This window comes from Mesoplodon densirostris, chromosome 6 (assembly GCF_025265405.1).
Source record: "Mesoplodon densirostris isolate mMesDen1 chromosome 6, mMesDen1 primary haplotype, whole genome shotgun sequence".
NCBI lineage: Eukaryota > Metazoa > Chordata > Mammalia > Artiodactyla > Ziphiidae > Mesoplodon > Mesoplodon densirostris.
The window spans coordinates 1,335,613-1,404,137 of record NC_082666.1 but is presented as its reverse complement, the minus strand read 5'-3'; the positions used below and the strand labels follow the sequence as shown (position 1 = coordinate 1,404,137).

The 68,525-nt window shown below is 63.2% G+C and overlaps 1 protein-coding gene across 1 annotated transcript; it reads right to left on the bottom strand.

Moving 5' to 3' along the window:
• Positions 1-10,315: 10,315 nt before the first annotated feature.
• NOTCH1 (notch receptor 1) lies at positions 10,316-57,345 on the bottom strand. Its single transcript, XM_060101976.1, has 34 exons — positions 57,097-57,345; positions 55,261-55,342; positions 37,137-37,399; positions 36,263-36,601; positions 34,059-34,181; positions 33,296-33,529; positions 32,768-32,923; positions 32,439-32,624; positions 31,978-32,091; positions 31,118-31,231; positions 30,583-30,816; positions 30,397-30,507; positions 29,636-29,828; positions 27,856-28,001; positions 27,501-27,614; positions 25,686-25,805; positions 25,222-25,374; positions 24,310-24,538; positions 23,398-23,599; positions 22,467-22,620; positions 22,154-22,338; positions 21,566-21,698; positions 21,143-21,400; positions 20,956-21,068; positions 19,674-20,245; positions 19,061-19,456; positions 18,325-18,473; positions 17,379-17,595; positions 17,134-17,221; positions 16,875-17,040; positions 15,980-16,275; positions 14,817-14,964; positions 14,638-14,735; positions 10,316-13,368 (listed from the first exon to the last, which is right to left on the bottom strand). Exons 1-34 carry the CDS (start codon positions 57,155-57,157, stop codon positions 11,926-11,928), a joined length of 7,590 nt encoding a protein of 2,529 aa, XP_059957959.1. The 5' UTR covers positions 57,158-57,345; the 3' UTR covers positions 10,316-11,925.
• Between the last annotated feature and the right edge of the window lie 11,180 nt (positions 57,346-68,525).

Below are 68,525 nucleotides of genomic sequence, written 5' to 3'. Positions count from 1 at the left end.
CAACTTGCCCAGGGCAAATTGGAGACCTCTGGGCCCTGGGTGGGGGGGGCTGTTAAAGAGGCAGCATGGTGTTGACTCCTACAGGGTGACTTTAAGGAAAGCCATGATTAGCAAAGGTGACCTGCAAGGGCCTTGGGGCTTTCTTTCCCCTCCCCTCCTCCCTCCCGCTAAGCTGTGTGTGGAGACCCTCTCAGGTTCTGTCTGTAGGCTGGTGTGCAGGAGAGGGCTCCTGGGCCCACAGCTGAGCCATCAAGCCTCTGGGCCATGGAGACAGGGCTCTGAGTCAAAGACCATCTGCTCTAAGACCCAGCCTGCCACCTAGATGCTGTGTGCCCTTTGTCCCCTTCCTTAACCTCGTCAACCTGGGGTTTAAGCAGGGTGAGCACCTGGACAGTTTGGGGACTGAAAGAGGGTGCTGCTGACACATGTGCTGGATCAACAGGTGTGAACTGGGGCTGTCGGCAAACTGGGACGCGGGGGCTGTGCCGAGGAGGTGCACCGCCACGACAGCCGTCACTAGTCTTGATTAGGCGCCCTTCCTTTTGCCTGCAATGTCCACTCCTCTCTCCTTCCTCCCAGCCTCTCCCCTGGCTCATACTTGGAGGCTGGATACAAATGTCACCACCTCCCTGAAGCCCCCACTGGGTGGGCTAGAATCGGCTGCTCTTGCCTGGGGGAAATGTCGTAGCTCCTCATGCCAAGCTCTGTAGTCATGTGAGCTGTAGTTACGTTACCCAGAACACACGGGACACAGAACTGCTGTGGGCAGAGGGACAATGGGCAGAGGTGGTGCCAGAGAACCAGGCTGTCCCATCATCATTACGGCACTTGGTCACATTGTGTTCAGTATTGTGACAGTCGGCCTCTCCCACTAGCCTGTACCTTCCAGGGTGCTGGTCCAGACCAAGATGCACTCTGAGCGCAGAGTCCACGCCACGGTGCCGAGGCTGTGAAGTAGCTCGGTGAGAGCCTTACCTGTTGAAATGATATTTTGGATCTATTGGGTTAAATAAAATATACTATAAAAATTTATTTCATCTGTTTCCTTTTTTTAATGCAGCTGCCAGGAAGTGTAAAATTCCGTACATGGCTGGCATTACGTTCCCATTGGACGGCGCTGGTCTGATGTGAGCGCCTTGTTGGGGAGAGGTCAGGCATCCCCACTCAGCATCCCTGATGACCGACCTGCCAGGCAGTCCTCCCAGGGGCCCTTGGGGCGGGCAGCAGTCTCAGTGTAGGTGAAGGCCCGGTGGCCCGTGGCCGTGAGCCTGTGCCCCTCACTCCCCCACAGGGCGTAAAGTGGGGTCTGTGGGTGTCTGTAGGGCAGGCCTGTTCCAGGCCAGGTGCTGTGCTCAGCCCCTGACGCACACCCTCAGTCCCGGGTGCTGAGGCTGGGGGCGTGGGAATGGGCCTGCCCAGCTCGTCCTGGAGAGAAGGGGCAGCCTCCGTGAGACGGGGCTGGCTGAGTGATCCAGGCAAAAAGCATGTCAGGGCCTCAGAGGTGGGAAGAGCCGGCAGGGAGGGCTTCTGGAGGACGGAATGGCTGGAGAGGAAGGGGTGGGGGTCAGTTCCTTCAGGAGAAAGCAGGTCCCGAGGCGCACATAGCTGCGCCTTAGAGTTTCTTCTGTGGCACCTGGGCATCGGGCCCCTGTGTGTGTGGGCACCTGTCGGGGTGCATCGAGGTGGGTTGCTGGTGTGTGGCCAGGCTGAAGGTGAGGAGAGGGAGGCACCTCAATGAGGGTACAGACCAGGGGCATAAGGCCAACACCGTTAGAGCCATCCTGGACCCCCAGAGGGCCTTGCAGGAGGACGTCCATATCCAGGCCAAGCCCTGCGCCAGCCAGGCTTGGGAAACGTCATCACCTTCAGTGTCACTGTAGCCTGAGCATGGCACTGTCATCTCCAGCATCTGGAAACATGCCTGGCACCTAGGAGGTCTCAGAGAACTTTCTGTTTTAAATCATTGAGCCAAGTACTGAGCACATAAGGCGAGTAGCAATAGGGGTGAAGTAGAAAACACAGGAAGATGCCGATTCCATACGAGCCACGGGAAAAGGTGCGCTGTGTCCTCCTTAGCTGCAGCGAGGCCCCGGAAAACCTGGGAGCCGTCCTTCCTAGAGCAGCACACAGCTGTTTGCTGGGCCCCCATCATGCACCAGGCTCCGGGACGAGCCGAGGCGGCGGCCATGGAACAGACAGGCGCGGCTTCTACCCCGGAGGGAACTGGACACTGGGCAGCAGCGAATGTGCCCAGTGTGGGCGGGGACACCTGGACAGGCCTGGGTCCCACCTGCTGGGGGGTGGGGAGAGGCAGGGATGGGAAAGGAGGAGCATTTGTGGCTGAAGCGAAGACAAACTTCTGGAGTGACAAGGTGTAGACACCAGAAAGCAGGCAGTGGCCTGGGAGCCGGTGGGTGTGCATCCATCGTGTGGGGCTCCGTGGGCCCCGAGAGGGGACTTACACTTGACTTCTGGAAGCAAGGGAAGCTCTCAGGGGCTTTTCAGCAGCCAGGAGTGACATCATCGGTTTAGCCTCCCCCGGGCTGTCCGTCAGGGCACTAGCCAGAGTCAGGAGCCCAGGAGGTGGCCCTGGGTCCCCCAGGGGAGTGGCAAGGCTGCTGGGGCCAGACTGGTGGGGAGAGCCAAACCCCGGATGACCCCTGAGGGCAGGACGTGGCTCTCTGGCTGCCAGCTGCATCCACAGCCCCTGGCATGGCACACACTCCACACACATCAGCCAAGGGAACAAATAAGGCAAGAGTCCTGAGCATCGGTGGTGACTTAAGTTACAGGTGTGGACTTGGAGGCCTGGTGGGACCGTGGATCGGGAATTGGAAAGGGCCTAGGGTGGAGCTTGGTAGAACTCCTACACCTGCAGATTGCCGAGTGGCAGGCTGGCTGCAGCATTAACTCCTGGCAAGGTGACTTTGGCACGTCCCTCCCTGAGCGTGGGTTTCCCTGTCTGAATGGTGAGGGGCTGAGCAAGGTAGGGTCTCCAGGCCCTCCGAGTCCTCCCAGGGGAGGTGACCCCTGAGGTGGCTGTGAGGACACTGACTGGGGAGTCGCACGGCTCTGGCTCAAGTGGGTGAACTCAGGGAAGTCATCTACCTCTTTGAGCCTCAGCTTCCTCATCTGTAAAAAGGGACAACAGCAGTGTCACAGGCGATGGCCCCGAACGTTAGGTGAGGTGCAGACGTAAACTATAAACAGCGGAGCCTCACCTGGCTCACCTGGCCCGCTGGAAGTCCCCGCGGACCACCTGCTTGACAAAGGGGACACTGGTGGGGCGCTGCCAGCAGGGGGAGGCAGAGAGCCGCCTCCGTGTAGGCTGGCTGGTCCCAGCAAGCCTCTGCCCTGCTGGCGGCTCCTGCCAGGACCGCTGGATCTCTGGGCATCAGGGCAGCCAGAGGAAAACGTTTGGCTCCCTGCAGCACCCCCAGACTGCAGCCCTCTCTGGGGGAGTTGTTCATTTCTGGACCCCAGAGGGTGGTGGGTCCTGCGGAGCACAATAGGTGCTCCGTAAATCCTCCCGGAGTCGAGCGTAATGGAACAACAGAAGATGTGGATTTCTCGAGCGCTGTGCTCAGTGATTTAATCCTCACAGCTATGGGGGCTGGATCTAGCCTCGGCATCATCCCTCACCCACTAGGTCGCTGGTCGCTGGGGAGGCCCTGAGCCAGGGGTGGCCAGGGTGTAGGGGTGGGGGAATGTCGCTTCAGGGCAGTGTCCTTCTCTTTCTTTCATTTTACAGGTAAGGAAATGGCTGGTGAGGAATAAGTAACCTACTTACGGTCACACATTTTTCTTTTTCTTTTTTGTAAAATTTATTTATTTATTTTTGGCTGCGTTGGGTCTTCGTTGCTGCATGTGGACTTTCTCTAGTTGTAGCGGGGGCTACTCTTCGTCGCGGTGCGTAGGCTTCTCATTGCAGTGGCTTCTCTTGTAGCGGAGCACGGGCTCTAGGTGCATGGGCTTCAGTAGCTGTGGCACGTGGGCTCAGTAGTTGTGGCTCGCGGGCTCTAGAGCGCAGGCTCAGTAGTTGTGGCACACGGGCTTAGTTGCTCCGTGGCATGTGGGATCTCCCCGGACCAGGGCTTGAACCCGTGTCCCCTGCATTGGCAGGCGGATTCTCAACCCCTGCACCACCAGGGAAGTCCCAACGTTACACACTTTTCTAAGGCTCGTTTTGATTTTGTTTGTCTTGTTTTGGGCACGGCTTGCGGGATCTTAGTTCCCCAACCAGGTGTGGGATCTTAGTTCACCGACCAAGGACTGAACCCACGCCCTTGGCAGTGAAAGCGTGGAGTCCTAACCACTGGACCACCAGGGAAGTCCCAAGACTTGTTTTTTAAATTGAAGAGATGCCAAAACAGGGTGACAAAAGCTCTGGTACAGGCACACCTCATTTTATTGTGCTTCACAGATACTGCGTGTCTTTTACAAATTGAAGGTTTGTGGCAACCCTGTGTCAAGCACGTCTATGGGCACCGTTTTTCCAATGGCGTTTGCTCGCTTGCTGTCTCTGTGTCACATTTTGGTAATTCTCGCAATATTTCAAACTTTTTCTTTATTATTATATTTGTTACAGTGTCTGTGGTCAGTAATCTTTGATGTTATTACTATGACTCACTGGAAGCTCCGAGGATGCTCAGCAGTTTTTAGCAATAAAGTATGTTTTAATTAAGGTTTGTACATTGTTTTTTAGACCTAATGCTATTGCACACCTAATAGACTACAGTCTAGTGTAAACATAAATTTTACATGCACTGGGAAACCAAAATATTCATGTGACTTCCTTTAGTGTGATATTCAGTTTATTGCAGGAGTCTGGAACTGAACCCACAATATCTCTGAGGTGTGCCTGCACAGAGATTTGCAGTGAACATCGTGAATCTATACACAACTACAGATTCATAATAAGTATTGATAACGCATCACCGTGTGATTCAGGAAGGGCCACACACTCGAGGGTGTGTGAAAAAGTGAACAATGTAACTCTGAGGCCCTTCGCACGCAGCATCTGTTGTGTTACACAGAAATAACGTTTCTGGAGCTCAGAGTGTCACCTCGTCGAGCCTGGGTTTTTCCATCCTGAATGGGGGTGGTCACATGTCCCGAAAGAGACTGCTGCCTGGCTTGAGCGAGCACACGCTTCCCCAGGGCAGCGCAGGGAACGCAGCTGTAGAACTCCGTGCCATTTCTGAGTCCTTACCTCATGCCAGGAGCTTTACGTTGGCAACCTGACAGGTCCTGGCCCCACCACAAGTCCAGGAGGTTGGCTCAGAGCAGTTCCCACGTTACCCCTGAGACACAGTCTCGGAGACAAGTCACCTGCCTGCGCTGCAACAGCTGTGACCGGGAAGGTGGAGACACAAGGGACGCAGATCGGGAAGCACGGCAGCAACCAGTGTGGCTTCTTGAATCATCTGGAAGATGGAGTCACTAGGAGTAGCATGTCCTGACCCATGTCCAGCCGAGGTCGCCCCTTCATCTGTGATAGGTGAGTCCGTTTGGGAACCAGTGTGTATGTGCTCCCTCCTGGAGATGCACGGTCCACACCATCATTTCAAAGCCTGAGAGGTCCTGCAGGAAAGGATGCTCTGACCCAAAACCCGTCAAACACCCTTCGGGACACAGTGCTTCTGGGTCTCCCTTTGCCCTGGGGTCAATCTGGACCACATTGTTCAGGTTTCTGTATGAAATACTTTAACAGAATAATCCTTTGCTGTTGTGCCCGGGGCCCCATCACAAGAAGTGAGTGTAGGAAGCTCTCCATCTCTGTCCACTGACAGCTCTGCCCCGCTCCAGCAGGGCTCCTGGGTGTGGTTTCTGAATCGGGCTGACCCACAAAGGATTTGTCATCAGCCTGTGACGGGATCGGAAGCCGCGGCAGGGTGGACGTCAGCTTCGCAGCTAAGCGCGGTCTTACCGAGGACATTCTCTGGAAGCGAGTCTTTCTCAGCGAAGAGAGCCAGTGCGGCCCATGGCCCGCAAGCAGCGCGGAGGCCGGAGATGCTCCGCTCACTTCTTGGTGTGGAGTAGCCCTGCCAGTCTGTTTATCTGTGGGCCCTAATGCTGTCCCTCCTCGCCCACGGGTCCCGTCTCTGCTCTGGCCAGAGGGGTGCAGAGCCTTCTTTGGGGCTCACACAGGGACAAGGTGGAGCAGACCCCACGCCAGTGATGGGCCTCAGGCTTTCCTGCAGGGCTGAGAGGTGCCGAGGGGCCACCGTGACGGTCTGAATCCGTGCCGTCCGACGTGGGGTCTGTGCGCACGTGTGCTGGTCAAGCACCTGGGGCTGTGACCAGTCCAAACTGAGGTGTGCTGTAAGCCTGGGACGCACATGGGCTTTCAAAGACACAGTCTCCCCCCTCCTACCCCCCCAAAAAGCATGTAAAATATCCCATTAACTGTTTATGTCGATTACAGGCTGAGGTGATAATATTTTGGATCTATTGGATTAACTAAATTATACTATTAAAATAAACTTCACTGGTTTCTTTTTATGTTTAATGTGGCTGCTAAAGTCTTTGAAATGCACATGTGGCTTTCATTACCTTTCTGTTGGACGGTGCTGCTCTGAGCCACCCTGGATGCTTTGAGGAAGGTCCCGCCCCCCCCAACGGCCCCTGACCACAAGCAGCCAGGAGGGAAGGAAGCATCAGGAGGGTGGCTTGGGGTTGGCAGCTCTGTGTCAACCTCATGTGTTTTGCATGTTGAAAAGTGCAAGCCTCCAGATCCCTGAGGAGTGACATGCTGAGGAGGGGGAGGGAACCAAGGCCTCACCAGGGCCCGCTGGCTGGGGCTGCTGGGGATGTGCACATGCATGTGGCACTTGAGAGGTATGCTCTGTTAGTCAGCTAGGGCTGCCAGAACAAGTACCACAGGGAATTCTCTGGCGGTCCAGGGCTTAGGACTCAGCCCTTTCACTGCCAGGACCAAGGTTAGATCCCTGGTCGGGGAACTACTATCCCACAAGCGTACAACGTGGTCCAAAAAAAAAAAGGTATCACAGGCCAGTGGCTTAAAAGAAATTCATTTCTCACAGGTCTGGGGGCTGCAGGCCGAGATCAAGGTGTTGGCGAGGTTGACTTCCTGAGGCCTCTTTCCTGGGCTGGGAGGTGGTCGCCCTCTCCCTGGGTCTTCACTCCTCCCTCTGTGAATGTCTGTGTCTCGACCGCCTCTTCGTACGAGGACACCAGTCACATTGGCTAAGGGCCACCCTAACGACCTCACTTTGCCTTAATCACCTCTTTAAAGACCCATCTCCAAACACGGCTACGTTCTGAGGTCCGGGGAGCTAGGCCTTCAACACATGACTTTTGGGAGGACACAGTTCATCCCAGGACAGACCCCCAAAAAGCTAGGGGGGTCTTGGGTGAGCTTAGCCCCGAGGGAGGGGCTGTGTCCTCCCTGGGAGGTGCATGGTGGCCAGGCGGGGGTCCTTCAAAGGCGGGGCCGGCAGAGCAGGCCGAGTCGGGCTGTACGTCCAGGATGAGAAGGGCGAGTTGGAGGGAGGCCAGTCGGCAGGGGAGCCGGGGCAGCGGGAGCAGGTTCAGGTCCCAGTGGGACAAACGGGTGGGTTGCACACTCCCTCTCAGCGTCCGGTGGGCACCCTGGGGTCTGCAGAACCTCTGCCAGTGCTTCCGAGCCTGGGGGCGGCTGAGGGCTGAATACCTGAGGGTCAGGGGAGGTTCGGGCAGGGGAGGGCAGAGCCCTTGCTCTGTGGCCGCAGCTGCCCCTCCCCCCAGGACCTTGCCAGCAAAGCGATGGGCAGGGCCAGGTTCCAGGCATGCCCCGTTCAAACATGAGATGGCAGCCTTCTCCTTGCTGCTGAGGGCCCCAAAGATTTGGGTAGCAGAGAGGCGCTCCTCATGACCCATGGGTCCCCTGAGGCCCGTCCTGCTGCATCTGTGGGAATCCCACAGCCCCACTGAGCTTCTTGGGAGTTCAAACACTGCTAGGAGTTCTTTCTTTTAAAAAAATAATTGATTGGTATTCCACGGGCTTCCCTGGTGGCGCAGTGGTTGAGAGTCCGCCTGCCGATGCAGGGGACACGGGTTCATGCCCCGGTCCGGGAAGATCCCACATGCCGCGGAGCGGCTGGGCCCGTGAGCCATGACCGCTGAGCCTGCGCGTCCGGAGCCTGTGCTCCGCAGCGGGAGAGGCCACAGCAGTGAGAGGCCCGTGTATCGCAAAAAAAAAAAAAAAAAAAAAAAAAAAATGGATTGAGGTAAAACTCATAGAACATAAGATTAATCATTTTACAGCAAATTCAGTGGCATTTAACACATTAAAAATGTGCAACCACCACCTTTATCAAGTTCCAAAGCGTTTCATCACCCAACCTAACAGCCCAGCCCCACTGGGCAGTCGCTTCCCATCCCCCACTGCCCTCAGCCCCGCGAACCACTCATCTGCGTGCTGCCTCTATGGGTTTACCTAGTCTGCATGTTCCATACAAATGCAGCCATACAGTGTGTGGCCTCTAGCGTCTGGCTTCTTTTGCTCAGCGTGATGTTTCTGAGTTTCAGCTGGGCTGTAGCAGGTGTCGGTAGCTTCATTCTTTTTCATGGCTGAATAATATTCCATCATATGTGTATTTAGTCTGGGTTCTCCAGAGAAACAGAGCCAACAGGATGTATCAATACATAAAGAAACTGATTACAAAGAATTGACTCACACGATCTGGGGGCTCCAAAGTCCCCAGATCTGGGGTCAGCAGCTCGAGACCATGGGTGCTGATGCATCAGTGCAAATCCGAAGGCAGGAAAGGACTGATGTCCCAGCTCTAGTGGTCGGCAGGAAGGCGGCCCTCTTACTCAACCTTTTCATTCTATTCAAGTCTTCACCTGATTGGGTGAGACCCACCCGCATGGCGGGGTGGGTGTCTGCTTTACTCAGCCCACAGATTCCAGTGCTAACCTCATCCAGAAACACCCTCACGTTTGGCCAAATGGCCCCCCAGCCAAGCTGACACATAAAATTAACCGTCACAGTGTGGGCCTACTACATTTGGCTCATCCATTTGGCAGCTGATGGGCATTTGGGTTGTTCCTACCTCTTGGCTGCTGTGAGCACGTGTGTAGATGCACTTGTGTGAGTCTGTTTTCACTTTTCTCAAGTGTACACCTAGGAGTGTAATTTTGCGGTGTGGGTGTTCTTTGGGCAGAATTCAGGCTGAGTACCGCCCCCCGAACATGAAAATTCAGCCATTTGCCATATTCCACTTCCCAGAACCTCCTGTCCCAGGAACGAAGCATCTGAACTCAGTGAGGAAATCTTGGGTTCACCTTTGTGCCTGGATAGGCCAGGCCCAGGGGCAGGCGGCACTTTGTAGTGGAAGGGGGTCACCGGACTCTCTGTTATTCTGGTTTGGGGACTTCCCTGGTGGCAGAGTGGTTAAGAATCCTCCCGCCAATACAGGGGACACTGGTTCGACCCCTGGTCCAGGAAGATCCCACATGCCACGGAGCAACTGAGCCCGTGCACCACAAGTACTGAAGCCCACGCGCCTAGAGCCCGTGCTCCGCAGCAAGAGAAGCCACCGCAATGAAAAGCCCACACACCGCCACGAAGAGTAGCCCCCGCTCTCCACAACTACAGAAAGCCCATGCGCAGCAACAAAGACCCAACACAGACAAAAAATAAATAAAGTTTAAAAAAATTTTTTTTCATTAAAACAAAATCTGGTTTGAAGCCACTGGCCTGGGGGCGGGGCCAGGTAGAGAAGGGGTGGGGCCAGGTGAGAGGAGGGGCACAGGCAGGAGGGACGAGGAGAGGCCCACGTGGGCATCTGATGGCCCAACTCAGGATTCCTAAGCCAGTGGTTCTGCCCAGCCTGCACCCCTTGGGGTCACGCCCATGGTGCCCCTGCTCGTATGTTCCTGTGGCTCCCTCTGACCTCGCGCTAGGGTCTGGACTCCTTCCCGTGGCCTCCCGGCCCCTCCCTGTGCCCCTCTTTCCTGCAGTGGCCCCGGGCCGTGGTCCCCAGGCTGGTCAGCGGTGCCTCGCCCTCCGTGGCCCAGACAGATGGGAGAGCCCGGAGCCTGGTGTCGGGCTGCATGTGCCCAGCTCCCTGTGGGGTGTCTGCCTCCCCGTGGTAGACAGGGACACTGGACACCTTCCAAGCGGACAGAGTGACACGGGCCAGGGCTGGGCGGTCTCACCACCGCTCTCCCGTCAGGAGGTACTTCACAGAGCAGAGTGCCCTGCTCTTCCTCGCTCTCAGAAAGCAAGCCAGCACCACAGCCAAGTTTAGCAAAATCTGGACGACCATCAGAATCATTTTTATTGCAAATTAGCTAACAAAAAAGATGAAAAAAAATACATCATTTTCATCACCTGCAGTTTTGCATGTAGATAACTTTTTAAAAAAGTTTCCTTTTCATGTAAACTACACTCTATTTTATAAAACACAGTAAGAAGCAACATCTTAGGAAGTGTCTGGTCATGCCCACTAGGGGTGGCCCAACATTGTGCCCGGCGAGGCCCGAGCAGCTGCCCGAGCACGGTGGGCAGCAGGACCCCCCCCCCGGCTTTGCTCTCAGGAGCTACGGCTCGGCAGCTGCAGGTCAGGTCGTGGGGCCTGGGTTCTGACATCCCTTACCAACATGACCCCTGACAGATTTGTTCAATCAGATTTCTTAAACAAAATCCCCCTTTAGAAATGTATTTACAGACATTTACTCTGCCACAGGCTTATACTTGATAATGTAAGAATCTGCTCCCTCCCCCGAGCACATGCCCCCCCCGAACCGGGAGGGGTGGCCCGCAAGCAGGCTCCCGGTGCCCCAAGCGCCCCACTGAGCCTCGCCGGGCCCTGGTACGAGGGTCTCTGAGCAGCGAGGCTGCACACAACCATGTTCTTCCAAGTCTCCTATAAAAACAGGGCCCATCAGCGCTCGGGCCCCAGGAGCACCAGTCCATCTTTCGCTGAACCTGGGAGACGCAGTTCAAGTTGAGACGCCTCCCACGGGGTGGCCCAGGCAGTGTCTTTCCCCAGATAGGGGTAGGCCTCCCCACCGTGGGGTCCAAGGTGGGTACCACACCTCTGACTTCTCACTCCGCACGATGCTTAAATATCAGTGGCGGGGGGGCCTGGGAGCCTCCAGAAAGAACAAGAACTCACAAGACCAACGAACAACTACATAACACTGAACCCGAAACAAAGATTCATGATTGGTACCATGAAATGTACCCTTGGTATACCCCAAGAACACATTTTTAAAAGCATGTTTTAAAAAAGTCATTTAAAAGAATACCAAAACGCATAAACCACATCATTTCACGTTACTTTCCTATTTTAGATGCAAATTAACCCATGTGCCAAAGGAGTAAAGGGTCTGCTTTTCTAGCTCTAGATGCGTCTTCTCGCAAAACGCAGGTGGTCCTGGGAGCGGGGGTCGGGGAGTGGTCCGGCTTTGCAGGAGGGGTGAGGGGGCTCTCTGGGGAAACGACAGCAGGCCCAGGCACCCCGGGAGCTCTTTGAACAATGCTGGCTCAAAAACCTCCCTTCTCTGACATTTCTTTTTGGATTAAAAAAAAAAAAAAAGGAAATCAATAAATAAATGGCATTTGGAAATCATGAATCTTTGTTTGTATTTTACAAACACCTAGGAATCTTTATCCTAAGCAGGGAAATCACGATTGAGAACTAGTTTATTTTCTTGGAGCAGATAAAAGTTGCTACCTGGTGATATACAAAACAGTACATATAAATAAAAAGACAGTGTTTCCAGGTAAAATAAAAGTACATAAATAAATACTGAAAAAAAAATTTAAAAACCCTTGTCCTCTTATTTTGTATAAAGACACATTTTTTGAAAAAAAGCTCCTTTGGTCGGCCCCGACATCCACGGAGCGCACGCGAACGTCCAGCAGGGCTTGGGCAAGGAAGCACAGGGTCCCTGGGGGCAGCCGGCTGTTTATTTAAAGGCCTCAGGAACGTGGGCGATCTGGGACGGCATGCTGGTGGGCGGGCTTGAGATGCCCTCGGACCAGTCGGAGATGTTGGAGTGTGGCGATGAGCTGGACCACTGGTCGGGGGACTCTGGGGACGGGGTGAGGAAGGGGTGCTCGGGCACCTGCAGCTGGTGGCTGGGGGTGTTGTCCACGGGGGAGGAGTAGCTGTGCTGGGAGGGGGGCGTCAGGAACTGGGCGGTGGTCATGGGCGGGGCCAGCGCGGCCGGCAGCGATGTGGGCAGGACCTGGCTGTCCTGCGGCAGGACGGTGTGTGCTGCCAGGCTGCCGGGGCCCAGGGGCTGCACGTCCGCCTGGCTCAGCTCCCCCGCCAGGAAGCTCCGGCCCATGTGGCCACTGGTGGCCGAGCCCACGCTGAGGTGTGGCTGCGGTGCCTGCGTCTGCATGTTCGGTGGCTGCATCTGTAAGTTCTGCTGTTGCTGCTGAGGCTGCACCAGGTGAGGCTGGGCGGCCAGCCGCGTGTTGGGCAGGGCCTGGTAGCTCATCATCTGGGACAGGGCGGTGGCAGACAGGCCTCCGTGCAGCGGGCCCACCATGCCGTGCTGGAGGGCAGGGGCCTGCGTGCTCAGGGTGCCCGGCGCCACGCTCCCTCGCAGCGGGTTGTACTGGCTCGGCACCAGGCCATTCTGCAGCCGGGACAGCCACTCGCACTGGCCGTTCAAGCCTGAGGCCCCACCCACGGTGAAATTCACGGCCCCACCGCAGCTCCCGCTGCCACCAGCCCCCAGGACCGCGCTGGTGCCGGAAGCCACAGGAAGGTGGGAGAGGCGTGGCGGCCCTGCCTCGAAGGCCAGCCGGCCACCCCCACTCAGCGCTGCCATCTCGGGCTTGGCCGCCACACTCAGGTGGCTGACGCCCAGGTGGGCATCGGGCATCCCGGGCAGGTGGTTGAGGGGCATAGAGGGAGATGGCTGGAAAGGGGAGGGCAGGAGGGGCGGGGAGGCCACATCCGACAGGTAGCCGTGGGGGGACTCCAGGGAGTCCACGGGCGACAGCACGCTCGAGCTGTCCAGCAGGCAGCCCTTGCCGTCCTGGGACTTCTTCCTCCGTGCCTTGAGGTCCTTGGGCTCCTTGCCGCCACAGGCCAGGCCCTTGGTGCTGGGCTTGCGGGCCTTCTTGCCCTGCACGGCGGGCTTGAGGTTGCCCAGGTAGCCGCTGGGAGAACAGAGCGGGGGCGACAGGGTGGGCGCGCCGTGCAGCGGGGGGCTGCGCACCAGGCTGTACTCGTCCAGCAGCCGCACGATGTCGTGGTGCATGCGCTCCTGCGCGATGTCGCGGGGCAGACGGTCCATGTGGTCCGTGATGTCCCGGTTGGCGAAATGGTCCAGCAGCACCTTGGCCGTCTCATAGCTGCCCTCCCGGGCGGCCAGGAACAAGGGCGTCTCCTCCTGGGGGAATGGACGGGGGCAGGTGAGGAGGTCACCTGTCACCAGAGGGACCAGCGGTCTGGCCCCCTCCTCCAGGCCACGGGGTGGGGGGGCAGCTCATCTCGACCTTCCCCAGCATGCTACCTTTACCTGGCCTGTTACGTCTTAACAAAAAGGGTCTTAAATACATCTTCTGAGACCCACCCAGAGGTGGTCTGTGGGATCCTAAATTCTAAATCAGTAAAGCTTCACCTTTCCAGGGGTCATAGGCCCCAAAGGAAATCTAACAGACTGTGGCCCCTCTCCCCTCCCTCCAAACCTGCACAGACGCAAACCCTGACACAATTTCAGGGGCTTGGGGATGCCTAAAGTGCATCTGTGGGCACCACACGGTCCCCCAGGGACCCTGACATCTTAGCTCTGTCCCTGGGTCTTGGTTTTCTCATCTGTACAGCGGACATGCCGCATATGCCCCCGAGGCTGCTGTGTGTATGTGGGGTGAAGCCTGATGGTGCCTGCCTGGTACACACAGGCCTCGGCCACGGACGCTGCCACGCCACGGCAGTCCCTTCGGCCAGCCCCTCCGTCTCCGAGGCCGAGTCTCCCCAACAGGAGGTGGGATCACGTCTCTGCCCCACCGCGGACTCAGGAGTTCCTGGGCCCAACACTGCCCCCTGCGCCCCTCCCCCAGGACAGTCTGAAATGCAACCGGGGGTCAGTGAAGTATGGGGCGGGGCTGGACACACAGAGGAGCCCAGTGACAAGTTCAGGAGACGTGGGGTCAGACTGGGTTGCGGAGGAAGGAAAGCGCCTCCTTAGCCTCAGGGCACAGACCGTGGCAACGCTGAGGGAGACCAGGGGGCGGTCCAGGCAGAGAAGGTAGCCACTCGCGTTTACCCCTGGGGGCCTCCCAGCATGGAGCCCCCCACGCCCACCAGCCTCTTGACTCAACGTGGACCATCTGGGTCACCCCACTCCGCCCAGGGACAGCCAAGGACAGGGGTGAGGTCCAGGTCACAGTGACAGAGAGCGGAGAGCTGCAGCTGCTTACTCGCTACGCGGGGATGCACGCCCTGTGCTTGAGAGGAGACCCGTAAATACGGTAGGAAGGAGGGAGGGAGAGCCGACGACACACAGGCACTCGCTGAGGGGTCCCCATCTGTGTGCCGGGGGTCCTCCTGGGACTTTACAGGTGAGGGAGCTGAGGCCCAGGGGCTGCAGTCACCGGCTTGGGGGTCCCCCGTCGGAAGAGAGGGGTGTCAGGGGACGTGACTTGCCAGCCCGGCCCACCTTGTTGTTCTGCATGTCCTTGTTGGCCCCGTTCTTCAGCAGCACGACGGCGGCCTCCACGTTGTTAACCGCGGCGGCCCAGTGCAGGGCGGACTTGCCTGCCAGGGGAAGCAGAGGGCGGGTTAGGGAGGAGCAGGTGCCCGTGGGCACCCCCACGGGCTGGGCACAGCCTGGCTCACCCAGGTCGTCCACGGCGTTGACGTCGGCGTGGGAGTTGATGAGGTCCTCCAGCATGCCCTCGACGGCCAGGCGGGCGGCCAGGATCAGTGGAGTTGTGCCGTCATGCATGCGGGCATCCAGGTCCGTGGCTCGGTTCCGGATGAGGATCTAGGCGACAGGGAAGGTCTCAGGCTTGGCCAGTGTGAGCGCGAGGCCCCCACCTGGGACAAATGCTTGGGATCCGATCCCTGATGTGGAAGCAGCCCTTCCTGGGGTCTAAGTGGCCCCAGCGAGACTGGACGGCCATGGAGTTGGGGTGGGGGGGGGAACCACCAGCCACCGCTAGAGGGGCCGGGGCCAGAGCACCCGTGAGAAGGACGGTCACTGTTTGCTGGTGGGTGAAGGGAGCTGGGGACCAAGCCATGTGCGGGACGGGCCTAACTCCTGTGAAACAAGCGCCCGTGGGAATTTATGTCTCTAAGCGCCAGAGAGGCTGCCAGAGCAAATTCGCCAGGGCCTGCCTCCAGGGGCTCATTTAAATCGTCCTTGATCTCTTACTTCCATAGAAAGACAACACGTCAAAAATTACTAAATTAAAACCCCCGTCTGTGCCCTATTTACCTGCCCGTCTGTGCAGAGCAGCACTGCCCAGAGCCTGGTTGGTCTGTGGCAGGGGGACAAGCCGGTGGCTTTCAAAGCACCCTCTGCCAGAGACACTCCCCAGAGGCCCAGGCATCCAAGTCCCTAATCCACCCTGGTCCTGAGACCCCCAGCAAGGCCAGAGCCCCCAGTTTGCAGGCAGCAAACAGCAGCCTCCAGCCCTTCTCCCCACCGCCAGAGGCGACGCCTCCAGCCAAAGCAGGGAGGGAGGGCCAGGGCGGGAGGGGCAGACGCAGGGGACGGAGCCTGTCTTGGGTGAAGGCGAGGAGGCCCTGCTTCCTGCAGGTCCCCACGGCCTCCTGCTGGACCGCGGCTAGCCGGGCTCCCCCGCGAGGACGACACAGGGCTTTGATGCTCTCCCCGGCCTCGGGCCCCCTTCAGGGTGCAAAGGCTCGAGATGGGGAAGCAGGGGAGACGCCAGCTGCCCCTGCTCTGGCCACGCTTGGAATGAGGGCTCTGGGGCCGCCCGCGAGGAGGGAAGGCAGGCGCAAGCTAGCAGAAGGGCGTGGGCACGGCTGCCCACCTGAAAGACACCCTGCGCGTCCGCAGCCACGGCCGCGTGCAGCGGGGTGCGTCCCATGTTGTCCTGGATGTTGGCGTCAGCGCCGGCCTCCAGTAGGCGCTTGGCCGCGTCGGAGCGCGAGTAGCGGGCAGCCAGGTGCAGGGCGGTCTCGCCGGTGCGGTCCGTCTGGTTGTGCAGGCTGGCGCCCTGGTAGATGAAGTCCGAGATGACCGCGGGCGCGTCCTCCTCCTCCTCGCTCTTGCCCGTCTCCAGGCCCCCTCCACTGCAGGAGGCTATCATGAGGGGCGTGAAGCCGTCTGCAGGGGCGGGACAGGGGCGGGGCCTGGTCAGGAAGGCCGGCCCCCAGCAGCCGCTCGGGGACTGTGACAGCTGTGCGCAGTGGGCGGGCAGCCCTGTGGACACGCGGCCCACGGAGGCCACCCTGCCTGGGGCCAACGCAGCCCATCCAGGCTCCCCGAGGGCAGAGCCAAGTCCAGCTCCAGCGGGCTGGTGGGCGACAGAGACGCCGTCCGCTCCGCTCCCTGACCTGCCCGAGACCTTCACCAACAGCCCACCCAGGAGAGAGACCGCGTAAGAAATGGGTGGTTAGGAAACCAACACCTTGGGTGTCTCAAAAGAACCGCTTTGGATCAAGAAATTAACTCGGAAGGCGGAGTGAGTTTTGAGACCGTCACCCCAAGGCGGGAGCCAGCGAGGAGGCTGAGTGACTCCCCGGGGTCCCCACCCGCTCCAAGGTCTCATCCCCCCCAAAGCTGAGCTTCCAGGTACTGACCCCGAGGGCTCAGGGGAGGGGGGCAGGCGGGTCACGAGGTCAGGGAAGAGCAGGCTGCCCAAAGCGGCCAGGTGCCCCAGGGTGGAGCCCCGGAGGGTGGTGCGGGGGGCCGGCGGCACCTACCCGGCCCGCGGACATTGACGTCCATGCAGTCGGTGTCGGCCTCGCCCTGGGGTGGCGTGGGAGCCATGGCGGACACGCGGAGGTCAGCGGCGTCCAGGTGCTGCTGGGTCCACTGCCGGTGGTCTGTCTGGTCATCCAGGTCGGGAAGGACCACGGGCTCCTCAAACTAAGGAAGAGGGTCGCACAGAGGGCCACGTCCTAAGAGGCCGGGAGGGGTGAGGGGCGGGGGCGGGGGCGGGGCCCTGGAGCCCCGACTCACCCGGAACTTCTTGGCTTCCAAGCCCTCCTCGCCCCACTCGTTCTGGCTGTCGTCCATGAGGGCGCCGTCCGAGGCGTTCTTCAGGGGCCTGGGGGTGAGGGGGTGGGGAGGCGGGACTGAGCGGGGCTCCCGGGAGACCCCCGGCGCCCTGCCCGCGCCTGGCGTCCGAGGTGGGGCCCGTGGGTCCACAGGGGGCAGCCCCGCCTCCCGCAAGTCCCCCGGATGCCGCGGCCACGTCCACTAACTTGAGGCCCACGGAGTCCTCGCCGAGGGGCTCCCGCCGCTTCTTCTTGCTGGCCTCCGACACCTTGAAGCCCTCGGGGAACCAGAGCTGGCCATGCTGCCGCCGGCGCTTCCGCGACAGCAGCACCCCGCAGCCCACGAAGAAGAGCAGCACGAAGGCCACCACGGCCACGTACATGAAGTGCAGCGGCGGGGGTGGGGGCGGCTCCACCGTCTCACCTGCGGGCACGGGGGCCGCGGGCGGGCGCCCGGACATCAGGCCGAGCTACCAGGCAGGCTGGCGGCCGGGGGCAGCGCACTGGCTCCACGGCCGGGCGCCTGCTCGCCCACTCTCCTCCATCCCGCCCCCCAAAATAAGGTCATTTTCTACGCGATTAATCAGAATTGCAAACTATCGCTAAATTCTCTCCTGCACCAGCCGGCTATCTGGAGACGGCTTTTACTTTTTTCTCCTTTAAGGGAGAAGGATTAGCCAACTTCAAATCACTGCACTTGCATTGAGCTGTTAAGACAAAGGATTTAGGGGGATTTTCGAGATACAAACTTCAACACTTCACATGACACCGATCAATTCTTTTCTCTCTCTCTCCTTTTTTTTTTTTAAAAAAAAGCTGTAATGATTTTGAAATAATACCCAACAAAGAAAAATCAGGAGGAAGGGGTGGGGCGAGAAAAAGGCTCCCACTTTCTGGTGGATGTGCTGGTTCCCCTGGGCCAGCCTCGCTGACAGCTGTCACTGCAGGGAGGCAGAGAGTGCGGGGCGGAAAATGCCAGCAGAGCGCTCCCGAAACCCTGGATGGCGTGACACCCCCGTGGGTGGCGAATGGCACGAAGAACGTGCGCACCGTGGAGGGGAGCCGGGAGACGGCCCCTCCCAGGCGGACCCCGCCCAGGACACGCAAACGCTCCCGAGGGAGTGTGTCTGGGCGAGCAGGGCGGGCCACTCACTCTGCACGGCCTCGATCTTGTAGGGGATGTTGAGGCTGCCCAGCGAGGCGAGCGCGCCCAGGAAGGCAGCCACGTCCGTGGCGCTCTGGAAGCACTGCGAGGACGACTGAACGCACTGCCGGTTGTCGATCTCCAGGTAGACGATGGACCTGGGGGCGCACCAGGGTCAGGGGGCTCGGACCCCAGCCTCCTCCCTGCGCCCACCCAACCCACTGCCTCCAGGGACCAGCTCTGGCCCCTGTGGCATCACCCTGATGGGCGGGGGCAGAGGCACTCCCAGAACCCGAGGGGGCAGCCTGGGGCGGCGGGGAGCTGGGTCTGGACAGGAGCAACCCTGGAGGTGGCCGGCGCCCCTGCCCGCCCACCACGTCAGCCCCAGCAGGGCACACGTGGCTGCTCCTCAGACACTCCCCGGAGAGCTCTCGCCCCAACCCCGGCCCCGGGGCTCCCCTGGGTGCCGCGAGCATCCCTGTTCCTCATCTCGGAAGGAAAGAGATGTCAGGAGCCTGATCCTCCCCCGAGAGCTGACCCCAGGCTCCAGGGCGTGGGCCAGGGGGTGAAGAGCCCCGGGGGGAATGCTGTCTCTGCCCCTCATCCCTCACGGGCCCTGTAAGTCCTGGGCCTCTTTCACCATGTAGTGGGAAGAGCGCTGACGCTCCAGGGTGGGGGGGGGCCCTGACGGTCAGGGAGGGCCTGGCCTGCGGGGGTGGGAGGGGCCCCGCGGGAGCACACTCACCCGCGGATGTCCATGGGGTCCAGCTCCCTGCGCCGGCGCCCGACCCCGCTGCCCGGGAGCAGCGAGGCCCCGCCATCCACAGAGCGCCTGATGGGGTGCTTGTGCAGCTCCTCCTCACGGCCGTAGTAGGGGAAGATCATCTGCTGGCCGCTGGCATCACGCTTGAAGACCACGTTCGTGTGCAGCAGGCGGCTGAGCTCGCGCAGGAAGTGCAGGGAGTGGTTGCGCAGCTGCTCGGGCGGCATCAGCACCACCAGCACCAGCGTGCCGGCCGCCAGCCGCTCGGGCACGTGCTCCGCGCAGTCCAGCCCATCCCACTCGCACTCGGCGCTGTTGCAGCCCTGGTCGCAGTGCCCGTCCCTGAAGTGGTCCTTGCAGTACTGGTCGTACAGGGGGCTGTGGGCACAAGGCACGCTCAGGGCTCCCTCCACGCCGGGCCCCCGGGGACCCTCGGCCGGCACCTGCCCTCCCGCTGCCCTGCCCGCGAGCTCGGGGTCCTTCCTCCGCCCGCGCCCCTTGCCCTCCCCCTGCCTGCGAGCGGACGGCTCCCTCGTGCTGCCCCGTGAGCCCCGGGGCCCCCGCGGTGCAGAGCGGCCATCCCCGTGGGCCTTACTTGCACTGGCCTTCTGCGCGCTGGCAATCGAAGCCGTCGAAGAGGCAGCCGGCCGAGTTGCACTGGCTGTCGCAGCGGCCGTTGCTGAAGTACTTCCAGCACTGCAGGGACTGAGTGCAGTTCTGCCAGGGGTCGTTGAAGTTGAGGGAGCAGTCGCCGCCGTCCCAGCCGCAGGCGTGGTTGTTGCACTGAAGGCTGCAGACCTTGTTGCCGGCCTCCTCGCGGCAGCCGGGGAGCTCGCAGGCCTCCTCGATCTGCGGTGGGGGGATGTCGAGGCCCACGCCACCGCCGAAGCTGTAGTCCAGGATGTGGCACAGGAGCCCGTTGAACTTGGCGGGGCACAGGCAGCGGTAGAAGGGGCTCTCGGACGTGGGCTCGCAGCTGCCCTGGTTGTAGCAGGGGTTGCCACCCATGCAGGGGCTGCTGACAGGGAACTGGCACTCGGGGCCGGTGAAGGGGCCCAGGCACAGGCAGGTGGGGCTGCGCGGGCCCGAGATGCAGGTGCCGCCGTTGAGGCATCGCAGGCTGCCGCAGCTGCGTGCGTCGTTCTCACACGTAGCACCCTCGAAGCCCTGCCGGGAGGGAGCCACACAGGGGGTGTCGGGGTGGGCCGGCTCCCCAGACGCCCAGGGACCCGCCCAGGCCTGGCCGTGCCTCTGCATCCCCCATCCCCCTTTCCCCGGGCAGCCGGACCCTTCAAAGAAAGTCGACATAAAACGCTCGGGGGTTCCCAGGGGTTGGGAGTGAGGGAAGAGGGAGCACAGGGGGGAGCGTGGGGCAGTTTTAGGGCACCAACAAACCCACGTGATCCTGCAACAGTGGACGTGTGACACTACACGTGTGTCAGACCCAAACACCACAGGAGAGCAGACTTGACCTAACGGTGTATCAGTGCTGATCATTGAACAATGTATTGATGCTGGTGGTAAACGGTAACAGTGTTCCACGTGAGGGCAAGTTGCTGACAACCGGGAAACTAGGTGTGTGTGTGTTGGGGGTACGTGGGAGCCCTCCTTCTGCACGATTTTTCTATAAAAGTGCTCTAAACATAAAGTTTACTGACACAAAGCACACGGTCTCGAGGGGAACAAGGAGGCTGGAGTCCAGACACTCAAGCCACCCTTGGTCCTCCGGCACGTGTGTGGGATGGGGGGAGGCGGGGTTCTCTGGCCACCTCAGTACCCCAGGTGCTCCAAGCGGGCGCGTACTCCTGTCACCTTCAGACCAGGGAGCCCTCCTGGCCGCACAGGGCCCTTCCCATGGCCTGCCCGGCTGTACCTACCGCTGGGCATTTGCAGATGAACCCGCGGGCGGTGTTGGCGGCCACGGCACAGCTGCCCCCGTTCTTGCAGGGCCTGTCCTTGCAGCCGTTGATGACCGACTCACAGCGGCGCCCTGGGGACGAGAGCAGGTGTGAGGGGCTGACCCCGACCCGGCACCGCTCCCTGCCCCCGGCCGGCGGCACCCACCGGTGTGGCCGGCACGGCACTCGCAGTGGAAAGCGTTGATGCGCTGCACGCAGTTCTGGGTGCCGCGGGCGTCGCAGGGGTTGGACAGGCACTCGTTGACATCACCCTCACAGCGCTCGCCCACGAAGCCGGGCGGGCAGGTGCAGCTGTAGCCGCCCACCTGGTCCACGCAGGTGCCGTTGTTAAAGCACTTGGGGCCCCGGGACACGGGATCGATGGGGGGGTTGCAGTCGTCCACGTTGATCTCGCAGTGCACGCCTGCAGGCCCAGGCACCGTCAGACCCCGTGCGGCTGCTCGCTGGCCCCGCTCCTCTCACAGGTGCGCCCCTCGGCCAGTGGTCAGGACCAGGGAGCCCAGACGCCCAGGATATGGACGCCGGCCACGGGCCCACACGCTCCCTCCCCGGGTGTGGCGTTGCCTACCCTGTGTGCCCCGGGGGCAGGAGCACTTGTAGGTGTTGGTGAGGTCGATGCAGGTGCCCCCGTTCCGGCACGGCTGGGACAGACACTCGTTGACCTCCTCGGAGCAGTTCACCCCGTGGTAGCCAGCCACGCACTGCAGGGGGACAGCGAGGGGGCGGGCCTGTGGCTCAGTGAGCCCCCCAACTCCCTGTGCAGGCTGATGGGGCCCACGAGTTGCCCTCTTGCCCAGCGAAGCTGGGGGTTCCTCCCACTTGGCGGACCCAGATAGAGACCCCGGGAAGGGCCCCGGTAAGCTGCAGTTTACTGGCCAAGGTGGGTATTACACCCGGTTCCCTAGCATAGAGGTGGGGGCCTTGGGGCAAATCTGGGGGAGGGGAAACCCCGCCCCATTTCCTCTTCCAGGTGCCCCCCCCAGGACAACTCCTCCAGGCAGTCTTTCCTGATTACCGAGCCCTCCCTTAATAAGACTGAAAGTTGTACACGTCTATGGGCTTGGTCTTCCCTGCTGCACCGGCTCCCAGCCCAGGGCCCAGCCCTCGACGACACTCATACCAGACACGCGCACCCTCACCAGGGACGGGTCCCCACCTCGCAGGAGTAGCCACCAGGGTAGTCGGTGCAAGTGGCCCCGTTCTGGCAGGGGCTGGGTGAGCACTCGTCCACCTGGTCCTCGCAGTAGCTGCCCGTGTAGCCCGCTTGGCAGTGGCAGTGGTGCGTGTTGCCCACGTTCACGCACAGCCCTCCGTTCCGGCACAGGTGGGTAACGTTGATGCCTGCGGGGGGCAAGGTGGACGCAGCGTGGGGCCGGGCTCCCCTCCGGACAGCAAACCTCCTGACCTCAGAGGACAGACACCCGGTGGCTGTGGGGAAGCCCGGGCCAGGTCGGGACACGGCCGGTTACCTAGCTGCCATGCGGCCACCTCACAGGAGACGCTGGGCACGTCGCAGTAGAGGCCAGTCCAGCCGCTGTGGCACTCACAGCGGTACAAGGCGTTGGTCTGCCAGCACCTGCCGCCATTCTTGCAGGGTGAGGAGTCACACCAGCGCACGAGGTTCTGGGGACGGCAGGGGGCAGCCTCGCTCGCAACGCCCCCACCCGCCAACTCCCAAGGGGCCCATCCCACCTGGCAGGGGGACACACACGCGCCAGAGAACCTCTCACCCAAGGTGGCTCGTGACCCCATCCTATAGAAATGGACCCTGAGGCCCACGGGCGCCCCTGCTCAGGAACCGCCAGGGGCTGGGGAACCGCCAGGGGCTGGGGGGCAGGTCTCTCTCTTGTTCTGGGCCCTCGGTGAGTCCGGACCACCAGCTGCCTTTCCTTTTCTTTGGTGGGGGGAGGGGGCACGCCACGCACCTTACGGGATCTTAGTTCCCCGACCGGGGATTGAACGCACGCCCTTCGCAGTGAAAGTGCGGAGTCCTAACCACTGGACAGCCAGGGAATTCCCAGCTGCCTTTCCCTGAAGGAAGCTTTTTCTTAAGAAGTAAACAGCTCTTTTGCAACTGGTGTTTTATGTGAAAATCCTCAATGAATATAAACCTTCGATACCTTTACATATTGCCTATGAAAACACTGGCTTTTAGCTATCTTCCCCCAGATCAGGTGGGCCTCATTCTCGCTCCGTAAACCTCTGCTACCTGAGTTCAAGTTCTCCTCTGACTCCTTATCTGGCAGCTCAGCCCAGATCTCCAGGAGCCACCCCCGCCCCCTGAGCCTGGCCCTCTCACCCGTACCCCAGGGTGGTGAAGCCAGCTGGAGCTGAGGCGAGGGGGACCCAGTGGTGCGGCCGTGACGCTGAGTGGTGGGCACCCCTGCGGCCCTGACTCACCTGGCAGTTGAGGCCAGTGTAGCCCTGTGGGCAGGTGCACTTGTAGGTGCCATAGCTATCGTGGCAGGTGCCACCGTGCAGGCAGGGCCGAGAGTCGCACTCATTGACGTCGTGCTGGCAATAGCTGCCTGTGAAGCCTGGCGGGCACAGGCAGGTAAAGGAGTTGATGCCGTCCATGCAGGTACCGCCGTTGAAGCAGGAGCTGGAGGTGGGTGGGCAGCGGGGGGGGGGGGGCGGTGGTGAGTGGGGGTGGGGGCAGCAGAACCCTGCCGAAGCAGGTGCCTCCACGCTGGCGTCTCCCCCTCGAATCAGTGTGGCCAACGGGGTCTAGTGCCAGGCCAGGCCAGGAACAGCCTCCCTGTGGCCAGCCAACAGGAGTCCCAGGAGGTCACCAACACAGGACCAGGGACCTCAGATTCCCACACCATGTCACACTTCCTTCCTTTGCCTTCTTATAACTCACGCTGAGAGGAGCTTCACTACACACGTGGTATATAGCGGTTAAGATAAAAAAAGGCAGAAACCAGAATTGCACAGACAACACGGGAGACAGTTATGTCAGAAACCAGGGATGAGCTTCAACACTGAGCTTGCTGGCAACCAAGGCAAATAAGGAAACAAGATGGGTTACAAGGTCCTTGGTCTGAAAGAAGGAGGAACACCAGTTCTTCAGGATAAACCACCAGGGTTCCTGCTTCTAAGTAACACGGGTCAACGGACAATAGCTCTTTTAGGAGGAACAGCATCTGAGTCAACCCGACTGGCACCGTGTGCCCACCAGGCAGACACCTGCTCGGTGCGCAGGTTGCCAGACGCTGCGTGGCCCTGCAGCCCTTCTGCCTCCCCACGTCAGCCTAAGGCCCGGGACCGCCCTGCACAGTGCCCATACCGGTGGCCGTGGCCCCCACGCACCTCTCTGTGCAGTCAGGCGTGTTGTTCTCACAGTGGATCCCACTGAAGCCCGCGGGGCAGGTGCAGGTGTAACTGTCCACGCAGTCGGTGCAGTTGGCGCCATTGCGGCAGGGGTCGCTGGCGCACTCGTTGATGTCCTCCTCGCAGAAGGCGCCCTGGAAGCCGGGCAGGCAGTCGCAGAAGGCCGTGTTGATGCCGTCTGTGCAGGAGCCCCCGTTGTGGCACGGGTCTGGGAGGGGAAGGGAGGGCAGGCCTGATGGGCGGGCACCACCCCCGCTGCCAGGGCAACGGAAGCTGCGGGGACCCCGGCACTGCCCCCACGGTGTCCGGCCAGGAACCCCTGACCCGGCAGGCTGCATCACGGGCTTGGGGTCTACGCCCCTCCACGTGTTCCCGGTCCCCAGGCCACAAGGGCGGGGAGGACGCCCGGGCTTAACAGTGACACCAAGCAAGGCTGCAGTCAGTCTTCCCTGCTCGCCAGTGACGCCAGATGAGATACTCGGCTTCTCCGGACGCCAAGGTCACGTGAACCAGGGGTCTGAGAGCCCCGCTCCTCAGGGGGTCACGACAAGAATAAGAGCCACGATGGACCGGGGCAGGCAAGGCCCTGGGGGAGGAGCCCTGGAGTCTGGTGGGGAGATGCCAGGATGGGCTCGAAGACTGGCAACCTGGCTCCAGAGCCTCCAGAACCACGTGGGAACACCTCGCTGGCCAACAGCAGCCACCCCCCCAGCACTTCCTCCAGCCCCTGACCGGGCGCCCTCCTGGAGGGTCCAGCTGGCCAGCGCCAACCCTGCACCCGGGCACTGCCCCGTCCACTCTCCCAGCCGACCCCGACGAGCTCCCTGCCCTGAGCCCCCTGGGGAGGCAGGTCTGAGCATCTCAGGTGGACGCAGCTGGGCGGCCACTCACTGGGCCGGCAGTCGTCGACGTCCGTCTCGCAGTTACGCCCTGTGTAGCCGGCCTGGCAGTGGCAGCGGTAGCCACCATTGGTGTTCTGGCAGGAGGCTCCTGCGCGGCACGGGCTCTTCACGCACTCGTTGATGTCAATCTCGCAGGTCTGCCCTGGGGGAGGGGGAGAGGGAGCTGTCAGGTCAGCCCCCTCCCCACAGGACTCTCCCCTGCCCCCCAGAGGCGGGGCCTCTGCAGCCACGGGATGGTCCTCTGGGGGCGTCCCGGGAAGGAGGGGCTCCCCGACTTGCTGTCCCCCAAGGTGGGGCCGAGCAGGATGCAGACGTCCAAGGCTGGGAGGGCTCTGCAGCCCGCCGGCTTATCTCCAAGGACGGGGAGCTCACTACCTCTTGCTCTACAGACGCCCAAGCTCCCCCGAACTCCCACCCGCCCCGTCCCAGCGCCTCCGGGGCTCGCTGGCTCACCCTGCCAGCCCACTGGGCAGGCGCAGGAGAAGCTCTCGTAGTCCTTGGACTCCTTGCACTCGCCGCCGTTTCTGCAGGGGCCTGGGGCACATGGGGCCAGCACCACCTCGCACGTGGCTCCTGAGGGAAAGAGGCACAGGCGGGGAGCCCCGGCCCGGAGAGTTAACGCCCCGTGGCACCACCTGACAGAGACCACTGCGGCCACCGCCTGCGGGTGGTTCTACCACCAAAGCACATTTGGTTGCCCCGCAGGGGGGGCATACGGTGTGGCACTGGAACTCCCTTGGGCGTCTGGCTGAGTCAGGACCCGAACACAAACCAGATGATCCCCTGCCCCGCGACAGGCTGTGGGGCACGGCCTGGGCCTCACCCCACTGAAAGTGCCAGCAGCAAGGGCTGGGCCGGGACCGATGCCCCCCACAACGTCACAGGGGCCTTGGACCTGCTCCCAGCCTCATGCCCCCTCCTCACCTCCTGGTAGCAGAGGGCCCTGCACTGAGCCAGCGGCCTGGGAGCTAATTCAGGGGCTCCGTGTCAAGGGCAGCAAGTGCCCAACGCAGGAGGCCACTGAACAAAGGCTGTGACAGCAGAGGATGAGCCCTCGCTGCCGGGGACATGCCAGCCTCAGCCCCGAGCACGGGCTACTTATCAGGGGAGCAGCGGGTGAGGTGTCAGGACCCCTGGGACGGGGATGGCAGTCTGGCTAGACCCCCGTGCACACTGGGTGACTTTTCCTCCCTGAAAGCCCTACACAGGGCTTCCTGTTTACAGCCCACGGGACTGAGTCCTGAGGCCGCGAGGAAGCGTTATCTTCCCCATGGTCCATTATCTCCCCGGCCCTCGGGTGTGATTGTCCAGAGCCTTTCTTTCTATCGGTTTCCACGGCGACCCGGGCAGGCAGGAAATTCGCTAGAGTTTCCGACAATTGTGCAGAGGGAAGCAGGAAGCGGGCAGACGGGAAGCAGGTCAGCACAGGCCGGCTCCTCCCCGCCGGCCCTCCGGCCCCCGATGTCAACGTGTCCGAAAGGGACTCGGGTGCGCCCTGGGCGCGGAAGGCCCTGGGCGGCCACCAGGGGAGAGTTTCCTCACTGGGGCAAGAGAGAAAGTCCAGCTCCCCAGCTTTGGTCAAAGAAAACACTGCTCTGGCCATGGGCCGCCCGACGTCATGAGAACCACAGCCATGGGCCCCACCCCGCCCGCCGGGGCCCTCTCAGGACCGCTGGGGGCCACAGCCGTCCCCGGTGGCAGCACCCTCTGCCCACTTCCCGTGGGGCTGGTGGCCCTAGTCGTTGAGGACTTTTCTTTTTTAACACTTGGCAAATCTCTTCTAAGGAGGGGACCATATCTCGCGATCCCCTTGGCCAGGCCAGTGGCAGAGGCGGAGACGCCCGGGGACGCGTCTCCCGCCGCTCTCAGCGGGAACAGAGGGCTCCTTGTTTCCCCACACAAAGAGGGCCCGCCATCAAAGGAACCCCTCAGGCCCGGCCAGCGGCTGGGGAGGGCGGCCTGGCCCCCGGGGGCCCAAGCAGCATGGACGTTGGGCCGTGGAGGCCAACAGCCCAGGCCCAGCTCCCAGCTCTGCCACCAAGGGGGCCACCGCACCAGATAGAATACTCGAGACCTACTTATAGTAAAACTTCCCCCCATGCACCCGGTATTTTGTGGGCTCATCTGGCAATGACAGCTGCAGGGCGAGGGCCTAACGTGGCCAGGCCCAAGTACAGAGCAGAGCCTTCGGGATGCCCGCTGAGCCCCGGAAGCCACCGCGTACCCCTCAGGCACCGCTCCCATGGGTGGCCCAGGCCCCGCCCTCACCTGCGTAGGGCAGGAGGCAGTTACACTTGAACCCAGCCACGTCGTCGATACACGTGCCCTGGTTCAGACACGGGTTGGACGCGCACTCGTTGACGTTGGTCTGGCAGTTGGGGCCTGGAGAGGGAGGGACAGCAGTCAGTGTGGCCGCCGCCCTGGGTGCTGTGGCCAGGTCCCACCTGGTGCGGAGGAAGGGCCCTGCGTTGAGCTTGGGGCCTGGCGTCGACCCCAGCAGGTCTGTACCCGCCCCCCCACCCCAGGGAGGGAGCTGCCACAGGTCGTGGTGGCTGGACCTGTGTCCTGGCTCCGCGCTGCCGCCCTGGGGGCCCGCTCTGCACCAGGAGCCGCGCCCACTCACCACTGAAGCCTTCCCGGCAGGCGCACACGTAGCCGCTGGTCATGTCCTTGCAGGAGCCGCCGTTGACGCAGGGGTTTGACTCACACTCGTTGTTGTTGATGTCACAGTTTGCCCCACTCCACCCGGGGTCACAGTCACACTTGTACCTGCAGAGGTGACCACACGGCAGCTCAGGTGTGGCCCAGGAGGGGAGGGGCCTAGGCTGGGGGCACTCCCCACTCTGCCGCCTTCCTGTGATCTGAGTGGACGGAGGCGCCGGTCCGCTCTGACCCTCGGAGTCCTTTTTTTTTTTTTTTTTTTTCTTCCGGTACGCGGGCCTCTCACTGTTGTGGCCTCTCCCGTCGCAGAGCACAGGCTCCAGACACGCAGGCTCAGCGGCCATGGCTCACAGGCCCAGCCGCGCCGTGGCATGTGGGATCTTCCTGGACCGGGGCACGAACCCGTGTCCCCCGCATCGGCAGGCAGACTCTCAACCACTGCGCCACCAGGGAAGCCCCCTCGGAGTCCTTTAAACACCTTTAAATAGCCCACCTTGCCCAAGAAGGTGGTGAGGGTTTGTTAAACTAGATTGGGGACGGTGCCCAGTTCAGGGCAGTGGTCAGAAGGTCCTCCTCCATTCACTCCTGTGTGGCCCTGAACGGTGTGCTGCCCTCTCTGTGCCAAACAGGGGCATGGGGTCCCTGCCCATGTCAATGGCCCCATCTACACAGAGCAGTGCCGGGCACATAATGGGTGTCAGAAACTAAAAGTAAGCTTCTCTACACTCTAATATTGATGCCACATATGTAGGGGGTTTCCCACACCACGCAATCCTCCAGCTCTGGGGACACCAGCTGAGTATCCCACAGTTCATTTCTGGCACTAACTACCTGGGGTCAGCGCAGACCCCATCGATAGGGCTCGGTCCCACAAGACCGGCCCCGAGTCAGACACTCACCTGAAGTCCCAGGTTATCACCTGTACTTCTGAGCGAACAGCTATGAATCAGACCCTTCCTTGCTGCTAGAATGGCTCACAAACTCAGGAAAACAGTTTACTTACAAGATTAGTGGTCTATTATAAGAGGTGAAACTCAGGAACAGCCCAATGGAAGAGATGCACAGGGCCAGGTACAGGGCAGGGCTCCAAGCTGCTCCTGCCACCCCTGCGCCCGTTCACCGACACGGAAGCTCTCTGAACTCCTGCACTTTGCATTTTTATGGAGGGGTCCTCACACAGGCGTGACCAACTTAGATCACTGGCTGTTGGCGATTAACTCACCCTGCAGCCCCTCTCCCCTCCTTGGAGGTCAGGGTGGGGCTCAAAGATCCAACCCCCCTGACACGGTTCCCCGGCACCCAGCCTCATCCTCAGGTGTGCTTGAAAGGGGCTTTGACAGATAACCAAAGCTACTCCTTCCACTTGTCTAGATCTGAGTGATTTCAGGAACCAGGACAAAGACCAGAACATCATCTCATCATGCCGTGATGCCACAGAAACCCTGCCTGCAGCCACGGCACAAATGTGTTTCCCGAGCGCACAGTGTGGCCCGTGAGACGACAGAGCCCAGGGCAGCGCTGGGCACAGGCCAGGAGCTGAGCAAGTGCCCAACGGCACATTTCAGGCCACCAACGGCAGATCCGTTCTTGAGGGGCACCCATCCACTCAGCCCAGGGCCCACCGCTGGCCAGTCCAGGGCTTCACGACTGCCCCTCCCTGGCCCGCCAGCCGCCGGCCCCCGAGCAGGCCGCCTCCCTGCGGCAGAGCTCCCGAGGATGCAGAGTGCGGGGCGGCCCCGTACCCGTTGAGGCTGTCCCGGCAGGCCCCGTGGATGCAGGGGTTGCTGCTGCACTCGTTGACCTCGGACAGGCAGGTGGGGTCGTGGTAGCCCTCGGGGCAGCGGCAGGTGAAGCCGTTGACGCCGTCCTCGCAGGTGCCGCCGTTGTGACAGGGGTTGTCCGCGCACTCGTCGATGTTGATGTGGCACATGCTCCCTGCGGGCGGTGGGACGGGGTGGCGGCTCAGACACTCACGCCCACCGCCCCAGGAGGGAGAGTGGGAGGGGACTCGGTGAGTGGGTCCCAGCCCTCGGGGCCTCTGTCTCCCCCTCCGTGAAAGCCCCTCCCCAGGTCCTTCCGAGACGCAGGCTCCCACCCACACAAACTCCCCTCCCTGGGCCCAGGGGCCGAGCTGGCTGGTGAGGGCTGAGGCTCAGGAGGCCCCGGACACCCTCAGGGCAGAGGGCCGTGGAGAGAAGCACGTGTGCCGGGAGCTTGGCTCTGCTCTGGGCCTGCTGGGCCGGCTGTGACCAGGAACAAGAGCCTCAGGGATGCCCGTCCAGTGCCGGCCGGAGCCCCGACCCTTCTGTGGTCTCTGCCACCGTTGCCAAAGCTGGTGGTCTGACAGCTGGGCCCTGGGCGGTGGGCAGCCTACACCATCCTGCCCCCACGGTCCCCAGACCTGGCCCATCCCGGAGACCCTGAGGTGTGAGCACAGCCTGGGCCGCCGAGGCGAGGCCGGGGGGACAGAGCCCTGCGGGTCCCCAAGCCCCGGGCGGCTCACCGGTATAGCCCGGCTCACACACACACTCGTAGCCGTCAATCTTGTCCAGACACGTGCCCGAGTCACAGGGGTTGCTGGCACAGTCGTCCAGGTTGATCTCACAGTTGGGTCCTGGCGGTGGGAGACAAGAGGTGGTCAGTGCCCGCCCCCGTCCCCAGCCCCCCAGTCACAGCCCCGGCCAGGCACCTGTGGTCCCCTTGAGGCAGAAGCAGAGGTAGGCATTGTCGCGGTCCTGGCAGGTGCCCCCATGGCGGCAGGGCTGGCTGTGGCATTCGTTGATGTTGATCTCGCAGTGGTGGCCCGTGTAGCCCGGCCGGCACAGGCAGGTGAAGGTGGCAACGCCGTCCTTGCAGGACCCGTAGTGGCAGGGGTCGGGGTCGCACTCGTCAATGTCCACCTCACAGTGGGGCCCTGTGTAGCCTGCAGGGCGGGGGCTGAGAGGCTAAGTGGGGCTGCTCCCCGGGCACGCGGCCGTCCCATCCCAGGACGCCACCAACCAACCCAGGGTTACTTGCGCTCCTGCCGGGGGAGACTGGGGATGTCTGGGAACGTCCCCCACTGCCCGGGTCAAAGCCTCACCTTGCTCTTGGCCCCTGGACCAGAGGCCCCAGAATGAGAGGTCACTTTCCCAGCCTCAGCTCTCGGCTGCTCCCCCTCCCTGGACCCTACACGCCGGCTTTCCCTCCCCCCGGCTCAGCCTGGCCGTTGGGCGGCCCCGCACCTTCTGTGCACACGCAGGTGTAGGTGTTGGGCCCGTCCAGGCACTTGGCGCCATTCCTGCAGGGCGTGCTTGCACACTCGTCCACGTCATACTGGCACAGGTGCCCGGTGAAGCCTGCAGCCGGGGAGAGGGACGGCGGTCAGACACGATGGGTGCAGCGGCCCCACGGCCAGCCAAGGGCAGGGAATGCCTGGGAGGGCCCCTTGAGAGTGCTTTGGCCGGGGCTGGGCCAGCCCCCCATTCTCTTCTCGGCCCCTTTCAGCTCCCGCCTTTCGGGTCACACGCCTCCCGCTCCCTCATACAGGGGCCTCTGCCCCAGACTGACTCCGGTTGCTATGGCTACAGCCTCGTTGGGCTGAGAATCGGGTTCCCGGCTCGGTGTCTGGAACAGCTGATTTGCATCTCGGGAGATCCAAGGCTCTGACCCACAACACTTCCCCGGGCCCGGCGTCCCCCAGCCCCCAGCCCCCAGCCCTCCCCTGGGACAGACTAGGGCCCCCAAAGGCTCTTTAGGCCCTCCTGGGCATCATGTCCACTTCAGGTTGGCAGAGACGGGCAGCCAGGGCAGGCTAGACCTCCTCCCGTCGAGGTCCCTCAGGGGTCGGCGAGCACACTGCTGCTCCCAGGGACCCGCCAGCAGGAAGGAGGGTCTCTGGGTCCCGGGCTCCCCAGCAAGGTCGGGGGCCAGGCCCCCCTGCCCAACCCAGCCTTGCCCATTGGGGGAAGCCTGAAAATACCCCCACCCACTCCCGAGGTGAAAGTCAGCAGTCTCCCACCCAGCCCCTGGGGGACCCAACCCGGCAGCCCTCAGGGACGGCGGGGCGCTCCTGCGCGGGGGGCACGGCTGTGGCCGGCCTCACCTGGGGGACACTCGCACATGAACTCGTTGACCTTGTCCAGGCAGCGGCCATTCTGGAGGCAGGGGCTGCTGGCACACTCGTCCGTGTTCACTTCGCAGTGCACGCCCTCGTAGCCTGGGGGGAGGGGGTGGTCAAGGGGTGCAGGGGACCGTGACCCACCCTGGCGGCCCTCACCACAGCTGAGGGCTCGGGATGCACAAAGGAACACCCTTCCCCCTCCACACCTGCTCCCCGGGGCTGACCCAGCTGCCCAGCTCTGGCCTGCTCTCTGTTGTGCCCCACGGGCCTGGCTTGGTCTCCCCAGATACCCGCCGGGGCCGTGGCCTGGGTGGGCACGGAGGCCGGGGGCAGAGCAGATGCGGCCGGGGTGCTCCCTGGGGTCCATCAGCCTTGACGTGGCTTCCCCACCCCCGCCTGTCAGGAGGTGCCCCTGACGGTCGGGCGGGAGGCCGGCCGCATACCGGGCATGCAGATGCACTGGAACTCCCCAATCTGGTCCAGGCAGGTGGCGTCGTTCTGACATGGGTTCGACACACACTCGTTGACGTCGATCTCGCAGCGCGGGCCGGTGTAGCCCTGCAGACACTGGCACTCGAAGGAGCCCAGCGTGTTGATGCACTTGCCCGCGTGCTCACAGGGGTTGGCGCCTGGAGGGGGGCGGGCACGGCGTGGTGAGGGGCTGCTCCGGGAGCTCTGGCCTCCACAACACTCTGGGGTGTGCCCGCCTCCCCCATCAGACTATTTCCACCAGGCTCCCCAGCGCACTGGCTGCCCCCTCAGCTGCCCGTACCCAGCGAGCACTCGTCCACATCCTGGCTGCAGGCCGGCCCCGTGTAGCCCGAGGGGCAGGTGCAGATGGCCTTGCCGTTGACGGGGTTGGTGTCACAGTTGGAGCCCTCATTGCAGGGGTTGCTGATGCAGGCGTCATTGAGGTGGCACAGCAGACCTGGATACGGGGCGGCAGTGGTCAGCCGAGGCGCTGCCCCCTGGCCTGGGGACAGGGGCTGCCCACAGCCGGGGTCCACCCCCACCTGGCTACCCAGGGAGGCCCCCCCCACTGTGCCACAGCTAATGACCCTGTGGAGCGTCCCATGATGCCCGAGTCACTCCGGGAGGTTCGCCGCCAGCAGCCCTGACGGCAGGCAACGCCCCAGCCCCGCCAGCCCCTTCACCCAAGAAAGGCCCCTTTTGGGGTCACCCTCACAGGCCCCGCAAAGCTGCAGCCCGTGTGTCTGCACAAGGCCACGCATGCGAGCCCTGACCCGAGGGGGCCCACGGCCGGGCGGGGGCAACGAGAACCCGCCGCATCGGCACTCACCCGTGCGCCCGTGGGGACACTCGCAGTAGAAGGAGGCCACGCGGTCATGGCAGGTGGCGCCGTGGAAGCAGGAGGCACTGGCGCAGTCATCAATGTTCTCACTGCAGTCCTCGCCCGTCCAGCCGTTGACACACACGCAGTTGTAGCCCCCGTGGGCGTTGTGGCAGGTCCCGCCGTTCTGGCAGGCGTTCGGCATGAGCTGGCACTCGTCCACGTCCTCGGTGCAGTGCTGACCTGCGGGGGCCGGGACCGTCGGGCCGGGCGGCGCCTCCAGACCCCCAGCCACAGCCGAGACCCTCCCCCTCGGGGCGCAGGCCCCCTCCACCAGGAAGCCTTCCCTCATGACTCCTCCACCTGCCGCCAGCCTGAATCACTCCTTCCCCTGCACCCCTGGTGCCAGAGGGGGCTCTCATCTGACTGCTGTGCAGGCACAGGTGCACTGGGGTCCACACTCGTCTGTGGGCGGGGCCAGCGTGCTACCAGCCAGTGTCCCCGTGTCCTGCCCAGCAGCTGGGCTCAAACTGGGGACCTGATTCTGGCTCAGGGCTGCCCGGGGCCAGGCTGCAAATGGCCCGCACAGACCAGCTGATGCCACATCTGTGCTGGCTGCTGGGGCGGAGGCCTGAGAGCCCCGCGGCAGGGCAGCCCCAGGTCACTCCGGAATCCTTCCCGGCCTGGACCAGGTAATCGGGGCCCCTCTGGCCCGCCACGTGCGTGTGCTCCAGCAGTGGTGGTGCCCACCCGGGCCTCCCCGTGCATGCACCTGTCCACTCCGGGGGGCAGCGGCAGTTGTAAGTGTTCACGCCGTCCACACAGGCGCCTCCGTTCTTGCAGTTGTTTCCTGGACAGTCGTCAATGTTTGCCTCGCAGTTCTGGCCGGTGAAGCCTGTGTGGCAGGGGGGAGCCAGGGGCCCGGTCAAGCCTCCCCACAGGGCTGGGCAGCGCACGTCCCGGCCCTCACCTTCCCTGCCACGCTCAACCTGGCCTCTGGCATCTTCCTGGCTGCACCCACGACTGCACCCTACTCTGGACAGAGAGCTGTCCCTCCATGGCCTACCCTGTGATGCCCGCTGCCTCACAAGCCTTGGGGTCCACGCCCCACCCTTCCCACTCCTGTGACCAGGACAGGCGACACATTCCTCTTTAAGGAATCATTTTGTAAAGAGCCAGCTGAACAGACAAGGACTCAGGATTACAGGGTTCTAGAGGCTCTGCTGTAAAAGACGTTCCGTGTAGTGGCTCCAGTAACTGGGCACTGCCTGCTGGCTCTCCCCATGCTGGGGGTTCTCTGCAACACCCCTGTGTGCGGCCACAGATACCCCACCTTGCAGGGGCTGCACTGGGCCTGGGCCCCCCCGCAAGCAGGGAACCGGAGCGGGGAGACAGTGGGACCCAGGTGGGCAGTCCTGGGGGGATGGCAGGTGTGGCCCATGGCTTCCCAGGAACAGAGGCGCGGGCAGGGCCCACATCCTCCCCCAGCCTGGGCTCACCTCTGCAGCACCAACTCCGCGGCCAGCCAGTTAGCTATTAATCCATTCAACTCCCGCTGGTTCAATAATCAACCCAGAAAGGGGCGTCTGGCAATAGCCCAACCTGCAGCCAGTTACTGATTAATGCTGCTCCCGGGGTGCCTTGGGACTCCCCCTGCCCCTCCCTCTGAGGCCCCCGTACGGGAGCCCGGAGCCCTCGCTCCAGACCCCCTTGTATGCGGTGGGTTGGATGCACTGCTTCTCCCTGGCCTTGGAGGGTGAGTTCTAAAGCAGGATGGGTCTCACCTCACCCCCCCAAGGTGGGCCCACACCTGCTCCAGGTGTGCAGCGTCCTCTGGCGGGCCCCCCACTCTGCCCACCTCCACGGCCCCGCTTGACCCACGTGGCCAGACACAAGGTCCCAGGCCTGGGGTCCCACAACCACCAAAAAGGCATTTGAACCCAGAACCGGGGGGCACGTGCCTGGCCCAGCCCCCTGTGGACAGCTGAGCAGCCCCGCCGGGCGGCCAGCAGCGCCGAGGCAGGCAGGCGGTGAGGGAAGCACCACTGGCGTGCAGGAAGTGCACGCGCCAGGCGTCTGCACGCAGAGGCGGCCGCTGCAGTGACAAGGCCCGGGGCTCATGGACAGTGGGAGGGCAAGCACTTCCTCTTTGCAGGGGCCGAGCTGGGCCGCGGCAGCGTGGGGGCTGGGGCGACCCTCGGCTCACCCCTGGGTCAGCCAGACCCTGGGCTCCCCTCCAGCACCCAAACCCCAGCCCCACCTCCTCACCCCGCCCCCCTCCTGGAACACCCTTCCCTTCCTCGTTCCTGCCTAACCGCCTAACCGCCAGCGCGCAGCTGACGGACGAGAGGTCTTCGAGCCGCTTTGTCGTTACTAGTATTTTTAGGTCACCAGCAGCAAAACTGACTCAAATGAAAACTACAGTAGCAAGTCTGGGACACACAACAGGGAGACTGGAGCTGCTGGGGGTGGGGGGCTGTGCCCGTCACCGTCGCCCCACCGGTGGGAGACCAGCGGGGCCAGGAGGAAGGGCCACCACTGGGGCAAGTGACGTGTAAGCCCCAGCCTCACTGTCCCCACCTCGGGGAAACAGGGGAAGCCCGGGGGCCGCACGAGCAAGGGTGCTCCCTGCTGCCCTGGAGAGTTCTGTAACGTGCACGTGGTCCCAGGGCGCTCAAGATTCGGGGCTTCCTGAGTGGCCTGGAGAAGGCTGGCGGCAGGTGGGGAGCATCAGGGGTCACAGGCCCAGCTGTCTGGTCACAGCGGACCCGTCCCCAGGCAGAAGTGGGTGGGCGGGTGCCTAATGGACGGCCGCCATTCCAGCCCCGCCCCTACACCACACCCAAGTCTGCCTTCCAATCGCCCACACTCCGTGGACGTCCACCCCCAGGCCCAGCCGGCCCTGCTCCAGCCCTGTGCTCCCTCCGCCCTGGGCACCCCCGGCCCTCCCACCAGGCAGGGGCCAGCAAGCGGTACCTGGAAGGCAGGCGCACTCATGGGCGGTGTCCCCTGTGGGGCGGCAGGTGCCCCCGTTCTGGCAGGGGGAGGGGCTGCAGGGTACGTAGGGCAGCTCGCAGTGGGGGCCGGTGTGGGTGGCCCGGCAGGTGCAGCGGTAGGAGCCGACCTCATTGTGGCAGGTGCCACCGTGGTGGCAGAGCCCGGGGTTCTGGCCGCACTCGTTGACGTCCTGCCTGCAGGTGGGGCCGTGGAAGCCGGGTGGGCAGCCGCAGATGTACGAGGCCTCGAAGGGCAGGCACTGGCCACCGTTGGCACAGGGATTGGAGGCACAGGGGTCGGCCTGCTGGCATGTCTTCCCTGGCGGGAGAGGGGCGAAGGGGGTCAGCCGGCCTCCCTGCTCCCCGTGCCGGGCCGCCCCAAGAGCCGGGGGCGGCCTCCAGGCACCACGGAGGAGGTGCCAGACGGGGATGGACCCCACGGCGTCGGCTCCCGACACCTCGGGACCCCGACAGCTTAGGGGCTGAGTGACCGTTGCAGGATGCACGGTGGCAGGCGCCCCTCCAGAGCCCGTGTTCTTAAACTCTGGTGCCTGCAGTGACGCCACGGCTCCTGCAGGGGGGCCTGCACTCCTGGCAGGAGGGAGGTGGGAGTCTCCCCTTTGCTCACAGAGGCAGGCAGGGGTGGGGCCCTCCAGAACTGGAGAGGGGCGTGGGGACCCTCCGGGGGGGTGGGGCTCTGCGCCACTTCTGGATCACGGACCCCAGCAGCCGAGCAAAACCGTCCCCAGCCACACAGACGGGGCCGGCATCTGCTGTGCGGGCAGCTGGGGGAGGGCCGGGGCCTGCCCACCCCTCTCGAGGGCCACAGCCCCGTCTCCCGCCGGCGTCCTCACCTGACCAGCCCGGGGGGCAGAGGCACTTGTACTCGGTGAGAGTGAGCAGGTCACAGGTGCCGCCGTTGAGGCAGGGGCTGGCGAGGCAGGCATGGTCGCGGGGCGTCAGGCACAGCGGCCCCGAGAAGCCCAGGCGGCAGCGGCAGGCGTAGTCCACCAGCCCGTCGCGCTCCACCGTGTGGCACGTCCCGCCGTTCTTGCAGGGGGCGCTGAGGCAGGGGTTGGGCGCCTGGCATCGCTGGCCTGCAAAGGCTCCGCTGCAGCTGCGGCAGACACACCGGGGCAGTGAGTGCCCGCTCCCCAGCCAGCTGCCCGCCACCAGCCCCGGCGTCGGTGGGGCCCCGCCCTGGGCAGGGGGCGTAACCGGCTGCGGTCCCTCGAGGAGAGAGGGGAAGTTCTGGGACCAGAGGGGGTGGTGGTTGCCCATATCACCAGTGTGCCAAACGCCACTGAACTGTGCACTTTTAAGTGGTTAATTTTATATTAAGTGAATTTCATCTCCACAAAGAAAAGTGATGTTAATTGGAGAAACTAGAGACCAGAGTGTTCGATGGGTGCCACGAAGGTTTCAGAACTCACGGGGGCATCCGTCTGCACCCTGGCAAGCCACCGAGAGGGGACCACATGGCAGACACGGCCGTTCTCTGCCGAGGGGAACGGTGGTCTGTAAAATCTTTAGTTTCGGGGGCCTGCCTGCTTTTTCTCCTCTTTAGCTTTTCGGTAATGAATGTACATTATTTGGTTAATAAGAGTTCACAGCTTGTTTTCTTTCAACATCGATAGGAGAGCAAACGTGGAAACGACTGCCAACACGACGTGGCCTGGCTTCCCATTTCCTTTGCGACGTGGAGTTCTTTGTCAGGGGTCTGATGTGCTGGTCGGCACCCATCCCCACCCACATGTACCACCCAGACACGGCTTTTCCACTGTGCAGTCAAGGCTTCACGACAGAGGTCCACACAACGCCAGCCAGGAGCAGAGGCACCCGCTGCCCAGCTGGAGAAGCCGGGGTCCAGGAGGACCACTGCTCTGGCAAGCCGGCACGCTCCCCGGGCACTCACTGCCCAGGCTGTGACTGGAAGCAGGTGAGCCGGGGGGCGGCGGCCTGTCTCCCCTGCCCCCAGGCCTGGTGCCATGCATTCCCTGCAGGGAGGGGCTCAGCGCCTGCCATCCCCACCCCGGGGCCCCCCTCGGCCACCTGTCGCCTCGGCTTCTGGGGGCTGGGCCATCAACTGCCCCCGCGAGGTCACCTCACGGCCTTGCACTCGAGGAAAAATCTCAGGAAAGGCTCTGGGAGCAGCCAGGCATCACTCTTCCCAGCGGCAAAGCCTCTGAGGTGGAACGCTCCTGGCCTGGCCCCCAGCCTGCAGCAGCCTGAGAAGGCGGCCCCAACGCTGAGCCCACAGCTCTGGGCACCTGTGGGCAGGGCCTTCTCCCACCTGGCGGGGCAGCAGGGGGTGCTGCCAGGAGCCTGGGGTCCCCTGGATGAAGAGAGGGCCCTCCTGAGCCCGGACCATCCCACCTTCCAGAGCCCACCAGAACCCCCGCCCCCAACAAATGCCAGCCCCCGACTCCCTCCCCACCTGCCTGTCCTGGGGGCTAAAATCAAAGCTGCACAGGCAAGAAGGGGAGGGGCGGCCCCTGGAGAGGCCCTTCCCCAGGGCTGGTGGTGGCAGTGTGGGGCGGCCGGGGTCTGTGCATTTCTCAGCAGCTGGGCTGCTCCCCTGTCCCCGTGGCCTGGGAGGCATCTGTCTCCCTGAAGCCTTTTATCTGTGGCTGTGGCTTGGGTAGGGCAGGCGGGGAGGACGCAAAATGGCCACTCCGGCCCACCATCTGTTGCCAGAAGCCAAAAGTCCCCAACCAACTGGCTTAAAGAAAACCAGCTGCCCTCTGGGAGGGGTCCAGGGAGGTAACTCAGGCCTGAGCCAGCCCGCTCAGGAAGTGGGGGGTGGCTAGCTCCTCGCGAGGGACACAGACCCCAGCACGCGGCCCCCGTGCCGCTGGCGCCCTGGCACCTTGGCTCCTGCAAGGCCACACCCCAGAGCCTGGGGAAGGCGGGGTGACCCGCACTGTGCGTGGATCCAGTTACAGGCCGCCTGGTCCCAGCGCCCTGGGGTGGGAGGGGAAGACCCAGGGGGCAGCACCCCCGCCACCTCTCAACACCCCCCCCCCCGTCGTCAGGCAGGAGCTGGCTGCAGCTCCTGCTCAGAGAAAAGGCTCTTTTTCCTTCCCCAGCTACTGACGGAGCAGGCAGGCGGTGGGTGCTGCACAGAGGGTGCTAGGTCATCAAAGCGGGATGGGAGCCAGTCCTGTCCACGCCTCCCTCTCGCCTCTGGGCCCTGCCCCCATCCCGCCAACTCCAAGGGGAGGGAAGCCCACCCGCATGGGCAAGATGAGGCGGGCCTGCCCCACGGCTTTCAGGGGAATCCACACAAGGCTGCCCAGCACTGTCCTTCTTGTAGGCGAGGGCTGCATCAATGGTCCCGGGGCGGGGGGGCACCCTGGGGCCTGCCGTCACTAGAGCAGTCCCCTGCTCAGCCGTGTTCCCAAGTGGACCAGGAGGGCCCACTCGGACGCACAACCCTAGACCCTCCAGCCATGGGGCAGTGCGCCCCTGAACCAACCACCCTCCGTCCCATCCTGAATGGGGAGCCTAACGTGGAGGACTGTGGGAGAATCCGCCTGGACCGGGAGCATCCCGGCCAGTGAGGTTGTATCATGCTGGGCCGGCAAGAGGGAAAACGCACCCAGTAAATCAGGCGTCGGCAGCGCGGACAAAGGGCGGCTGGGGAGCAGGTGCGCCTGTGGCTGGGTACGCGGGCAGCAGCTGCTGCAGGCCCGGGCGCGGCGGCCGCCAACCCCAGTGGGCGGGGCAGGAGCCAGGGAGGCCCCTCTGTGGGGAAGGCGGCAGCTGAGGGGGCCCATTGTCCTCCCCACTCCCGCCCAGGCCTGGTGGACGCTGCCGTGAAGGCATGCTGCCCATCCGGGCTGGCTCCGGGGCTGGGCCTGGGCCTGGCCGCCGTCCACCAGCACCCCAGCCAGGGGACGGGCAGGGCCAGAGGGAGGGGCAGCCTCCGGGGGTGGGACTGCCGAGGCAGGTGCTTCGTGGGGTGTGAGGTACGCCCAGGGTCTGGCCGGGAGCCTCAGCTGGGAGGGAGGAAGCCCTGAGCCAGGAGGGCAGGGTCTGGGCCTGGGGCGGGGTGGGGGGTGGAGGAGCAGCTTTCAGCCAGTCCCGGAGGCCACTCCCCAGCGCCTCCCACCCCCACCCCTGAGTTCTGTCCCTGCTCTGGCCAGCCTCCAGCCACGCCCCCTCTGTCCCTGGACCTGTCTGCACCTCTCTCTTACCCTGGCTGTAGTGCTGGGCTTCCTGGGGCGGCACTCACAGCACTGACCCGTCCCTAAGAAGGCGGAGGGTCCGGGGGGCTGCTCAGACACGGCCAGGGCCCCAGCACCAGCGAGCAAAGCCCCTCACGGCCATTCTGTCCTTGACACCTGTCCTGGCAGGTCAGTGTAAGTGCCTGGCGGGGACAGGTGCCTGGGCTTGGAGAGGGGAGTCACACCCAACACCTGCCGTGCGATTCCAGGCCAGGGGCCGTCCGGGGCCATGTGGAGAACCCAAGACGGGCGGGGGGCGGGGCGGGGGCACGAGCCTCCTGCACACCGGATAGGAACTCCCCCTGGCACCCGGGGCCCACGACGGCTCCTCATTCCTTGCTCCCCTCCGGAAGGCGGTCACCCCGGCACCTGCTCCTCCGCTGGCCTTGTCTCCCACCCACACACGGCCTGGTCGCCTGGGCGGGGTGACCTGTCCTGGCCCCGCCTGGCCAGCGGCAGGTGAGTGACAGGTGGGGCTGAAGGCCCCAGGAGAAGGGCTGCAGAGGGGCTGGCTCCCCGCACAGCGGCTCCGCACCCCCCCACCCCGCCCCAGGAGGAGCACCAAATGGCTGTGGTCCCGCTGGCCTGGAGCTTTGTTCCCGCCTCAAAATTTCCACTGTGTCCGCTCGGCCCTCCCTGCCACACCCGCCAGCGCTGCTCCATAGAAATGCAACCCCAGAAAGAAGCATCCGGAGGCAGATGTTGCCTCGACCTTTCACCCTTTCACCCTTTCACCCGGGACTAATTCTAAATTGTGCTGTTTTCCTTTCTAAGTTAAGCAGGCCATCTGCTGCCCCCAGGGGACAGATGACAGCTCCCTCCTCCCCTCAGTTCCAAGGGGGAGGGACTCAGTCCTGAGGAGGGATTTACTCAGTTCTGCCCTCAAGGAGTTTCCGGTCCAGTGGGGCGGAGCCCGGGGTGAGCACAGACCCTGCGCCCTGGCCGGGAGGGGGGCGGGCGGGGGTCAGCGATGTGCTGCTGCCCTGCTTCCTTCTGCGGGAGGGACAGAGGTGCCCCAGGGAGGGGCTCCCCCAGTGGGTGGGTGAGACACAGTTCGGTCAAAGGGACTTTGGGGGCCCAGAGGGGCCTCCTCCCGCCCCGGCTCTGCGGTGTCTGCCGGGGCCTCGGTTTCCTGTGAGTGTGGGGAGGGGTCGAGGGGACCGCGTGGGCTCACAGAAGGCCCCACGCAGAGGCAACCTGGCCACGTGGACAGAGGAGACACTCGCTCTAGCCAGCGCTGCTGGATTTGATCTGCACGCAATTCACCGATGCGTCCCTGGGAACATGTTCGCTGCACCAGGGGAGGTGCACCTGTTTAAGGAAAGCCGTGAGGGACACAAGGGCTCCCCAGGCACAGAGGGCCCCGGCCCACCCCACACTGCCTGGGGGCCAGGACGTGCAGGATGAGCTTGTAACCCCAGCCGGAGGCCACATCTGCAGGGCCCGGAGCCTGCACCCCAAAGGTGGGCAGGGGCCGCACCACCCAACACAGAAAGGGACAGCTCTGCAGGTCCCTGGGCCCTGGCCCCCCGACCAGGCAGCCTGCAACCCGAGCCCCAGGGGGAAGGAGCCCCTGGCTGATTGCAGCCGTCCTGTTCTCACCTGGCTCCACCTGTCCCCGGAGTAGCAGGGAAGGCAGACTCCCCCTGCCCGCCCCTGGGACAGCCCCTCCACCAGCATCCGTTCCAGCCCATCTTCCCGCCACCTCCTTAGTCCAAAGTTTCCTCTGGCCACAGAGGGCAGCGTGGTTACTCACAAGCAACAAAGTGGGGTGGTTACCCTTCCCAAACACCCGCCCCTAAGCTGGGGGCCACCAAGCTGCCTGCTCCCAGGGAGGCCGAGTCAGGACCTGGGGTCCCGTCCCCAAGTTGTGGGACCCACAGCCGGAGGCCCCTCCCACCCCATAGCCTGGCCCAGCTCTGCCTGCAGTGGGTTCCGGCCGAGAAGCCCTCTCCCCACACCAGCACAGCCTCCTCCCACAGGCTTTCTGCCCAGCACCCTCCAACCCACAGTGTCACCAGGGCCCTGATGACGGGGGCCAGGGAGCATGGATGTCTCATCTCGGTACCCGCACTTCTCCCCAACGGTGGGCCGTGGTGCTGAACAAAGAACACTAAGGCCCACTTCCAGGCAGGCAGGCCCGCCCACCCCTGGGCAGCTTGGCCAGGAGGTTCTGAGACCCCTGTCCCAGCCCAGGCGACTGGGGCCACCTGAAGACTGAGCAGGGAGACTGAGGCCCAGAGAGAGCAGGACAGGGGGGCGCCAGACGCTGGGTCCCCAGCTCCTCCCCAAGAGGAGCCCAACTGTGTTCCTGGCCAAGGCCTGGGGGGTGGTCCTGGGCTCCTTTGGGCAGAGGCCAGTCCAAGGCCCCCCATATCCCAGTTGAGGGGTCACACCTTCCAGGAGGCACCAGCTGCTAATGGATGATGTGCTCACGGCAGGTGTGGGGGCGTGTTCGGTGACGTCTGCTGGCCGCCCCCCACTGCGCCCACCCGGGGTTCTGGGGTCCTTCCTCACTGGGAACAGCCAGGACAGCTCAGCTCTGGGGAACAGAGCCCCCCGGGGAGACATGAGAGCCAGGGTGAGAGGGCGCCTGGTGACTCCGACGGCCCCTTGCCCTCACCTCCCCAAAGCCCCCAGGACGAAGAGCCACAGCAGGCAAAGTCCCCAGGTTTCTTTCAAGCCTGCAGGATCCTCTGTGCAGATACCTGTCTGAGGGACAGGCTGGGTCGCAGCTGTGACTCTGCTGTGCCCGAGGGGCAACTGGAAGATGGCCCTCTGTGCTCCCCTCATCTCTGCCCCTTTCTGCATCAGGGCATGGGTCAGGTGGGGTGTGCCTGGGTCGGCCCGGAGCGTGGTCAGCCCTCCGTGGGTCTGGAGGCCACAGTGTGGGACTGATGCCCCCTTGCCCGACCTGCCGCCCCACCGCCCCAGGAAGTGACTGCAGGGGGCCAGCCAGCACCTGGCTGAGCTGTGGTCTCCCTCCAGCCTGTGCAGCCGCTGGGCTGGGGCAGCTCAGAGCTGCCTGGCGGGGCGGGGGGGGGGGGGTCCCTGCCCTGGCTCCCATAGCCTCGGGAAGGAGGAGAAGCGCAGTCAGGGCTGCAGAGGGACGGGGGACCCTGGAAAGGGACCAGCCAGGTCTGATGCAGACAGACCCCAACCCCGAACAACAGTAATCCTCAGCCCGGAATGGCAGCAGCGGGCAGAGGAGGAAACCTGGTCCCAGGCGGGGTGGGGTGTGGAGCGCACTTGGCCCCAGCAGCTGCTCCCAGCACTCTCCGCTCTTTGTCTTGAATCTTTCTCCCAAGTTGCATCTTTGGATGGTTTAAAATATGCTGGAAATAGGAAGTGCTGGAGCACGGGGAAACCCTTTGTGTGGGACGGAAGCCGTCCTCCCGGGAAGCCACCTTTCCCACTGCAGGGAAAACAATGCCCGCCCGCCCGTGGCTCACGGCCCCCCTCGGCGCTCAGAGCTGCCCCACCCTTGACGTGGGAAGTGGCTTGCCCGTCTGAAGGGACGGGAAGGGCCGGTGCAGAGGTCAAGCGGCTTCCCGGAGATGGCCCAGCTGCAGCGGGCAGAGGCAACCCAGACCCACCCATGGGGCAGGGATGGCCGCTGCTTGGCCAGCCCCCCCGGCCCCGGACACTGCAAAAGGCACAGCCAACGGGGCCAGGGTGTCCCGGGAACGAGCTGTCCCGAGAGAGCCCCGGGGGCTGTTGGGCGTGTGAGAAAAGCCTGCTGCCCTCCATGCCCCCACTCTGCTGGGGGAATTTACCAACCACCCCCAAAAGATGGAGCCTGAAGCTGGAGAAAGGCTGGAATGGGCGTCCTTCCCTGGGCTCACCCCAACGGCCCCCTGAGACCCACGTGGACGAGCCTGCCGCCCCTACTGCCAGGGGTCCCCACAGCTGCCGGGGGCCCCTGCTCCCAAGCAGGACGGAGCCAGACCTGCGTCCCCAGACGCTCGGATGCAATGAAGGGATGGATGCGCGCGCAGCCTGGCGCCACGGGGAGGGCTTAATCCAAAACTCGATTAATTAAGTCAGCAACTGCAGACCGAGCTCCGCACCAAAGCCAGAAACCATTCTGCAACTTCCCGCCTCTGCTCTCAGGAGCAGATGCCGTCCCGGGCGTTCGGGAAGAGGGAAGGGTGGCCCGGCGGCGCTCCTGTCCTCTCCCACTGACCAGGGCAGACGCTGGGGGCAGCCCCGCTTGTGTCCAGCGTCTGGTCGAGAATGCAGGGGGAGGACACCAAGGTCCCCCTGACATGGGTCCCAGAAGGAAGAAACTGTGGACACCCCTCTCCCACTCCCGGACCTACTTGGACTCTGCCAGCTGTATCTCGTCTTACTCTTGAAACGGCCCTGCAAGGACACACTGAGCCCATTTTACAGATGAGAAAAGCAGGGCTCACCCAGGTTATGCCCATGGCACCACCTGGATTTGAATGCAGCTCTTAACCTCTCCTGCCCCCAAGGGTGGCCCGACGCCGGCCACCAGGGCACAGTCAGAGCACAGCCGCCCCCCTAGAGGTAGCTAAAGGGCCAGAAGGAGCTCCCTGGGCAGAGAAGGAATGTGTGGGTCCCCTGCACCCCAGCTGTCCCCCGCCCCCTGCCCCCAGCAGCCTGGATTTCTTGCCTGACCGCCTGCTCTCCCCAGACCGGGAGGGCCGGAGCAGACAATGCATTCTTACAACCCCACAAGATCAGCTGAAACTCAAAACCCCAGATTGGGGGGGTGGTGTCTGGGTGAGAAGCCTGGGAATTGGGGAGCTCCCAGCCGGTGGGTGGGACTACTCTGGGCCCCGGCCCCCCCACACCCCTTCCGGGCAGCAGGAGGGTCCCAGCAGTGCCGGACACCTGTCACCACCCTCACCCACAGTGCCTGCGTGGCCTTCCTTCCTGTCTTGTCTGGCTCTGGGGACGGAGGGGACGGAGGCCACAGCCAGCCACCCCCAGTCCAGGCCAAAGGAGAGCCGGCCCCTGACTAAGCCGCAGCACAGGGCGCAGGCTTCCATGGGACCCCAGGGCCCCCCACTAGCGCCCCTCTCTCTGGACCCTTCTCCCAGCTCAGGCAGGCCACCTGCCCACCACCACCCACCCCACCCAAGGCAGACCACCAGGATCCCGTGCCCCCCCAGGCTTGCACACGGGCCCATGGTATCCCTGGCCATCCACTTACAGCCCTTGTTCTCACCCCAGGCCCAGCACAGTCCCCAAGGCACCGGGGGGCACAGCAAACACCAGAAGACAGAATCCTGCCAGCTGCACCCAGGCCTGCATGGGACAGGCCTGCACTGTCACACGCTGGGGCCACCCGGGCATCCTGGGCCAGTTGGTGTGGGTCTAGGGCCATCTGGGGGGCTCTTCCCTGTGGGGAAAGCAGTAGGTTCTTGGGTGGGGCATGACCTTCTGCCCTTGCGTGACCTCGCCCAAATCCTGAGCTTGGCTGGTCTCTGGGAGAGCTTTCTGGACGAGGCCTCAGAGTATTACGAACAAGCTCCAGTGTGGAGTAAAGCTAAGCCGACACGTCCCATCGGGATCAATCCACGGGACCACCACGTGGGACCGATCTGTGATACTTCTCATAGGGGAGCTCAGAGAGGTGAGTGAGCAGCCCGAGGTCACACAGCCCAGCACAGGCCGTGCTATGCATGGCCGCACCACCCCAGCCCGGCCGGGCGGGAGCAGCGTGCTGGAACGGGGGAAGCCCAGTGCTGGGCAACTGGCTCAGACCGAGCCTCCCTGTGTCCTGCAAGCTGGGCCTTCCCAAAACCTGGATCTGCCCACCTGCCTCCACTCCCTGTTCCGTGCCCACGGCTCCAGCCCTCAACCAGGCGCGCACGCCACATACCTGCCGAGTGCCTATGCTGTGCCGGCCCTGGACCCTGGACCACCCGGGAGGACGCCACCACGGTCTGGGCCCCTGCCATGGTGGATGCTGGGACACACAGCCCTGCCTGGCCTCCCCTGTCTGGCTCTCAACCAGACAGGCCTGGGGCCACCCTCATCCTGACCCCAGAGGAGGAAGTGAGGGGAGCCCCGCCCTGTGGGGCTGCCCCCTAGAAGCCGGTACCGGCCTGGGGAGCGGGGTAATGAGACCCTCGGCTGACCCAGAAGGCCCAGAGGTAGTCACCTCCCCCAGCCAGCCCTCTGGACGGACAGGAGACGGAGGCCCCAAGGGGCGGAAGTGTGGCCAGGCCCCCGCCCGTCCCCGCCTAAGCCCAGCCTTTAGCTCAGCATCGCTCTTACTGAAAAGCTCTCAGGGAAAAACACACATACTCAAAACTCTGGCTTCTCCCCCAAACCTCTCATTTCCAGTAACCGTGCAGTTTCGGCTTATCAACAACCGAAACAGAGAGGAAATGGTGGGAGGCAGGTCCCCGCGCCCCAGGCCCTGCTGCTGGGGTGCTGACAGATCTTCCCAGAGGCTGCCGCCCACCTCCTCGCACACGCGTCCCCCCGTGGGCCCTCGACGATCTGCCGGGGCGGCCAGGGTCCAGGGCAGCGCCATGACCTCCCGGCAGCTTCTGGGGCCCAGCAGGCTGGCCGATCCTGAAACGGGGCAGGGGGCCTCCCCGGGGCCTGGCAGAGGGGCCGCCGCTCGGCTGTGACGCGTGCTGGCCCATGATCGTGGGGTGAAGGAGGCGGGAGGCCGGGAGGGATCCCCGGAGAAGGGGACGGCCCCGGGCCCGAGCGGCACCTTGGCACCAGGCCCAGAGCCGGGGCTTTTCCCAGCCTCCAGCTGCCTGTCCCCCATCCAGCGTGTCTCAGACCCTCAGCCCCTCTCCCAGGCCCACCGCCCTCACACTAAGGTCCATGTGACGACGCGGGACCCGCCTGCACGAGGCCTCGGCTGGGCTGGGTGAGGCTGGCCTTTCGTGCCACCTGTGCGGCGGGAGTTTGTTCAGCAAATCACAGTGTCAACAGAGGGACAAGGGACCGTTTACCCAGCTGAGAAGAGCAACCAATTCAAGCCCTTCAGAGACACACGACTGACACCCAGCCCGGTGACAGACGGAGCAGGCGGGACGGGCGGGGACGAGGCTCCCACCTCACGGAGCCAGGCCAGGCTGCGCGCGGCAGGGTCACAATGCGGCCGTTTCTTTGGCGAAAATCCCGACAACAGAGCTGGGCCTGGGCCTGGCCTACTGCCGGTGAGAGTGGCTCCCACCCGGCACCCACCTGTCCCCGGGCAGCCGTGGGGTGGGGGTGAGCTCTGTGGGTGCAGGTTCTGGAGCAGCATTTGGGCCTGGCACCTGCCCCACGAGGACTCCCAGATCGAGGCTGGCGGGGGCTGGCAGCCTGCCCGAGCGACTCTCAGGGTTGGGAACCGCAGTGTAGGCGTTGGAGGTGAGGCCTCCCCAGGGCATCCCCCACCCCCGTCAAGGCCCGCTGGGAGCCAGGACCCTGGGCACTCCTTCCAGGAAACCGTAAGGGCTGCCACCATCGCTCAGGCAGAGAGAGGCTCCAGGTCAGACCTCCAGGATGGCCCCCAGCCCCAGTCCAGGAGAGCCCAAGACCCCCCAGTGCAGCACGTGGCAGGGGGCCCCAGGAGGCCTGAGCCGCAGAGTGGGGCGCGCTGCCTGGCAGAAGAGGCCGGGCCCTCTGGAGGTGTCCACACCCCACCTGATGGGTGCCCACTCAAGGCAGCAGCTTGGTGTCAGGAAGGCAATGCTTAACCTAATACACCCCAAAGCGTGGACGACAGGATGATGACCCCTGCCCCCGAGCCTGGGGGAGTGGACGGCGAGGTCAAGGGCCCCCTTTCCCAGAATGCTTCCATCGCAGGGGCAGAGGGTGCGGGGTGGGGGGAGACCCTCAGCAAGAAGGGACCCCTCAGTGGTGAAACCCTGGGAAGGGGTTCTGTTCCCGTAGTTCCATGCACCCCAGAGATGCGTAGAGAGCTACCCCACCTGTGACGCGGGGACCAGCTCGACCCTCCCCACTGGGGCCGAGCAGGTTTCCAAATGCTAACACCGTAGGAGGGCCACTTTCTCAAGGGCCCGCGGGCCCCTCTGGTGCCCTGTAGGAGACACGGAGCCTCCCTGAGCCCCGAGGGCCACTTGGAGGGGACCCATCTGTGGCTAAGAGCGAAGGGCCAGACCCCTGGCCCTCTCTCCTGTCACACAAGGCTGAGTGCCTCCCGCTAGGGGTGCACCCAGTAACTCTGAGCTGACCCTGAGGGTCCAGGAAAGGATGTGCTCCCACCCCAGGAAAAGGCCGGAAAGCAGGCAGATGACGTGGGCAGGGGCCGAGGGTCTCACATCCAGAGCCTTACCACCCGCCGCTGCCCCTAGCTGCGCCTCCTGCCTGCGGCTGCACTGCCTGCTGACCTGTCCCAGCCCATCTGCCCGCCGTTTCCACGGTGGACTCACTCCAAGGCCGCGGCAGGCCTGGGGCACCCGGGCGGGGTGTACCCACAGCACTGGCCTCGCACCACAGTCGGTTAAGGCGTCTGCCCTGAAGCCTGGCTCTGAAACAACGGGCCTCCTTCTCCTGCACAGGCCGGGCCTGCGTCTGCCTTGCCCGCCCAGACCCAGCCCCAGCACCTAGTAAGTGCTCAATAAAAGTCCGCTTTTCCCCTCGCATTCCTGACGCCGGGCAGGTGGGGCACTGGCCCTGGAGCCCTGTGTGCCCCTCCTCTGGGCCCGCTGGCGCTCAGCCGGCGCCAGCCAAGGCCCAGGGGCAGGAGCCGAGGCCGCAAGCTGACATGGAGCCCTGAGCAGGCTGGGACCGCGGGCACACTGGGCCGTCCTAACGAATACACCCAATATGTGCCGGGCACCACTCAAGGGGGCTCCGTGGCTGCCAGGCGGGCGGCCACCCAGGCACGGAAATGAGCACCAACTCCTCCAGGAAGCCTTCCGTACATCCACCACCCTCAGCACCCACCTCCTCTGGACTTCTGTCCAAGACCACATAAGGACTAGGACGCTGGTGCCACCGCCAGCCAGTCCCTGACAGTCTCAGGCAGGTCAAGTCCAGCGCCCAGAGGAGCGAGGCACGGACACGCACACTGAGTGAAAGAAGACGGGTAAGAGAGAGGAGAGGCATGATTCCACGTGTGTGAAACGTCCAGAACAGGTAACGCCAGGGACAGATAGTAGATGAGTGCTCACCAGGGGCTGGCGGGGAGGAGAAGGGCGAGTGCCTGTTTAATGAGTACGGGATTTTGTTCCCGGTGATGAAAAAGCTCTGGAACTAGATACAGGCGATGGTTCCACAACCTTGTGAATGTACTAAATGCCACTGAAATGTACACTTTAAACAGCTAAAATCATAAAACTTAGGATATGTGCAACTGACCACCAAAAAGCAAATATCGATCCCCCCCCAATCTAGTCGTCAGCTCCCTTGTTCTCAGAAAGCAGAGTCGGGGAGGGTGGCAAGGCCTCGAGAAAGGAGATGCCGGGGGAGAAGCCAACAGAAGCCACTCTGGCAAAGGGCCTTCGTCTGCCCGCCAGCCCCTCCTCTGCAGTACCTGTCAATCACTGCTCCCTCTCCAGTGGGTGTGTCCCCAGCCCAGCGGGCCACCAGAGCCCAGAGCTGGCCCCAGACCAGCAGAAGCTGCCCTGCTGCACAGCCAGGTCTGACTCCTGGGCACCTCTGCACTCCACCTCTCTCCCACCATGCTGCTGCCCACTGCCACCATCCGGGCATCTACAGGCCCATCCCCGGGTCCTGCGGGGATGCAGTTGGAAGGGAGCTCCAGGGGCCACCTAACCCCATACCTTCACGTACAGAGGAGGAACCTGGGGCCCAGAAAGGAGACGCGAGTCCAAGGGGGCGCAGCAAACCAGAGCCAGCTGGCTCTGTATCTGCTAGATTGTCTGCGGCGGGGCATGAGGTGGGGCCCACCAGAGACAGCCCCACCGGGAGCTTCAGGACCGTCAAACACATCCTGACCCACAGTCGTGATGCCCCGAAGCCAGCCACTCATTAAAGCCTCTGGAAAGAGTCTGAAAAGTTCTGGATATGCCCGTACATGAAGGCAAAAGCTGATGCAAGCTGGCCTCAGATCCCCACCCCCTTTCCCAGCCTCTTCATCTCTCAGCCTCAGTTTTCCCAACCTGGGGAAACTGGGGGTTTAGAAAAAAGCAGAGCTGGCCACCACCCCAAGGGGGTATGAGCCTGGTGAAGAAAAGTCTGCTGGGGGTTTTACGAGGCCGGATAAAAGCAGCTGTCTGTGTGTGGAGGCACTATCGTTACGTTATTGAGGAAAGCAATCAGGATGCTCAATCAACTCTGCAAAGCCACATCCTTTCACTATTTATAGACAAGACACGAAGCAGGAAAGGTGCCCTCCCCACCCCAGGAGGGCGCACCCCGTCAGCCCAGCCCGGCACTGCCCAGTGGGCCCCACCTGCCAGCGACAGCCATGGCCACCCATCAGAGTCACGGTCAGTGAAGAAGAGAGCCAGTCCCAGCTCTCATGGGACCTTCGGGCTGCCACCCAGCACTCGGGGACTGGAGCTGTGATGCCCTCTGGACCCGCCCCCCGCCCCTCCACTCCAGCTTCCCGGGGTCCCAGCACCCAGCCCACGCCCCCCACCACCCAGACCCCACTCAGCTGTCCTGATGAAGAGCTTCTCCTCCATCCGCTATCTGCCCTGCCCCACCCTCTTCCAGCTAAGGGCACAGTTTTCTTTCTTTCTCTTTGTTAAAACACGTCACTATTATTTTCTCAATGGAAAAAACGTTGGCTGCTGTACAGAGGCAGGGCCAGGCCCCAGAAGGCACCTTCCTGCAGAGATCGTGTGTTCCTTGATGTCCCTCTGCAGTCAGAGGCAGGAGGTGAAGCTTTCTAGCTGACGCTGTGCGTTTACCGTGTGTTTTTCTAACCCTGCGTCCTTGGAGCCCGGGCTCTGCATAAACAGAGGAAGTCCTGTACAGACCTTGTTCGCTCTCAGCCTAGGAGTGAGGATGAGAATTAACCTGTTCCCTCCACCCCCACCCCACGCCTCGCCCAAGGCTCGCAGGTGACTCACTGGAAACAGACGGACCAGGTGACAGAGACGCAAAACGTTCCATCCCTCTGCAGCCGGGCAGCCCAGTCACTTCCACCCAGCCCTCTGAACCTCCTCTTTTAAGGGAAGTTGTCATCCCCGCCCTGTTTCCTCACAGAATGGCCAGCAAGGGCCCGGGGCAGTGCAGGCAGGATGCGGCAGTGGTTAGGAACACACGCTCTGGAGAAAGAGCTAGGGCCGGGCTCCACTCTGCGCTGTGTGATGCTGGGGCCAAGTGCCACCTTCTCTGTGCTCCGTTACATGCCTGATCCCCATGGTTACGGGGTTGCTCCGAGGCCCACCCACCGTGCTCACCTCCACCTGACACGTCACGTGTTCATGCTGCCTCTCCTGCCCCACACCGGAAAGTGGACTCCACGAGGGCAGGGGCTGTGTCTGCCCTGAGCCCACGGTGCCCAAGTCCAGAGCAGAGCCCAGCACACGACAGGCGCGCAGAACTGCAGATGCAAACAAGGAAGGCACCGATGGGAGCCATCGTGGGCGATAGTCCTCCGAATTGGCCAGCCCCTCCCAGGCAGCGCGCCGGCTCGGGCCCAGCAGGCTGCACCTTTCGGGTTCTCTGAGTTAACTCATTAGCCAACTAAACACTCTCAAATGAGGATCCTGAAACCAGCAGCATCAACTCAAAAGGAGAAGACAGGGAGGAAACGGACCCTTGCCCTGTGCCTGCTGCGTGCCCCGCTTACGCAACCTTATGCATCACCAAGAGATCAATCGTGGGTCAGCCCCGAATGACAGACTGGTTGCGGGGGGCGGGGGGGGGGGGCGGTCTGGATTCAGGTGACCCGATGACCTGAGGTCACGAAGCCACTGGGCGGCAGAGCCAGGCCTCAAATACAGGATCGTCCAAAGCCGAGGGCCACCACACGCTGGCTGGCCGGACTTCCCTCCCAGGTACCCTGGGTACGACGACGGTGCAGCCCACTTCTGCAATCACCTGGAAGACGCCCGGGTAAAATTCTGAGCTTCTCGCAGGCAGGGGGAGCATCTGAGCCATCCTGGAGCCTCAGCTCCCAGCCTAGCACCCAGCAGCAGCCCCCACCACCAACAAGCCTTTCAGACGCACGCTCACCCCACAGATGGCAGCCCCCAGAGGCCTTCCCACACCGCCACCCCAATCAAAAGGAAAGAGAGGGAGCCCACTTCGGTATCTCCTCAGCACTGGTGGGGCGGCACGGGGGCTGGAGACACGCAGAGGGTCGCAAAGACCCGCCTTAGCCTGCCCCCCGGGCCACTAGCCTCCCCCAGCAGCCCCCGGGCCTCCACACACAGCCACTGTCCAGAGACAGCACTCCGCCCATGGGGACACGCAGCCTTCCCACCGCGGCCACTGGCCAGCCAGGCAGCGGCTCTCTGTGACTTCCCGGAGGGCCTTCACACCAACACGAACCTCTTTTTCCCACCCTGAGCCCTGCAGACACCTGACTGGCAGCTTCTGGGGAAGGTTCCTTCTCTTTGGGGTGGAAACAGATGAGTCACCTGCTATTAACGCGCCTGGCACAATGACACCACCGTTTCCCACGCCCTGGCCATGCGGGAGCCAGCAAGTCAACAAGAAAGTCAAGGAACTTTCTGAGGGTCCTGGCTGGATGCTGCCGAGCTAGAACTCACAGCCAGGTCAGCAGGGCTCCAGAAGCCTGCACCCTGACACCTTTGAGGAAAGAAAGTGGCTCCCTCTCAGCTGGGAGAGCAGGGCCTCCCCCATGAGCAGACCTCCCGGGGCCTCCGTGCAACGGTGGGTGATGGGCGAGAGCGGGAAGGCACAGGCCCCGGGGTGGCCGCAGCGCCCCCCAAACTGCCCGGGGAGCCTGGACCCATGCCTTTGCAGAGCCGGGACCGGCCGGCTGGTCGTGGCTCTGATACCCTTGCCTCCCACCCGGGGTGCCCAGTGGTGCGGCCTCTGAGGACGGTGCTTCCGTTCATCTTCCAAGTGGATCTGTGGGGTGTGCACAATGGGGTCTCTGTGTGCTGAGCCCGGCCGGGTGCCAGGCCAGACAGGCAGGCTTCCCGCCAAGGGGGGGGGCAGGGCGCCGGGCCCAAGGGAGGAGAAAGGCCGGCACCACAGCCCTGATCCCTAGCCATCTTGGGGGACAGGACTCCCAAAGTGCCCAGGCTTGGAGAGTGGGAGAGCACGCCCCTGTCCCCTTGAAGTGCCTCACCCTGAGGCCAGCGAGTAAGCTGCAGCAGCCTGTACCCCAAGGCACCCCCTTCCCCGCCCAGGCAACACTCGGCTGGAACATTGGCCCCGGGAGGCCCCGGGCTGTCCCGGCTCCCCGGTCAGACAAGAAGAGACTGCTCCCACTTTCCTCAGCACAGCACTCCCCCCCACCCTCCCAAAGCCCTCTGCAGAAATGTGGAGGTTGCCCCCCGCCCCTACACACAGACACACACACCCCCCAGTGAGCTGAGCGGTCAAGCTGTAGCAGGAGCTCGAGGGGCGGCAGGGAAGGAGTCTGCATTCTGGGAAGCCACGCATAATTAATCACCCAGCATTAATCCACCTCCTCAACAATAGCCACTGCACTTCCACTGAATCCCAGCTGTCGGTCTCTGAATGAAAGGAAACAAGATTTAGGGCATCAAGCGTCGGTGAGGCTCTTCTGCAGGAGAAAAAGGCCCCCAAAAAGCAAAAAAAAAAAAAAAAAAGTAGTGCGCATTCATTAGCGTCTGACAAAGACACAATGCGCTTTGTCCATTAAACTGCTCACAGACCTGCTTAATTGGCTTCAGTCTGGGGAGGGTGGGAGGCAGTGGAAGGAGGGGCTGCTTGCCCACTGGCTGGGCAGCCGTGAACCGGGCTGGGGGTTGTCAAGGGAATGGGTCCTCAGCAGTTGGAATGAGGGCGCGCCACTTGGGCAGCCTGGGGAGGGGGGCGTTTCTCCAGCCGCCAAGCACCTCCTCATTATTCCCATCAGGGACAAACTCAAGTTGAAGGGCATCAGCCACAGCAGAAGAACTTCCCTGAGGCTGACTGGTACCCAGAGGCAGGCGACCAGGCAGTAGATTCTAAGCAGATTACCCGACCACAGACCTCAGTTCACAGCTGAGGACCCAAGGCTGGGAAGGTGAAGGGCCAGCCGGTTAGGAGGCCAGAGCTGCAGATGCCAGGACAGAAACCAAGTTTCTGGCAGGCACTCCCACCCCCGCACCCAACGGAGGTGGGAACAGCCAACAAGCCAACAAGTTCCAACTTCCCTTCCCCAACCTCACCTGAGGCCAGAGAGAAGTAGGCAGGGGAGGCAGAGGGCTGGGAAGGGTGGGTTTGGCTTTGAAATGGTCAGTTTCTGGCTGAGAGGCATCACCTGCCCAGGAGGCGCTCACCTGCCCAGAAGAGGTACACTCTCCGGTTGGCAGGGCGGTGAGGGCTGGGCCTCTCTACAGATGCTCCAGAGCCTCCCCAGAAGGTCAAATTATTTCACAGGGACTTCGGAAAGAAATGGGGTACCAGCGATTCCCACCTAGCTCCCCGGGAGCCTGGGGTGGCCCACAAAGGAGCGCTCCAACCTCTATGGGCCAGGCCAGCTCCACACGCAGCATAATTGCTGGTGATTAAGTAATTGCCAGACTTTGTCCAATAAAACTAGCACGTGACTGCGCCCGGCCTTCTGGGCCATCTCCAGAAGACAATGGCCTAGTGTTCTGTCCCTGCTGGCCCGCCGCAGAAGGCAGGGGCTCTGCTCCGGACAAAGCAACAGGTCCCTGCAGGGGCGCATACTCACACACAGGCCTCGGTGCCGTTGGGAAACACTTCACACTTCCCGCCATTCAAGCAGGTCTCGCCGGGCTGGGAACATCGCAGGCCTGGGGAGAGGCAAAGGGAGACGTCAGCTTGGCCAGCACCCCAAGGGGCACTGCCCACCCCTCACCTCCTGTCATGGGGTTGCTGGGGACCGGGGGCCCCAGGAAGCCTGGCATGAACCCCAAGGGGATTCAACATTCCGCCCAGAGTTCTGGGGTCAGCAGTGGAGGGAGGGGGAGCCCGCTGATGGGGGGCGGGTGGCTAGGTCACGCTCCAAGTGGAGGCGGGGTGGCCTGAGACGCCTTGGGGACAGCAGTGGAGGAAAGCTGGGATGACCCCGGGCCACACTCCCCAAGTTCTCACTCCCCACCCCGTCTTCGCTGCGGACCCTGGCTGGGCTGGGGCCCCTATCCAACCACCAGGATTGTCTTGCTGTTCAAACAAGTTCTTCGAGGGGGCGGCGCTGAGTGGGGGGTGGGCAGCCCTGGCCACACTCAGCTCCTCCGCCCGTGGGAAAATGCGACAGCTGCAAGGCCCGCTGCCCCTCCCGCCAACAAAGCGCCGGCCCGGAGGAATCAGAGCGGCCCATTGTCGCGCCAGGGCCGCCTCCTGGGGCACCGGGACTGCACCCCGGAGACCGGGCCGCGCCTCCACCGACACCCAATACCAGCTCCCCAGGACAGACATCTTCAGTAGCAGCCCCCCCCCACACACACACACCCAGGGGAGGGGGATGAAGATGCTCCATTTGGAAGGAATTCGACCCCATTCCCTGGAAGGGGTCAACTAATCGAGCCCGTGCCTCTCCCTCTTACCAGGGCTATGTAAATTAAGCCCCCCATGGGGGCCGGGGCGGGGTGTGACACCAAACCCTAACTTCAGGAACCAGGGAGCTAATACTCCCTCCAACTTTTAGGGGAAGAGAAGAATTAATCACCATCCGATTCCTCGGAGATCCTCTTGATGTGAAGTGGAGAGAGGAATGACCGCCCCCCACCACGCCGCCCCCCCCCGCAAGGTTTCCAAACTTGAACTCCACGAAGTGCAAGTCCCACCAGCAGCAGCAGTCTTCCGCACACACGCCCGCCCCCCAGAAATTGTGAGCCGGGATGGGGGCAGCGACCCGGTGTGGGGAGGGGACACCGCGGGCGGGGCGGCCAGGAGCCCGGGGACACCTGGGTCCGCGCCCCTCGCCCCGGCCCTGCGCAAACTCTCTCACTCGGGAAGGAGGCCGGGCCCGCCGGGCCCGCCCAACTCCCCTCTGCCCACCACGCCCGGCGGCCGGGTCCGGCAGTGCGGCTCCGTAAAGACCAGCGCGGCACCCCGGACCCCACGCTCCACGCTCCACGCCCCAACATCCGCCCCCGGCGCGGGCAAGAGGCGAAGAGAAAAGATAAATGGCCCCAAAGCAACAGGAAACCAAAACCGACTCGATTCAAATCGAAAAGTAGTAGGCAGCTCGTCCGCCCGCCCCGGTGGCGAGCCCCACGCGCGGCTGGCGAAGGACGAGCCCAGGACTGGGTCTCCCGGGCCCCCAGAGGCCCACGCCCGGCTTCAAACCCGACTTCAAACCCGGCCCCAAACTCGGTTCCAGGAGCAAGCCGCGTGAGTCCGCCCCGATGGGGCAGGCGGAGCGGGGGAGGGTCAGTCCTTCTCCCCGAGCCCGGGATTCCGGCCCCTACCCTGCCCCAGGTCGCCTGGTCCCCCTCCCCACCCTGGCCGCCCGCTCCCAGCCACCCGGGGCGCGCGCCTAGGGCGCCGCCAAAAGTTTCCGAAGGCGCGGAAAGTTGCGGGCTCGCGGCGGGCGGTCGCCTACCTCGTGCGGCGAGCGCGGGCAGCAGCGCCAGGCAGAGCAGGGGCGCCAGGAGAGGCGGCATGCCTGCCCGCCGGCTGCCCGCTGCGCCCGGTGGCGGCCTCCTGCGCCCGGCCGGCGGGGCTCGGGCGCACACGCGCGCTCCGGACTGTCCCACGGGCGGTGGCGGCCCGCTACTGCCCTCTCCTTCCTGGCTGGAGGGCGACGCTGCGCTCTCGCGACCTCGCCGGCCCGTCTCCGCGCCCGCGATCGTTCCTCCGCTGCGCCCGCGCCCCGCGCCCCGCGCCCCGCACCCCGCACCCCTGCGCTCCCTCCCAAGGCCGAGGCACTAGTGAGGCGCTGGGCCGCCGTGCGCTCCGCCCCCGCCCCGCCGACCCCGCCCCCGGGGCCCGCCCCCGCCGATCCCTCCGCAGCCGTCGCCCCCTCGCTGGCCGCGCCCCTTCGCGCGCCTGGACCTGCCCTGCGCCTTCTTGGGGTGGGGCGCGCGTCCCGAACCCGGGTCCTCCGGGGTTGGGGGCCGCGGCGGTGCGGAGCGGGGTCGGGGCCCGGCCCTAGGGACTACTTCTCGTTCGAAAGTTTTCGGAGGCCAAAAGTTTGGTCCGTGGCTGCGGAAGGATCCGGCTCTGTCCTCAGCAGCGCTTGGCGACAATTGACAACGATTTGCATCTCAAAAGCGGAGGAGGCGCGGGGCGAGTGGGGAAAGGGGAGCCTGCGGGAGGCCGTGCCCCGCGAGGAGCTGGGCCCCGGCAGGTGGGGAGGAGCTGCCGAAGCCCCGTCTGGGGGAGCCTGGGAGGCGAGCTCTGGGAGAAGTCGCGCCCTCGGCAGTCCTGGGTGCACCCCTGGCCCGGGGCTCCAATCTCAGGAGCCCGTGGTCACAACTTTAAGCCTCTGAGAGATCGAGCCCAGACACCCGCGGCTGTGGAGGTCGGGGCGCTTGACCCTGAGGGATGGTGGCACCAGGGCCGCAGCCTCTGCAAAGGGTGCTCTGGGTGCCCCCAAGGAAGCATCCTGGGGCCAATGCCTGATGCCTGGCCAGACGGATTGCGCACCAGCTCCCCCAGGAGGGACCCACCTCTAGACGCCCCTTGGTCACTGTCCTACCCCTTCTCGGGCGCCTCCAGCCTAAGGAGCCCGGCAAAGCACCCGTGGGCCGAGCAGACCTGGTGCTAGTGCTCACGCAGCCCTGGGCCCCTCCCACGTGCTCCTTCCAGATGATTTATTTCTCTACCACGATGCCAGATTTGGACATCCTGTGCCAGCCCGGGTTAAGTGCTGGGCGTCCAAAATGCCTGCCATAGACCCTACTAAACCAAATTTTACAGCCTTGCACTGGGTACGGCACCGGCCTGCGTTGGGGGTCGGGGTGGGGGCTTCCTGGAGTAGGTGATACCAGAGGGGAGCCTTAAAGGCTGAGAGGGACCTAGCAAGGTAAAGGGTCCGGGGCAGGAGAACCCTCCGGGATGCAGAAATCCCAGAGGCTGGCTGACAAGCAGCCCTTGCCAGGGAGGCCCAGAGAGGTGGGCAGAGTGGGGTTGCCTGATCGTGGGCAGACCACACACCTGACCCCAACCCGCCCTTCTTGGCACACCTGTTGCTGGGCACTGGTGGCAGCTGGGCTGCTGCTGGGAGCACAGGAGGGACAGCGGTCCAGGCCCCCGGGCAGCTGCTACTGGAGCCACCCTGGCCCGCCGCCCCCCAGAAGCTGGCGGCGCTTCTCAGAGCCTGGGGTAACTTCTCTTGGGGTCAGGGCCCAGGAGAGGAGGCGTCTGGAGACAGCAGAGATGTTTATAGAATGGCAGCCAGGCAGCCTGGAGGAGCAGATTTTCCGTAGAAGGAAGAGGGGGGTTGCGAAGTCTCTCCATACCTCCCTCCAGCTCACAGTCTCAGGGCTCTGCACACCACAGCCACTTCGTCTCCCAGGGATGGACTGAGGACCTCAGGCCAGGCACTCCTCCGGGGCCATTGCCTGTGTGTCCTCCATCGGAGCTAGCGTCTCTGCCGATAGGCCCCAGGCCGAAAGTGAAGGCCCACCCAGCCCTGGCTTGGGAGCAAGTTCTCACCCTTCCGTCAAGGGGCAGCCCTGGCGGAGGGCGCTTGGGAGGAGGAGAGTCTTACCTGGGTCTGCCCGGCTGTGCCCAGTGCCCTGGGCCTCTGCCCAGGAGCTGGGCGTTCTCATTAGCCCATGGTAGACAGCGCAGCTAGGCCTCCCAAGCTTCTAAGCCCTGTGCCACCTGCTTCCTGGGATATCCCATGGGCAACCGGGGCCCCCCCAGGAGACCCTGGGAAAGCCAGAAGTGCCTGGGGCTGGGGAGGGGCTTGTGTGGGGCCAAGGACAGGGCCTGGGCTGGGCCTCCCTCCCCTCCAGACCCTGGCAAGTGGGCACGGAGCTTTTTCATTCACAAATTCACAAATTAGGCCGGGGATCTCTGGCCTCCCCTTCTCCTCTCTTGATCAAGCTTCCCAGGCCACGGGGTTTGAGGGAGGTGAGGACTGGGGGTCCCCATGGCCTGGACCCTGGAGACCTTCTCTTACAGGATGGGCAGCCTAGGGGCAGCACTGGCTGGGGCATGTTGGGGAAGACAAGGAGGAACAGGGAGGGGAGGGGGATTTGGGGTGCTGGCCGCTTCCAGAGCCCAGTGGGAGGGTGGGGCCTGGGATGGCCAGAAGTTGAATCAGGGTGCGGCAATGGGACACCACTTGGGGCTTCCTGCCTGGCTTACGTTGGGCGCCGGAGCCAGGTTCGCAGGGAAGTCCCCTGCACAGGCCGCTGAAGGCAGAGCCCCCGAGCTGTCGGAAGGGCCTGGGACCAGTGGGGGTGAGGCTGCAGGTCCGGCCCCCAGAGCTGAGTGTCTAGCGGCCACTTTCTTCTCCGGGGTCCAGCTCGCCGGGCTCCGAGGGGGAGACGGCCCTCACGCTCGACACCCCAGGCTGAGCTGGGTCAGTTCCCCTGTCTCTTGCCTCCAGAGATACAGGGATGCCATCGTCAGGATGGGCTGAGCTGACGTTGGCCCATTCCTGCCCCGCAAAGAAAACCCACCCGAGCCCCCTCCTACAGGGGGTCCAAAATGACTTGGCCTGCTTGGTGGGTGGGGGGAGCATGTTTAAAGCTCCCCCCGATTCTAAGGCGCAGCCAGGCTGAGACTCCTGGTCCCGGGGCCCCAGCTCCTCTCTTTCCTACAGTGGTTGTTCTTGGCACTTCAGATGCGCCCCTGTGACCCCCGCAGCCCGGGGGTCGGGGTAGCGTGATGCGCGTGACGTTTCCGAGACGCTGTGACAAGACTGGTTCTGGGTCACCCAGGTCCCCGCCTGGCTCTTCAGCAGGCAGATGGGCTCCGGAAGCCTGTGGCAGGCTGTCTGTGACCACGACAGGGCTGCTCCTGCCCTGCCCTCGTGTGCTGCTCCCAGCTTGGTGTGGGTGACGGCGGCCCTGAGGCAGAGGAGACAGGGTGTCAGGAGGAGGGGTGAGGGCTCGGGGGCGGGCCTGAGAGTGGGGGGCCTGTGATGGGCACACCGGCCTGACCGGGTCGGGGGCAGACCAGCCAGGGCAGCTGTGGGGCGATTCCAGAACACCAGGGGTAGGGCTCGTCCACCTTTGGAAGTTAATTGTCAAACGTATCTGAACTGCTTGCAAAGAGAGAGCCCAGGGGCCTGAGACGTGTCCAGCCTCCTACCCCACCACAGCCAGGCCCAGGCCCGGCACCGGACTCTGTGACCAGCAGGCCCACTGAGGGACCATCACTGCTCCCCGGGCTCAGTCTCCTCCACTATCAAGAGATTTCCAAAGTCCTGTCTACCTTTTTCTACTTGAAACCAAGCCAGAACACCTCCAGAGGTTTGAGTGTTTTTCCCGGACGTGGTTTCAGTGGCTGTGTGGCGTGGCTTCAGGTGGACGGGCCAGGGCTGGCTCCCCAGCCCCCTGTGCTGGACCCCGGGCTGGGCGTCCCTGTGCGCTTGCGCGTGGAAGCTCCGCTAGTTCCTCGATGTTCTTGCCCAAGGTGGGATTCAGGCCGACGTTGGAGGGCTTCCCCTCATCCTGAGAAGGGAAGGGGCAGGCTGGGGTCTAGAGTTTGCTTTCCTGCCCGCCCTCGCCCCCAAGCAGCGATCCACTGTCGCCCAGGCCCGGATGTGCACCCACCTGTCTGTGCTGGGAGTGGGCCGGTTGGGGCCACCTGCAGGTGCCGGCATTTCCCCTGGGCCAGCTTTGCCAGGCCTGATGGGGGAGGATCCCTGGTGCCCTGCATCCCAGGCCACCTGCAGTGGGTCAGTTCCCCGCTCTGCTGTCTGCGTATCATGTCCTCTGCTGAAATGACCCCACCCTCATCAGCCTTCTCCTCCTCCGGGAAGCTGTCACAGAGCCCCGGGGCCTCCCAACTCCTGCACCATCATACGGTATTCCTTGGGGGGTGCGGTCCCGGATGTAGGGACCTGTCACTGTGTGTCCTGGCCCCTCCACCAGATGCAGACTGACCCATGGCTAACAGACAGCTCCATAATGCGGGACCCTGCCCCAGGCCCTGCCCTGCTGAGGGTCCTGACCATCTGTCACCCACAGTGGTCACTCCTTGGAAGCCCCAAGGCCTCTTGGCAGCTCAGGGCCAGGAAGCAGGTTGGCTGTGAGCCCCGCTGCTGCCCACGAAGCCCAGGAAGGAACGTCAGCATCCCAGAGGCAGGCACAGAGCCTGGGGAGCGTGTTGCCCAGGCAAGTCCCCTGACAGGTAGCTGCCGCCCTGAGCAGGTGAGCCGATGCAGCCCAGCTGGTGTGGGCTCCGAGGGCCACAGGACTGGCCCTGGTCCTTGTCATTTGAGGAATGGGCTGTGGGGCAGCCAGAGGAGCACAGGCCCTGGCAGAGACCACCTGCTTCTCCCCAGGAACCCCTGGACTAACTGCTCAGGGCACTGACCCCAACAGCAGGGGGCCCTGGGCCTGGTCTCCCAAGCTCTGAGAAGGAGAGGCCTGCCTGGACCTCTCCAGGCCCCCCTGACCCCCTCAGCTGCCCACAGAGCCTGGGCGGAACTGGGCCTGGGGTTGGATCACTCAGGGTTCAGTGGCCCACCTCTGGGTGCCCCTGAGGGGCAGCCGGCCTCAGAGGAGGAAGAGCCTGCCCAGACTCCAGGGCACTCCAGGCTGGGCCTGCTGAAATCAAGGAGGGACCCCGGTGGGGCGGGGCAGGGCAGGGCAGGGCTCGAGCTGACCTCTCCTGGCAGGGGCTGGCAGAGGGGCTGCAGCAGGGACGCTGTCACCGTGCCCGCTTTATGCACACTCATGCTCTGAGGGGGCTGTGGAGCCCAGCCTGGGTCTGGGTCTCCCCCTCCCACCCCGGGGGGATCCTGGGACCCCTGCAGAGCTGGCTGAGAGTGAGGCTGGCTCTGGGGAGCTTCCACCCAGCCTGGCCCTGCTGGCTGCAGCTCAGAACTTTCTCCAAAGAGAAAGGGCCCCGAGGGGGCTGGGGTGGGGGGGAACTGCTTGGCCCCATCCCTCAAGCTTCAGTAGGAGCCTCTGCAGACCTGAGTCACTCACCCAGGGAAGAGCCAGCCAGGCTCCCTCCTCCCCCCCTTCCTTCTTTCCTTCCTTCCTCCTTCCCTCCCTTCTCCCTCCTTCCCTCCTTCCCTTTCTTCCTTTCCGGGGTTAAAAATAGCTGGAAATTACCTTCTAAAAAAAGTCCATTTTTATTTTTATAGGGAAGGTATAGGCTTCTCACAGCAAACTCTTTCTGCCCCAGCGGGAATTGCTGGAAGGAAGCCAGTAGTCCCCGCAGACCGTTTGTCCCCCGCACTCTCTGCACCACGCCCCCATCCCCACCGGCTGCCCTGTCCCCGAGGCGGGCCTTCCGCGGGGAGCCTCAGCCCCTCAGCAAGTTTCTCAGGGCCGCCTGGGTTTCTTCCCATTTGCTCCAGACACATTTAAACATGTCTAGGGCTTCCCCCTCCCCCATCCTCCCCCCAGCGGCCCCCTGTTACAAAGAAAACGGGCCTGGAAATCAGGGTTTGGGTTACAGGGAGCACAGGGAATCGCGTTCCCGAGGTAAACGGAGCACAGGCATTAGCAGGTACGGCACATCTGTGAGTTATTTTCACGTCTCCAGGGGGAAGGGAAAAAACCCCAACAATCCTTAAGTAAGACCAGAATTCTTCTATATTTCTGCCTTGACAGCTAAGGAAAAAATTTGCCAAAAACCAGAGGCGCTGCTGAGTGTTGGCGTGGGAATGTTAGTTTAGTCAGAGACTTGCTCTGGGCCATTTAAATAAAAACAGGCACTTTGGTGGCAAATGCCAGTGGGCCGAGCCTGCGACTGGAGCTTCTGCGATCCAGAGGGGCTTTTGCAACCCCCTCTCGCGTCCCTTTTTCTTGGGCCTTTCCAGCCCCCTTATCTTCATAATCAGCATCTTGTGGGTAAACATTCATTGCAATAATTCTCAAAACTCAGCAAGGAAAGCCGCCTTTCACGTGGCCGCAGCTGGAGAGAGGACCGCTCAGCCGTCGGAGCTGCCCCAGGGGCCTGCAGCCGCTGGAGGGTCTTTGCACAGCATAAATCAGAGCGACGATCACTCAGGCACGGGGAGGATAAACATGCTTCAGCGCTGTGGGAACCAGCAGGCCGCGATGGGATTAGCTTGCAGGTTCCCAGGGGCGCACGTCGTTTGTGGGGGGGGCACCGCCCCTCCTCACCTCCATGGGACCTGCCGGGGTGTCTACTGTGTGCTGAGCATCTGCGTGGGCACCCGTGAGGCTGGGGTGAAGGGCCTCATGGGTTTTTTTCCCTCTTTGGTTCCCACGCATCTCGTGGAAGGAAAGCTGGTTCCCATGCCTGTGGGCAGGGCTGAGAAGGGGCGACAGGGGCCCAGGGCTCTGCTAGTGCCCTGCCGGGGGAGTGTGGGGGAAGTTCTCCCTCGGCCACCACCCCCGCTGTGCAGGGCACTGGGGAAGGGGGGCGCCTCAGCACCTCCCTGAGGACCCTGACTCGCGGGCGGGTCCCTCCTTCCTTCCCCAGAGCTGGGGGTCCTGAGTATGCTTGGGCTAACGTCCGTTCCTCACTTAGAAGAGCAAGGCTTGGGGTTAAGTCAAGGGGAGAACCGTGACGCAAAGCAGACGCCATCGGCGTGGAGACCCCGGTGCTCTGCCCCCGCAGCCTGGGAGCCTGGCAACGCCGGGGGCGGGGAGAGGCCTTATCACTCCGACGCCCGACCCCGGCGGCTGCAGGGGGCCGGCGGGTCCCAAAGGACCTGAGGCGGTGTGCCATCCATCCATCCGCCCATCTGTCTGTCCCGTGCCTGGGCCCCTCACCGGGCTGGGGCTGCGACCCCCAGGCAGCAGTTACACACCCGGGGTCAGCGCCAGGAGGCCACCTGAGCCCCTCCCTCTTCCACCGGCTGAGGCTGGCCCGCGGCCCAGCTGACCCCCAGCTGAGAAATGGACCAGCGCCCGGAGCACAGGGATGCCATGGCAGGGGGTTAAGCCGGGGTTTGAGAAGACGGGTGCCCTGGCCGGGGAGGCGAGAGGGCCTTTCGTGGGCTCAGAGGACACCGCTCCTTCCCGGTTGTGTGACGGGGCTGGCGGGAGGCGAGCGCTGGGTGCCGCTGGGCGAGGTCAGCTCAGGAGGCTTCTCTGAGGAGGCGACGGGGAGGTGGGGGGCGCAGAGACCCCAGGAAGTGAGGGACGTCTGGGCAGAGCGGCCCCAGCACACCCCACTCTGCTCCCACGGGGACCGGCCACGGGTGCCGAGGGCTCGCTTGTGCCTTTAGCCTGGCGGCCCACGGCGGGCCTTGGGAATAAAATCGGACAAGTCCGACATCGCCCACCGGCCCAGTCTCCCTCACTGTGCCCGGCTCTGCCCGCCGGGAGCAGCTCCTCATTTGTCACTCGCCACTCGTGGGTGTTATGAGCTGAATTGTGTGCCCCAAAGATGCATCGGGTAGTTTCCTCCTGGAGCCCATGGATGTGACCTTACTTGGAAATAGGGTTTTTGCAGATGTGATCAAGTTAAAATGCCGTCAGACTGGAGTATGGTGTCACCCATCCAGTGACCGGTGTCCTGAGAAGAGGGAATTTTGGACCTGGGAGCAGCCCCCGTGAAGACAGACGCAGAGATCAGGGTGATGCAGCCACAAGCCCAGGAACGCCGAGGACTGCCAGCCACCGGCAGGAGCTGGGAGAGGCAGGAAGGACCCTCTTCTAGAGCCTCCGACACCTCGATCTCGGACTTCTGGCCAGGAGACTAACACAAGGGGTTTGAACTCAGAGAAAAATGGTTTCTGAACTTCACAAGCTTTGCACAAGGCTGTGTGAAGTTGACCAAAGGGGGGCTGGCGGCGAGGTGAGTTGGGGCGTCTCGGGGTCCCGCTTCCTCGGGAAGGAGCAAGTGAGGTTTGCCACCTCCACGCCCACTGGCGGGCACGTGGCTACAGCAGGTCCCTCTTTAGATGAAACAACGTGATGAGAGGCCTTGCTGTCTGTTAGATCGTGGGGTGGGACTCGGCTTGTCACAGCTGGCGGGGAGAGCACCGCTCTGGTCCGCCCTGCCCACTGGCTCTCTGGTGGCTAAAGGGCTCTGTTCTGTGCCCACTGGTCCATGGTGCTGGGCCTATCCCCCCTCAGGCCGGGAGATGACCCGCCGCCTCCACAGGGTGCGAACACTCTGCTAAAATGCGACAACGACGCTGAAACTTGAACTTGCTCGGTCCCCAGACTCAGACTCCAACTGGCAAACTGTGCTGTGTTTGCACCACTGCGTACATCCAAGCCCGTGGGCTCAGCGTTTCCGAAGAAAGGACAAAACAACCCAGAGGGATTCGTGTGGGTTACAAACATCCCAAGTTGGCTTTAAAGTGGAAACTAAATCAGGGTGGGTTCACGTTCCCTGTGACTCAGGTGAAAAGTGAGGACGGAGCATGTCTCTAGGCCCCTCTGAGTCCTTTCTTCTGGGCGTTTCTTCCCAAGGGAGACGGCTGAGGGGTCCTCAAAGGAGCCGTGCTTCCTGTTTCTGCAGAATGAGGAAAACGGTTGCTTCTCAAATCTTCTGGGCCTTGCTCGGGCCCCCAGGCGGCTGACCTCGGTCCTTGCGTGCGACTCCTCCATTTAACTGAAGGTGCGGTAAGGGAGCTGGGTGCGCGGGGCACACAGCCTGCTCTTCTGAGACCCAGTGTCCCAGCCCAGTGAGCGGGGACTGAGACCACATCTTGGCCTTTTCTCAGTCAGTTCATCTTCTCGTGCAAAGGTGGGCGATTTTGGTTCCAAAGGAGACTCTGGACCACAGGGAGGCGGCCCCCGTGGAGTGGCCCAGGCCCTGCTCGCAGACCCCGCAGGGGGGCAGGGGGGGCCTGTCTGGGAGGTTCTGGAAGAAGGGGCCCTCCTCCCCTGCCGCGCACGGCCCAGAAAGGCACCAGCCCCGAGGACATGTGCGGGACCCCGGGAGACAGAGGGACAGGCCTGAGATTTGGACCAGCGTCCCACTGGGAGGTGGTGGGGACCAGCGCCCGTCTCCCCGAGGCCCTTGTCAACGCCCCGCACCACTGATTTCCGCCCTTCACCCCCTCACGTGCTGCTCAGTCCTGAACTGGGCCCTGGGGTGATGGACACCCCTGGCCTGTGTCCCGAGAGGCCCCCCAAGAAGGGAGGTGCTGTGAGATTCGGGGAGGCCAGTCTCTGCTGGAGCTGCACCCGGGGCGGGGGCGGGGACAGCCTTCCCACCCCACGCCCAGCGGGAGGCCCCATTTCCTTGGAGCCCAGAGCCAGGAAACGGCTTCGCTCCATGGACCCCTTCCAACGGGACCGACCCAGCCCCCTGGGGACCCTCGTCCAGACACAGCAGGGGCAGGAGGGCAGTGATCCTGAGAGCCACACAGGCCGGGGCAGGGGACCCAGGGACCTGGAGGGGCACAGCCAGGGAGAGGCCCAGGGAGGGCCAGGTCTTCTGACCCGGCATCCTCCTCTTGGTCACAGCTGAGCCAGCGGCCTCTGAGCTTCCCAAGAGGGGAAACCAAGGCAGAGAAGCCGGGGGCTGGGGCCACTCTTGTAGGCGGGTCGTGGGTGGCCTGGGCCTCTCTGCTTCTGTGGCAAAGCAACATTATTTTTTCACTTCGAGGCCAGTGAAGGAAAAACAAAATGTTTGTGTTTACTGGTTACATCTTTTCACACAAGTGAAAATGCCTCATCCCCCACCCCGTCACAAAAATTCAGACAAAATCAACAAGCGTAGCGAAGGAAGTTACATTGCAGGCAACCCCAGCAGAGGCCGCGGGTTTTTTTGTTTTTGTTTTTTATTTCTTTAATTTTTACTGAAGTATAGTAGATTTACGATGTTGGAAGCCGTGTTTTAAATGCATCTGGGGGCTTCTTTCCGCCTTTGTTAGAGTCCACAGTGTAGACTGTTTTGGGGTGGAGGCCCCTCCACTCTCGGGGTTCCCCTCCTGGGAGCCTCTGCAACCCTGCACTCCGACCTCTGGGCCCGCCTTTATGGTTAGACGTCGTGGTTATTTTCATGAGTCTTCACCCACTGGATCGGGATTTGCTCCTGAGGACAGGGCTTGGGTGGGACCAATTGCCTGGGGTCCACAGAGCCTGACGCAGTGTAGACGCTCAATCCCGGAGCGCCAGTCCTATGAGCAAGTATAAACTGGGGACTTTCTGAGCCAGCGCACGGCGGCCCCCACCTCCCACCCCGTGGTCCGCTCTCCGGCCCCTTACCTGTGGTCACACCCCTGTAGCCCAGGTCTTCTGCATCTCAAGGTCAGGAAAGCTCTGGGTTCTGGGCGGGCTGGATGGAACAGGGAACTAAAAACCACGACAAGCTGTGTCCCAAAGTCCTTGAGTCTCTTGGGGACATCCTGTGACCCAGCTGTGGGGGAGGGCCCTGTGGCCTGGCTGTGGCCATGGTCAGAGTCCCCATGGCCAGGGTGAGTGAGGGCACATGTTGGGGGGCGGTGCTATTTTCCTTGGCCGGTGGAGCTCATCTGAGACGCCATGCCCTCAGGGGCTGGCCCAAGACACACTGCTTCCTCAGTGGAGGCTGTCGTGGGCTGGAGGGGACCCCGAGGCCCATGTTCCCCATGCCCTTCCCTGGACCTTGGGTGTTCTATTCCAGCATCTCCCCGGCGACCTGGCATCCCAGGAGCTGAGGGAAGACTCCTGAGAGCCTCACCGGAGGTGCCGTGGGTGCCGGGAGCAGAGGCATTCTCCAGGCCAAAGCCCACTGTAGCTGTCCTGTTGCACGAGTGTGTGTGTTCATATAGAAAAACAGTTTAGGGACCTCCCTGGTGGCGCAGTGGTTAAGAATCCGCCTGCCAATGCAGGGGACACGGGTTCGAGCCCTGGTCCGGGAAGATCCCACACGCCGCGGAGCAACTAAGCCCATACGCCACAACTACTGAGCCTGCACTCTAGAGCCCGTGAGCCACAACTACTGAAGCCAGTGTGCCTAGAGCCCGTGCTCCACAAG

Bases quoted from the DNA above. Each gene is read 5' to 3' on its own strand.
- NOTCH1 (XM_060101976.1), bottom strand. From the start codon at position 57,157: ATGCCGCCTCTCCTGGCGCCCCTGCTCTGCCTGGCGCTGCTGCCCGCG. The intron at 33,530-34,058 runs GTGCATGCACGG...CGGCCCCCGCAG, and splicing joins CTGCCCCCCGGAGTGGACAG to GTCAGCACTGCACCGAGGAC. The intron at 32,924-33,295 runs GTGAGTGCCGAT...CCCCGTATCCAG, and splicing joins GTGTCCCCACGGGCGCACGG to GTCTGCTGTGCCACCTCAAT.